This window comes from Schistocerca gregaria, chromosome X (genome assembly GCF_023897955.1).
Source record: "Schistocerca gregaria isolate iqSchGreg1 chromosome X, iqSchGreg1.2, whole genome shotgun sequence".
In the NCBI taxonomy this organism is placed as follows: domain Eukaryota; kingdom Metazoa; phylum Arthropoda; class Insecta; order Orthoptera; family Acrididae; genus Schistocerca; species Schistocerca gregaria.
The window spans coordinates 222,722,391-222,794,479 of record NC_064931.1 but is presented as its reverse complement, the minus strand read 5'-3'; positions in this window follow the sequence as shown (position 1 = coordinate 222,794,479).

Here is a 72,089-nt window from a genome sequence, read left to right as displayed (position 1 = left end):
TTGAGTTGGGATTGCGGAATAATTGATGTGTTAAACTTCAGAGAATTATTTGTGTCAAATATTAATGAGCTTGGTAATTGTTTAGAAATGTCAGATACATGAATAGGTTTGCGTTTAAATCGCTAAGGACTGTCTCAGGTACTCCCCGGTATTTCTAGTATACTGGTATTAATTTACACCTGGAGTCAATTGCCATGCAGAGTAATGTTTTCTATTAGTCACTTGTGATAACTATTTTGTATAACCAAGCGACTGAACAGAAATGAGATTAGAGGACCTGCAGGACAGTTACGTTATGTAAACTGCATGTAAATAAGGCAAAACGCAATTCAAGCCATTCGGTACGATAGTACGTACGAGGGTTGTCTAGAAAGTAAGTTCTGATCGGTCGCGAAATGGAAACCACAGTGGAAACCAGAAACGTTTTATTTGCAACAGTTAGGTACACCTTCCACCTACTTCTCTACATAATAGCCGCTCCCACTTCGAGTATTATCATAGTGTTGTATCAACGTTCCATTATCCTCGTCATAGAAAGCAGCCGCCTGTGCTTTCGGCCAGTTATCTAAACTGGTCTGCAGCTCGTTGTCCATGGAAAAATTTTATCTTCATAGCCAGCGGTTGTTGTGAGCAGAGATGAGACTCAGGGGGAGCCAATTACGGACTGTATTGTGGGTGATCAAACACTTATCATCGGAAACGCTGCAGGAGCGTCTTCTTTGCCCCTGCTGTGTGCGGCCGAGAACTGGCATGAAGAAGGAACTGCTCGACAGTTGTGTTGTGTGGGCTGCATTGGGCGAAATCTCTAACCAGGCCCTCATACTTGGCGGCAGACGCTATTCCCTAAGCATTTTTACGTGCTCACTGTTCACTCAAAAGTGAAAAGAGCGACGCGACACGATCGACGGGCATACTAGAGATATTTTCCAATACATCGTTGCAAGGCATTACCGAATTTCCCCAGTGGTTTCCATTTCGTGACCGATAGGAACTTACTTCTGAACAACCCTCGTGTATAGGCATGTAGATATGTGTATATGTATGCATGTCCCATATCTCTCCGAAAAACCACAGAACTGATTTCAACCGAACTTTTTACACACTGTTTTCAAATCATTGTTGTGGGAATGGAAACCCCTATCAAAGGAATGGGTGTCCAAAAGGACTGTAGCCACGACACACGAATGCACATAATTCTGTCACCCACTATTTGAAAATGAGGGTACGTAGAGATCTGAAACAAACTTTACACATAATTCCAAATCTTTACGAATCTTTTTTCGCGTGACGACCCATACAAAATGAAGAAAGGAGAAAAAGTATACCGCCCACTACTTTTTCGCTATTCACGGCGGAACACTGCCAAATAAAGCATGACATTTCCATTTATTACTTCCTTACTACTAACAGTATTCCCGACATATTTTGCAGATAGTATTCACATATACCACTGAATACACCAGAAAAATTAGATCATTGTACGACACATAGTTCAGAGCTATGACATCATAAACAAGGAGGCCAAAAAACGGCCGCATCATGCTAGACGCTTACATTTTTAGTTCATTCCTACTAACTGTGTTTGCAACATTTTTGAGAGACAGTATTCGCATCTGTCGCTGAATATACCTACAAAAAGATATCATTGTACAATACATAGTTTAGGAGATATGTCCTCAAATACAGAGTTGTATGAAACACTGGCGTACGATCCAGGACGTTTCAATTTATTGCTTCTTTACTACTATCTCTACTCTCTACGCATCTCTTAGACAATATGCACCTTTGTCGCTGTATTTACCTGCAAACATTTGTCTTTGTACGACACATAATTTTGGAGTAATGATATCAAATACTGAGGAAGACGAAAAACTGTGCCATGATACACTACTGGCCATTAAAATTGCTACACCAAGAAGAAACGCAGATGATAAACGGGTATTGATTGGACAAATATATTATACTAGAACTGACATGTGATAACATTTTCACAGAATATGGGTGCATAAATCCTGAGAAATCAGTATCCAGAACAACCACAATACGCCTGGGCATTGAGTCAAACAGAACATGGATGGCGTGTATAGGTATAGCTGCCCATGCAACTTCAACACGATACCACAGTTCATCAAGAGTAGTGACTGGCGTATTGTGACGAGCCAGTTGCTCGGCCACCATTGACCACAGGTTTTCAGTTGGTGAGATATCTGGAGATTGTGCTGGCCAGGGCAGCAGTCGAACATTTTCTGTATCCAGAAAGACCCGTACAGGACCTGCAACGTGCGGTCGTGCATTATCCTGCTGAAATGTAGGGTTTCGCAGGGATCGAATGAAGGGTAGAGCCACGGGTCGTAACACATCTGAAACGTAACATCCACTGTTCAAAGTGCCGTAATGCGAACAAGAGGTGACCGAGAAGTGTAACCAGTAGCACCCCATACTATCACGCCGGGGGATACGCCAGTATGGCGATGACGAATACACGCTTCCGATGTGCGTTCACCGCGATGTCGCCAAAGACGGCTGCGACTATCATGATGCTGTAAACAGAGCCTGGACTCATCTGAAAAATGACGTTTTGCCATTCGTGCACCCATGTTCGTCGTTGAGTACACCATCGCAGACGCTCCTGTCCGTAATGAAGCGTCAAGGGTAATCGCAGCAATGGTCTCCGAGTTGATAGTCCATGCTGTGGCAAACGTCGTCGAAGTGTTCGTCCAGATGGTTGTTGTCTTGCAAACGTCCCCATCGGTTGACTCAGGGGTCGATACGTGGCTGCAAGAACCGTTACAGCCATGCGGATAAGATGCCTGTCATCTCGACTGCTAGTGATACGAGGCCGTTGGGATCCAGCACGGCGTTCCGTATTACCCTCCTGAACCCACCGATTCCATATTCTGCTAACAGTCATTGGATCTCGACGAACGGGAGCAGCATTGTCGCGATACGATAAACCTCAGTCGTTATAGGCTACAATCCGACCTTTATCAAAGTCGGAAACGTGATGGTACGCATTTCTCCTCCTTACACGAGACATCACAACAACGTTTCATCAGGCAACACCGATCAACTGCTGTTTGTGTATGAGAAATCGGTTGGAAACTGCTCTCATGTCAGCACATTGTAGGTGTCGTCACCGGCGCCAACCTTGTGTGAATGCTCTGAAAAGCTAATCATTGGCACATCACAGCATCTTCTTCCTGTCGGTTAAATTTCGCGTCTGTAGCACGCCCTCTTTGTGGTGTAACAATTTTAGTGGCCAGTAAGGTATATGACGTTTAATCTGTCACCCCTCACTACTAAGTCCATTCGCTGAACATTTTGCAGACATTATCCACATATGATTCTAAATGTATTGTTATGCGACAAATTAACAAGGAAATAGGAGATCGATTTGCCTTAAGCTCAAACAGCTGGCATTACGCAACCACTGTAAGGTGTCAGTCAAATCCAACACCTTCCATGAACACCCTTACATGATAAGCAAATCCAGTAGTATGTCACATAGCTCCGAATAAATCGTGACATTAAATTAACCAAAGTAATACGAGTAACGAGTGAGCAAATGGAATACCACAGACTAACACAAGAATGCCTAAATGCATGTCATACCTTCCCACCGTGAAACAGACGCAGTTCCGAGGGGAGAAACGAGAACAGAAGCCGAGAGCAGAACCGTGTTAAGCTAGAAGGCCCTACGGTAAGGGACGGACTGGACACCCACGTCGCCAGCTAACCATTAGGACGACACCACTCGCAAGTATTAGCATGAGACTTTTTCGCTTGAGACTTTTTCGCGTCTTTGTTACGTCAAGAACCAACCCCCAGCCCATGTTAAAAGCTACAGCCCTCCAGAAAAACAGTATAGATCTTACGATAACACAAAAAGGGCCACACCACCTGCACGTCTTAGCGTGAGACTTTTTCGCGTCTCTGCTACGTTGCAAACTATAAAAACATTGGCCCACCACGAAAAGTATAACGTTTCTCATTGGATGGACAGAATTTGTGTAGGCAGAGCTTAAGGTTTACATTGAGACCCTAATAGGTTGGATGAAAAGACAGCCAGATAGCTTTTTTTAACCAACTTCGGTAAATGGTAGTAAGGAGAAGTTAGAAGAGGAGTTAGTTCCAAGATGGCGAGGTGAGCGGAGCTGTGCTGCCCGCCACCCTGACGCTGCCTAAACACCGACAAGGTAATGAATGCACGCGATGCCGCATTTTTGAGCGCATAAGGCTTTACTCAGAACTGCAGAAGTCTCATATGTTTCACCCCCTTTTTTTGCGTAATACTAATGTCGATCGTAAATTAAAGCTCATGGTGTTCACATTTGCCACTTGAAGTAAGAATCTGAAACGCGATGATTTCTCTGTTATATAATTATTAAGAAGCCACATCAGCCACTGTAATTTACGACAAGTTAGATAAGTAATTAAAGATAATTGAGGGTCACTGTAGACCATCATGATAGTTTTCTCTTTTGTGAAACTTAACTTAAACCTAGATTGTAGATGTGATATGGCACACGTCATCCTTCGATTCATTGTAGAACTTGGAAATCCATTCAGGGAATATTCGTTCACATTTTTATTGAACACAGTTGGTTTTTACCATCCTCTTTTAAGACACTTCCTTTTATCAATAGTGCAATTTATAAACGATGTTTTGTGAGTAGAATAAAATTTCCAATGGTAAACTTAACTGCTTTTTCGACGTTATTTTACCAGCTAACTAAAAGTAGGAAAGCCTTGAACCCCTTCCACTAAATTTAGTTAATATTAAGATTCTTTTACAGGGAGTGCAGTGGAGCTGACGCTGAAATCATTAAGTATTTGGTTATATCATCGCTAGTCTCACTGAACTCTTCTGAATTCTACATGTCATGTGTGGTCTGACGTCTCCTTACCAGCAACAGGTCCCAGGTTCAAACTAGTCAATTCCCTAAAAAACACACTCAGAGCGTCGTTGCGCGATAGATGTATATAGACACGATATAGAACAATCAGACACCACCATGAATGTTTAGAAAATGGCGACCATGCCTGGATGGTAAAATACCATGATTGAAGGTCGACCACATGCCTAACTATGTCAGAAAAATATCCTGCTGAAAAATTTTCGTAGTAAATTTTTTTTTCTTAAAGTTGTACATAAACGAAAACAGTAGCTGCAGCGATAGATAGTAAGAAAGTATTCAAATAATAGGGAGGCATTGTAGCAGAGTCAATGGCATAATTATGTTATGAATTTTAATATTGTTAGATTTAAGTTTTCTCTCCAATGCAAGCGCACAGGTGGCGGATACATCGTTGACAAGTTGGTTCTGACCCAACAAGTAAGTGAATGGTTTGTCAAGTCATGTGAACAAAAAGTTTATGAAACGCCTGAGATCGTATGAGCCCATGTTGACGCGAAGTAGAGCGCGTGAATTGCTTTTAAAACAGAAAATAAGGGATTCGGAAAGATTAGCAATGGCAGATCGTGACCTTGACCGAACTGAGGTAGAGACCCAGCATCAAAATGGACAGAGAATAGAGGACAGTACAACAGACGATGCAGTATCGCGAGAAATAGGACATATAACGCACCAATACGAGGATAATGTACGCCAAGGCACAGAAAACCTAGGTCAGCATACGACACAGGAGCAGGAAAATAGTGAAACAGTCGATGAGGATTCTAACTTGCGTCTTGAATACGTAGAACCCATAGTACAAGTAATCAGAGCTCCCTCACCACAGAGTACAAGGAATGCGAGCAGAAACGTGTCACAGCACAGTTCAATGCAATCGGTTGCGAACCAACACTTGGGCGAAAACACAGAGCGTAGGACGTCGGAAAAAAGCCAATAGGACCCACCAATCTGGCAGAATTATTACAATTACGGAAACCATGACAAGGCAAAGTAAAGAAATTGCGAACTAAATTAAAATTCAAAATGCAGAAACGACGAAACAAATTGCAGAAACCACGAGACAAATGCGTGCGATTAAAGAACAAAAGAAAAAAATTCAGTTACACCTAAGTCATACTGAAGACGAGGCAAAAGAATCTCGAGAAGTGATAGGAAACTTAATAACAGGTGACTATCAACTGACAACAGACATTGACAAGGTACAAACGGACGTACAAACATTGCGTAATGACATTCAGGACGAGATTAAAACATTACGTAACAACACCCAGGGAGAAGTCAAGAGATTAGAGAAACAGATAAACGAAATTATTAGACAAGCAGCAGCTACAGGGCGTGAAATTGTTGAAAACAGTGTGTTACACAAACGTACCACAAAAGCAGCGCTGAAAAGATATGATAACCGCATAGTCAAAATAGAAGCGCAAACGAAGCGACAATTTCAGAAATTGCGAACAGAGTTGTTGCAAACCATTGAAGAACAGGATCGAACAAGCACAGAGTCTGCAACCACATCAGTATCTGTAACAGCACCGGAAAAACAAGCAAGTAACGAAGATATTACGCATTTGCGATTCCAATCACAGGCGGAAAGTAACATACGTGAAATCAGACAGTCTGCACAAAAACAAACACGTTTCGAAATTCTTGATGAACAAACGTCATCACAAACACATGCGGAACCACAAATGTATGTTTCAAGACTGTTTGGATCGTGCAATGAAGCAGCAAGGTGGGCAGACAAGATACCCAACCAATAAGTGACAATGGAAAGCCAGGTCGCGAAGAATACAGTGCAATGCATTCAGCTACACGTTCACAACCGATGGAAGAAAATTATTGCGTACCACTCCACCGATACTACGCATGGGTAGGCGAAAGTTACAGTGGACAATATCCAATGGATGTACCACAACAGGAAAGAACGACGGGAGAAATGATCAGAATCAAAAGTGGCGAAGAATCGCGAATTTCATATGGAACTATGACGAAGTACGACAACGATCATTTCCTCACAGTCAGAAAATTTCAACACTTTCGAGAAGGAAACTCATTGCATCCACGAACTTTTATTCATCAATTCCGAGTAGGATTACCAGAACACTGGACGCTAACACACAAATTAGACTTTATATGTGCACACATGTCAGGAACAGTCGCAGAAACCAAGCAGAATGTTGCAGCGACATACCGATCGTACGAAGATTTCAGAGAGACGTTTCTCGCACGATATTGGCCCAGCGAAGCACAGAACAGAGTGAAGTACGAATTATTACAGAACCCATATTTTGAAAATTCAGGAGAGAAGAGTCCCGTGAAATTTTTCGAAGCAATGGCAAACAAAAATCAATGCTTAGATGTACCATACAGTGACGGAGAGTTGATTAAATTATTTGCGATGAAGCTACCATTGAAATACCAGAAATAATTAGTAGGTCGCGGAGGCAATGACGTCGAAGCATTTAAAGGTATTCTAAGGGAACTAGAGTTCAAGTTTTCGGAAGATGACGCAAGAAAAAGACGAAGCGCACGTAAAAACGAAAGCAAAAAACAGTGGAATCCACAAAACACAGTACGAAGAAACAATAATTACGAACCACGTGATAACTTCGCACCAAGAAACGACAATAGATTTCAACAAAGAACCGGTTATGGATTTAGAAGAGAATATAGCAAAAACTATAATTCGCCCAGAAACGGCAATAACTATTACAGAGGGAATAACGACAACCGGAACGGGTACTGGAGAACCAATAAACCGACAAATTATCAAAAAAAAAACCACTATCAATAAGCTGAACCAGAAAAGCGGATACAGATAGAAGAGGTGGAGGTAAAACCACCAAACCTTGATAAACGTTCGAATTGACAGCTAAGCGCCCATGCCAAAGAGAATGACGCACCGACCCGGGACAATTGCAGCACCTTGAACAGAGAAGTAAAAATCTTATCACGACAAGAGAAGAAGGAAGAAACAAATCCGCAGGGACCAGATGAAAACGAAGACAAGAAAATAACAATATCGTGTTGGGACGAAATTAATTGGGAGAATACTGACGAGGAAGATGAATTACCAGAAGCATGCGCAACGAATGTAGGAGGAAAGTACGAAGTAATGAGTATTGCAGAGCTATTTGAGATGGAAACCAGGGAAAGCGAATTCAATGAGGATAATGTGCAGTCGACAGAAGTTGAAAATAAGTTACAAGTGGGCACACAAACCAACGTATATAATGAAGGAAGTTATGAAGCGATAATTAGAGCATTTAGATGCGATTATGTGGAAGTAGCGATGAAGAAGGAGAAGATAGACGAGGATGAGGAAAAAGTAGAGATGTTGAAGAAAGCGTAAATGAAGAAAGAAATAGAGAAGAGGAAATAAAAGAGAGAGAAGCAGCAGTCGAAGCTTATCCTACAGAAAGTTCGAATTCACAAGGGAAATTCCTAAAAAGACTCATGTATGCTTCAGTGGAGGATTCGTTGATGCAAGAAGAAGAAGAACAGACCCAACCATTTCAAATTCAACCTCTTGTGAAGGCCATGGTAAAGCATATCCCAGTCAATATTGTAATTGATAGTGGAAGTGAACTGACTACGCTCTAAGAAAATTTATTCAAGCAGTGTAATGCCAATGAGGAATTGCCATTTCTGAAAACTCGTAAGATTAAAGTAAGAGGTCCTATTAAAACAATGCTGCAGAAGTTACGAGACAAACAAGGTTAACTCTTTCGTGCCAAGGTCAAAAGATCGAAGCCAACTTCGTGATTATACCTAAACTAACTGTAGATTTGATTATAGGTGCAGATTTTTTAAATGAGAGACGAGCGATAATAGATATGGGGAAAGGTAGCGTAACATTCGGGAATGTCACACTTCTCTTTGAGCAAAAGCTAAAATTAGAAGAAATACCAGTTATAAACAAACAATTAATAATGACGCGAGATAAAGAGGATGAAGAATTAGAATGGTATGCACAAAAGAAGGAATCGCCTCAACTCATGTTAGAAGTCCATAAAGAAATCGACAAAAAATTGCAAGAAGTTCAAGGTATTTCGGAACACAGTAAAAGAGAATTAGAGGGTATTTTACGAGATAAAGCAGAGGTATTTTTACCTAAGACTGGCAGTATTAAACACTTTCAGTACAAGTTTGAAGTAAAACAGCACAAACCATTTAGAGTGCCACCCTATACAATCCCATTAACCCATGAACCTACAGGAATAAAGTATTCCAGGAGATATCTAAAATGTTAGATGACGATATTATTGAACCAGCTACCTCCACATATAACAGCCCGCTCCGTATTGTACAAAAACGAGATGGGAGCAACAGGTTAGTGCTTGATTCCAGACAGATCAACACAATCATAATCACTGAGACAGATCGCCCAGAAAAATTTGAGGAATTGATACAAAACTTCCACAGTGCTAAGATATTTTCATCAATTGGTTTACGCAGTAGTTTCTGGCAAATAGAATTGCCCCAGAATGTAGAAAATTTACAGCACTTATCGTATTCGGTAGATGTTACCAGTTTAAACGATTGCCATTTGGTTTAAACATATCGTCAGCAGCGTTTATTAGGGGATTTAATACTATACTCAGTCCTAAAATTTTACAAAAAATTACTTGTTATGTTGATGATGTGATTATAGCAGAACCCTCTTGGGAACATCACAACTACACATTAAATCAGTTTTTACAGATCATGAAAGAGCATGGGGTCACAGTTAATATAACAAAATCCAAATCTGGAAGGCGAGAGGTCAAATTTCTAGGACACATAATTTCCGAGAAAGGGGTAATGCCCGACCCAGAAAAACTAACGGCAATCAAAGAATTCTGTACTCCATATAATAAGAAAACTCTCAGAGGATTTCTAGGTCTCACCCGATTCTATAAAAAATTTATTTGAATCGACTCTCTCGCAACATCACGCCTATGTGCATTGACTGGAAAAACACGCCATGGGTATGGCATCAACAAGCCAATGAAGAATTTTTAAAAGTGAAAAACGCACTAACGACAGCACCGGTTTTAGCACATCCTGATCCAACACAAAATTTTTGTATGGCCACTGACAGCGCGAAAACAGGTTTAGGAGTTGTTTTATTCCAAGAATACGAACAGGTAGGGCTAAGATCAGATAGAACAATTTCGTTTGCTAGTCGGGTACTCACAAAAAGCGAGAAAAACTATTCAGTCACGGAGCTGGAAGCATTGGCCATTGTATGGGGCTTCCAACGTTTTCGATACTTCCTATTCGGAAGAAAAACAAAAGTATGCACTGACCACAAAGCATTAGAATTTCTGTTATCCGCCAAACTAACTCATGGGAGGTTAGCCAGATGGATGTTAATACTACAAGAATTTGACTTCACTATTACACACATAGCAGGACCAGCGAATGTATTAGCAGATGCTTTATCACGATGTCCACAGGGTGCATCCAAGAACATAGGTTTTATAAGCAGCAGAAGACCAGTTTACAATGTACTATATGAAACAAGTACCTTCCGAAAACTAGATTACGACAGCATTGAAAAACATAGGCAAAGAACAGGACAAGGATCCCGAAATACTAGGAATCAAACACAAGTGGAGAAGTAAGGATTTTCCAGACATTCGACAGCACTATCTCGTAAAAAACAATGTTTTATTTTTTATACGAAATGTTGCAACGAATGAATGGCTAATTTATATCCCAGATGAAATAATTAATAAGTACATATGGTATACACATTTAAATAATGGCCACTTTGGACCGAAGAAATGCTTTTTAAAAATAAAACAAACAAGCCATTTTCCTAATATAGAAAGACGAATTAGAACAGTATTAGTCAAATGCAAAAAACGTATGAGGGCTAAACACGTCACTTTCCAAACCAAACCACCTATGTTTCCAATAATCCCTAAATGATTAAAACAACTAGCTGCAACAGATTTGATGGGGCCCCTCCCACCAACAAAAATGGATATATTTTCAAATTTGTCGTTTTGGAACTTACTTCTAAATATGTTACCTTGACACCATTAAAACGGGCAACAGGTCTTGCTATAAGTAAAGCATTTAGACAAGATTTTCTCAGACAAGTAGGTCGAGTGGAACGAATAATTTCTGATAATGGCCCACAATACAAACCAGTGCAATGTCAGAACACGTTAAAACAACACAAAATAAAACCCATCTACATATCTAAGTACAAACCTAGCATGAATCCAGCAGAACGATCTATGAAGGACACAGGCACTATGCAGGCAAAAGACACAACACTTGAGATATATACCTTAAAAATTTTCAAGAAGTAATAAATGAAATGCCACATAGCACTACACTACTACCTCCAGTTGCTGTACTTAAAAATATTGAACCCCCAAGCATAACGAGAGAAAATGTTAGATTTCCTATTGTACCACGTAGACAGCACAAACAAGTCATAGCAACAGCACTCTCCAACATCAGAAAGGCAGCCATTAAAAGAAAAGAAAGAGGAGATAGAGCAGCATTTAAAAGAACATTCTTAGTAGGCCAGAAAGTATTTGTAAAAACACACCATCTCTCCAGCAAACAGAAACACAAAATACATAAGTTTTACGCTGCATACAAAGGACCTGTCATAATTAGCCGAATTGCTCATGATAATGCTGTGGAACTAATGAACCCAAAAACAGGCAAAACCTTAGGACTTCACCAAGTGAGCCATATCAAAAAGTATGAAGATTAATTTTATTACTGGTAAATAATCAGCACAATATTTCAAGATTATGTTGCACATAAGATCGTCAGGAGAAAGAAGAATGAAGAGAGAGGAAGGTGGGAAAAAGAAAGTAGTTTCAATAATAACACCAATAGTACCATAGATTAAGGTGAAGGGATAAAGCGTAGATAGTCTAACAGCATGAAATACTAAAATGCTATACACGACGACACTACACAAAAATAAAAACCGAATTTGAGGATTCTTGAGTAGACGTTAAGACTCCAAATATCTTAGAATTGTAACATGGACAGGGCTCGAAATTTGTAAAGCTCTTTAAAAAAAGGGGCAAAACAATGTAGGTACTAGACATATGTTAGACGATTATAAGTAAAACTTTTTGTAAGAACCATTATAAAAACTCCAACAAAGACCAGATGCAACGACCCACAAGTTGCAATGCGAGAAGTATCAAGAATGAAAAGGACGTAATTAGCAAGACACGAGGACAGCGAGACCAACAGAGTGATCTTGTAGCGAAAGTGGGCAATAAATTTGCCCGCTAGGGGAAACCCTGCTAAGACGCGACGGAATGCCGAACGTCAGAAGGGACCGGTGCAGGGACACCGGACTTGCACCGCTCGTAAACCCCGGGGCGCAACCAGTCAACGGAGCGAGCAAAGAAAAAAAAATGGCCCGACGAGAAGACCGCTTGGGCAAGCCACCACTGGCATAAAAATATGTGTAAAAGTCACACTACTGCTATTAAACAGCACGCTGATGCACGAAGCTGAAGAAGAACTTCCACAAAGTAAAAATGACACCCCCAAACAATTTATCAAAATGTTACTAGGAGGAGAACTTCAAAGCGACTAGTTATCAATAAATATTTCCGTATCCTGCCCAGTGAAGAACCAAGAAGAAAGTAAGAAGCAAGAGAAAAAGCAGGAAGAACAGAAGTTGAAGATTCGCAAGATTGAGGTGGTGGTGGTGGTAAGTGTTTAACGTCTTGTCGACAACGAGGTCATTAGAGACGGAGCGCATGCTTGGGGTAGGGAAGGATTGGGAAGGAAATCGGCCGTGCCCTTTCAAAGGAACCATCCCGGCATTTGCCTGAAACGATTTAGGGAAATCATGGAAAACCTAAAGCAGGATGGCCGGAGACGGGAGTGAACCGTCGTCCTCCCGAATGTGAGTCCAGTGTGCTAACCACTGCGCCACCTCGCTCGGTGCAAGATTGAGACCAAGAAATAAGAAGGGGGAACAATAGACGACATACCTTCCCAAATCCCTATCCTATTGTAAACTAGTCGTCTGCGAAGTATTACAATGAAAAACGACAGCTTTCAGCAACACACAATGATGACTTTCACACGTACAAAGCCAGTAAACCACGAGATTCTGCACTCACAAAACCATTACCATTATGGGACCTCCACAAGAGCAACACACACTTGCAAAGCCAACAAGGAACGACGAACGAAGCTGTACATCAAATACTTGCCCACATCCATCTCCCTCAAGTCCATCAACTTCGTGCAAAAACATTCGCCAACCTAATGCTTAAACATTCATAGGATTGTGTGAATGTGTGAAATCAAATTATGTAATGTGGGAATTGTGCAAAACAAACGTGTGGAAAAACTAAATAAGTTAAGCACACCAGACAGCTAATAAACTACAAAATAACAGTCATTGACTATGGACTTAAGTAAATTTAGGCTAATGATAAAAATAAGTAATGGACAGTATATAAATAAACAATATGCCACTTATTTTCTCCTCATAAAAATAAAAGAATAACTATATTTTACTTATTTTCTCCTTATAAAAACAAAGAATAAAAAATTATCTTGTTGGATGTTTTCCCTTTTTTTAAACATTTGTACCATTTGTTAGGATAATATCTGAATACTTGTGTATGTATATTTCTTTGTCAAAGCAATTCTTGGAAATAATTCTTATTTGTTAGTGTAACAATGTTGAACTGAGTGTCTAGAAACAAAAACATTTTACTTGTACATGATATTTAGAAAATGTGTTAGGAATAGGTTTTACTTAATTACTACATTTATAAAAACAACATTTCTGAGAAAATCGATGTGAAAGACTCCTCACTTTCGATAACAAACTTCATAAAGAACAAACTTCACACTTAAATAAAGAAAGAAAATTACTAAAAATTAATAATAGCATAAAAATATTCATCTCTTGTCATTTTAATTATAATGTGAAAGAATATAAAAATATAAATTAGTAATAGAAACCAGCATAGAACAGAATAACGTGGCTGAACAGTACGCAACAAAATGTAGATAAATTAGAAAATTTTTGACTGACTTCGACAACGATTCAACCATTGCCTAAATTCAGTGCAAAAATGAAGTTGGAAGGGAGGTGATTTGTAAGGTGTCAGGCAAATCCAACACCTTACATGAAAACCCTGACATGATAAGCAAATCCAGTAGTATGTCACATAGCTCCGAATAAATCGTGACATTAAATTAACCAAAGTAATACGAGTAACGAGTGAGCAAATGGAATACCACAGACTAACACAAGAATGCCTAAATTCATGTCATACCTTCCCACCGTGAGACAGACGCAGTTCCGAGGGGAGAAACGAGAACATAATCCGATAGCAGAACCGTGTTAAGCTAGAAGGCCTTACGATAAGGGACGGACTGGACACCCACATCGCTAGCTAACCATTAGTACGACACCACTCGCAAGCTTTAGCGTGAGACTTTTTCGCGTCTTTGTTACGTCAAGGACCACCCCATAGCCCATGTTAAAAGCTACAGCCCTCCAGAAAAACAGTATAGATCTTACGATAACACAAAAAGGGCCACATCACCCGCAAGTTTTAGCGTGAGACTTTTTCGCGTCTCTGTTACGTCAAGGGCTACCCCCCAGTCCATGTTAAAAGCTAGAGACCTCCAGAAAAACAGTATAGATCTTACGATAACGCTAAAAGAACCACACCACCCGCAAGTTTTATCGTGAGACTTTTTCGCGTCTCTGTTACGTTGCAAACTTTAAAAACATTGCGCCACCACGAAAAGCATAACGTTTCTCATTGGATAGACAGAATTTTTGTAAGCGGAGCTTAAAGTTAACATTGAGACCCTGAATGGTCAGATGAAAACACAGTCAGATAGTTTTTTTTTAACCAACTTCGGTAAATGGTAGTAAGGAGAAGTTAGGAGAGAAATTAGTTCCGAGATGGCGAGGTGAGGGGAGCCGTGCTGCCCGCCGCCCTGATGCTGCCTAAACACCGACAAGGGAATGAACGCACGCGATGCCGCATGTTTGAGCGCGTAAGGCTTCACTCAGAACTGCAAAAGTCTCATCTGTTTCACCCCCTTTTTTTGCGTAATACTAGTGTCGATCGTAAATTAAAGCTCATGGTGTTCACATTTGCCACTTGAAGTAAAAATCTGAAACGCGATGATTTCTCTGTTATTTAATTATTAAGAAGCAACATCAGCCACTGTAATTTACGACAAGTTAGATAAGTAATTAAATATAATTGAGGGTCACTGTAGACCATCATGATAGTTTTCCCATTTGTGAAAATTAACTTAAACCTAGATTATAGACGTGATATGGCATACGTCATCCTTCGATTCATTGCAGAACTTGGAAATCCATTCAGGGAATATTCGTTCACATTTTTGTTGAACGCAGTTGGTTTTTATCATCCTGTATTAAAACACTTCCTTTTATCAATAGTGCAATTTATAAACGATGTTTTGTGAGTAGAATAAAATTTCCAATGATAAACTTAACTGCCCCAGTTAGTATTAAGATTCTTTTACAGGGAGTGCAGTGGAGCTGACGCTGAAATCATTAAGTATTTGATTATATCATCGCTATTCTCACTGAACTCTTCTGAATTCTACATGTCATGTGTGGTCTGACGTCTCCTTACCAGCAACAGGTCCCAGGTTCAAACTAGTGAATTCCCTAAAAAACACGCTCAGAGCGTCGTTGCGCGATAGTGGTAGGGAGACACCATATAGAACAATCAGACACCACCATGAATGTTTAGACCACGTGTAAGTATCAACAGCCACCTGCTCTAAAGTGTAACCATTACAACATTCAGGAACATTACTCATTCAGGAAGACAGCAACTTCGACTTCCTTGGGTGTGAACGTGAGTGAGCTCAGTAGAAAATGGTTTATTGTGCACAAACCAGACTGCCTTCGCTACTCTCGCGCCATTATGTAAACGACACAAGGTATGTGGACTATCACCTAGCAGGAGCCCGACTAAGCAGTAAAGAAACTGTAACAGATTCCTTAAGCAAATGTAGCAGAACTATACACTGCTGACAACACGAGAAGAACAGAACCAATTCGCTCATTACGAATGATGGAGAGGAGAGCCTCTCCTCAGTGACATAAATACTCCAACCTCTCTGGCTTCTAGCACTCGATCAGTAGCATCAATGGCGTTCGTGACATTCGCACTCATTTCTCTACTTGTGGTATGGTAACATCTTGTGCATGAGACTGTTCTAGTGTAGGTCTAAGATATCTTACCTCACGAGATCATCAGTGAGCTGTGGCCGCAGTTAATGAAGTACAAAATCCAATATTGATCAGCACAGCAACTAGTCTGGAGGTCTACCAACACGACTCCAATCCAGGGCAGAGGCTTTCCTACAACTGTACTGGCGGGCCTGGTTCAGCATTCAACACGATATCACAGCATCAGACATCGTGGTCTATCTGAGGGGATAACATAGGCAGTGATCTGGGAGGGACTGAGTAATTGCCAAAACGACGTGTGAATCACACACACACACATCGCAGTCACCACTGTCTCCAAGTAGGGCTACGGACAGGGTGTGTCTACCTTGACATCAGGTGGAAAACCACCACACGAGGACGTCATCGACTTCCACTCCGAGCTGATGTAGAGTCCCTGGCAGCCATGAGTCTGCTGTGGCATTCACCGTATGTCTTTCCATATTACATAACCATCAACTGGCGCAGAAGATACAGCAACGTAATGTATTCCGAGTAATAAATGGAATAACCTTGAAAACTGTTTATTGTGCCTAACACCACCACACAGGTCCTCGATCTGTATCCTGACAAAACCGTAGGGAAACTGAAGGGCTAAATTCACTACATTTAGAAGTAAATTATGAGAGATAGAGGGAGGAAGAAATGTAGAAGGAAAGGGAAGAGGAGGCGACTGACAAAGTGTGGAGGGAAGAAGATGGACAAAGAAAGGAAAGAGCAAGAGACAGACAGAGAGAGCAGAAGGAGGAGATAGAGATCGAGAAGGGGAAGGAGGAGACTGACAAAGAGAGGAGGGAGGAGAATATGGGGAGGGAGAGAGGGTGGAAGAGATGATGAACAGAGAGTGATGGGAGTAGGAGACAGACAAAGAGAAGGGGGGGGGGAGTAGATAGGCTTATAGGGGGTGAGGAGGAGATTGACTTAGTGGGGTGAGGAAGAAACGGACACAGTGGGAAGGAGCGGATGGATAGAGAGAGGGTGGAGGAGGTGCCGGTAGGAGGGAGGGGCGAAGGGGGGGGGGGGGGCGGAAGAGATGGACAGAACGTGGAGGAAAACGGAAATGAACTAGAAGAAGATTGGAATAAATACATACCTAACCAACGCCGGGTACTCAGTCAGTTGTATTCTGAACTGATGTCAGCAGACCGATATATCTTTACAGGGCTTCCAAACAAAGTATTGATAGTAATGATGTTGAGCTGCTATCGGGTGTGTATGGGCGATTACTAGCTGTAGTAGTGTTGAGAAATTAGTGGGAACCAACCCCTAATTACAACAGGTCAAGTGCACTGACGAAACTGTAGCAGTCTAGTGCTCCTATTTTTTCTCTTGACAAGAACAGACCAAGTAACGAGTAATGTTGTTTAACAAAACTATTACAGTTTGCACATTTAATAATTTAAGATATGTCTTCTTTTTGACATCATTTAAGCTCCTATTTAGTTCCGTGGAAGAATTTTTGGCAATCATATTATCACTTTCCGTTATAAAATAGTACGGAATAGTTTACAACATGTCTCGCTGTGGGAAAATTTTTTATCTCTTCGTATTTAAATAGAGTAAATCATTTAAAGCTACAAAACAAGAAACATCTAATTTGAAAAAAACAGTTATGAGCAAAAGATAGAGGGTCCTAAGTAATGTCTGAAATATTACAAACACTTAGACCTACTGAATAGTGTTAGTGATATGCGATGCAGCGGTGTGGCTTCCTGCAGAGAAATTTACTGCGCATCGGTTATTCGAGAAAGAACTTTCTTCTTCAAGATTTAGGAAATCGCCTCAGTATTCAAGTGCTATGTGGTGTTTTTTAAACGAATGACATCGGGATAAGAGTATTACCAGGCCGTAATGGCTTCAGCGAGAGAAAACAGACGGGAATCAGAAAAAGAAGAGGAACAGAATGGAGGGAAAAGTTGTAGTAACGCGTCTCTCGGTCTCTCGACTTAGGGAATTGAGTTTTCGACTTATTGACAGCGTGTTAACTTGTCGCGCCTCCGCGGGAAGGCAGCCTTGCGAGTGACGCCAAGGTTCCTTTTTACTTGATTTTTTCAGTGTCACTAGTCGTTTCACTGAAAAGCCTGAGTCGTCGTGAAACAGACAATGTCGCGACACGTCTGTTAAGCAGTCTTCCTGCCATATAAGCTGTAATTCGTACCAATTTCTTTTAAATCATTCTCCCTTTACTGTTTGGCATCTCTACTGACAGTATCGCTTTTTTATCATTTCCACCTGTTAACTAACGGTATTTTTCTAAACAACACAATTTATTATGCGTTATTGTAATTCAAAGTCAAACCAGTGTTGCATTTTATACACTAATCTAGAAAATTATAATCAATTAAAGGGTTAATATGAAATCGGCTTGTGACGTGTTTGCCTTATGTTTTACTCTGAAAATTATGACAAAACAAAGGCTTCTCAAATCTAAGACCGATTTAATTGTTCGTTGGCTATGTTGTCGTTTAGGGGATGGTCGCGTTTCTGTCGCATCTCCCAATTAGTTTTACTATCTCCTTATTAATGAATGATTTCATGGACAGTGGAGTATGTTGATAATGTTCTTATCACCACGTTTATAAATCAAAAAGGTTTATGAACTCTTTAAGTTCTAGAACTAACACTGATGATTGCGTCTCCTGCAGTTACGAAAATGAGGCACGCCACATTACTGTTCAACACTAAAGCTCTTGTGGCTGACTGTCGGAAAAAAATTACAAGTCCAGGGCCCTGAGCACTATGGGACTTAACTTCTGAGGTCATCAGTTCCCTAGAACTTAGAACTACTTAAACCTAACTAACCTAAGGACATCACACACATCCATGCACGAGGCAGGATTCGAACCTGCGACTGTAGCGCCTAGAACGCTCGGCCACTCCGGCTGGCCAACTCCAGGGCTTTTGTACAAGTGTTAAAGTTCTCCAGCTTACTGATGCGAAAATATTACAAGAACAGCACGTCTACTTGTACGCTAGTGTCCAAAACTAGCTTTAGTGACGTTTTTGAGAAATGCTTCTTAATATTTTTACAATCCTCGAAATCATCCTTCGAAAAACTTCAATAAATTGTATTATGATATTGTAATGCGCCGACTACAGACAACCACAGTGTGAGACAACTGCTTTCTGTCTATAAAACCAGCCCCCTCCAGTTGCATTTAAAGATACCGTTATTAAAATTAGAACATGGTAACGTCCGCTATCCGATTGTAGATATCCGTACATCCCTATATACTGTGGAATTGATCTCTAGATGTCATGAGGCAGACCTGAATGTATACAAGGGGTCGATGAGTATTTTGTTGCCTTTAGAGAAGCAATAACACCAAAATCGGTTGGCCAGGAGACCTCACAAATAGCGAATGTGAACTAATCATTTGATGTCACTTGAGTAATAATTCCATCGGGGACATTTAAACTCTTCTAAAACTGCAGAAGTCGATAGTTGGTGATGTGATTGTGAAGTGGAAACGTGAAAGAACAACCTGAACTAAACGAATACAAGGGAGACCTCATCTACTGATGGACAGGGACCGTCAACCACTGCAAACGACGGTCGTAAGACATTGCATGAAATCCGTGGAAGAAATCGCTTGTGAACTCCAGAGTGCTACCAATAACCCAGCTACCATAAAGACAACGAGTAGGGTGTTCAAAGAAGGGGGTACGGTGGTCGAGCAGCTCCTCAAAGCCACACATTTCTGTTGTCAATGCTAAGCGACTATTGAGATGGTGTAAAAATCAAAGCCCCTGCACAGTTGATGACTGGAAACGAGTGATCTGGACTGGTGAATCATGCTATAATCTGTAAAAAAAACGCCGGAAGGGATTGGGGTTTGGTGAACGCCTGGAGAACGTTATCTGCCATCATGTGTAGTCTCAATAGTGAAGTACGGAAGAGGGAGTATTAAAGTACGGGGTGTTTTTTGTGATTAGACTGTGATCCCCTTATTGTGCTCAAGAAAATGCTAAATCTGGAAGGATATGAACACATTTTAGAGCATTATGTTTTGTGTACAGTAGAATAACAATTCGGCCGGCCGCTGTGGCCGAGCGATTCTAGGCGCTTCAGTTTGGAACCGCGCGACCGCTACGGTCGCAGGTTCGAATCCTGCCTCGGGCATGGATGCGTGTGATGTCAGTTAGATTTAAGTAGTTTTAAGTACTAGGGGACTGATGACCTCAGATGTTAAGTGCCATAGTCGTCAGAGGCATTTGAATCCTTTGAACGATGTTTGCATGAACACAACAATGGGCCGGCCGGAGTGGCCGTTCGGTTCTAGGTGCTACAGTCTGGTGCCGAGCGACCGCTACGGTTACAGGTTCGAGTGTGTGTGATGTCCTTAGGTCAGTTAGGTTTAATTAGTTCTAAGTTCTAGGCGACTGATGACCTCAGAAGTTAAGTCTCATAGTGCTCAGAGCCATTTGAACCAAGCCATGACAATGCTGCCATAAAGCAGATTCTGAGTGGCAATTGTTTGTGGACAATACCATCCCCGAAATGGACTGGCGTGCCCAGAGTTCCCACTTACCCCAATGTAACACCTTTGGGATAAGTCAGAACGTTGAATTCGCTCCAGATCCCCACGTCCAACTTCACTACCATCTCCACTTTCGGCTCCTGAGGATGAATCTGCTGCCATTTCTTCACAGATATTCAGACACATCATTTAAAGTGGGGTCCATCCCGCAATCATATAGGTGGAGGGTGGATACATCCCATATTATGTGCAGTAATAGGGACTGAATACATTGATCAAATAGTATGTTTGTTGTTGTCGTGATCACATTAACGTCTACGGCTTATTCCACAGTAGCCTCACACCAAGCGGCATAGTGCAGTGGATAACACACTGGAATCGCATTCAGGAGGAGGACGGTTCAAACCCACATCTGGCCATCTATCAGTTTCTAGTTTTACAAGCGATTTAGTTACATTTCCTGAGTACACTGTCTAACGAACTATATTGTAAAGGGCAGTAGACTTTTTCACAGCGATAATTACCTGCTGATAATAAAACAGTACCTCCGCTCTTCCCAAATTTTACAGTTACCTCCAAATTAAATTGCACCTATTGGCTTGAATGCAATTCAGGCCGAATTCAAAGCATAAAAAACAATGATTCGGTCACTAATGTACAACGATTGTATCTAAATAAAATACAGATTTCTATGAAACCAATCTTATTAACTTTTTTTCCACCTTAGAATACATTTCGTAGAGAAAGAGGATCAATTAATAACAATAACACAGACACAGTAAGTTAATTCATACTTTACCGTCAGAAACAATACTTTTTATTCTCGAAAAAAACATTTCTTATGTGCAGAATGATTTTATTTTCGTAACAATAACTGATCAACTATAAAATATTTACAGCAGCGGAGATACGTTATACTAAGATGATTTTTTTTTTCGTTTTCAATATTTACAGAATATAGGGACAAGCAGCAGAAGGTGAAGAACCACGCAAATGCACAAACACACAATAATTTTACAAGCACACTTAGGGTACAGTCGCGTACATGCTACACTTAGTAATACACATACACACACATATACACAATTATGACAAACTGTTCATCTATCTATTCCACAACACTAGTCCATCTCTGGGTGGCTCCTACATTTATACAGTATTCATACATCTTAGATCTGATCGCTACAAACTCCACAATCTGCGAACCATTCTCCTCGTCTTTCATAGACCGTTAACCTTCTTGTTCTGAGTTGTTATGCCATAAGGCTTATTGGTTGCATATTCAGACGTGTCGAATTTCTTGGGACTGAAGCCAATTACATCATATGGTTCGCAGTCTATCACCCAGTAGATGAAATTTGGTTTTGAAAACTTGTAGTGAAATTGGTACATGTGGAGCTCGGAGAGGTCCAGAGCACACAGAACAGGCTTCATGAACTCTACTGAAACCTTCGTCATCTCTACAGCGATAGTGTTCCATAGAAGATTGTGGCCCGCTTAAAACTTTGCCTGGTGACATAATCTCTAGCACCATAATGCAGATCTCAACGGTAAACTAAATGAATTTAGGGACGGGTGATTCTAAGAAGTTGCATCCCTAATCTGAGACACCGCTGAAGGTTTCTACAGTATATAATGCATCTCTGCTTCTTCCTGAGCGTTGTCGGAAGCTTGGGAATGGAAGTATTTCGCAGAGCTAGGCACTTCGGACGCAGCCGAATGTCATTGTGCTCGTCATGCAGTTTGGTGGGATACTGCAGGTTTACTTGCAGGGCACATTCCTTACCAGCGTCAGCACCACATCCGGGCATTTTCCTTGAATCCGACTATTTTATCTTTGGGCAGCCATTGGAACCATCCAAACGGCAGAGTTGGTTGCGTGGCATGTCCATAAAGATGATGTACTTCCAAGTAAAGGTTGTAACTCAAATTTTCAGATGACTCGTACTCCCCACCCAGTCGTCGGTTTTACAGGGTGTTTTACTAAATGTGTTTGCCTCTGTAACTTACGAAGTTCTATGCGACGGGAATTTTTATTGCAGTAGGTCACCATAAGAAACGTTACACTGTCTCCGGAGCTATGAACATAGTTTTTTATGATATTATCCAAAGATTTGCCGAAAAAAGATACAACTTTTTAAATGGAACAATAGTTGATTCTATCATGCACTGTAATCAGTAACACCAGCTGCGTATACATCAATTTAACTTATATTCCTATCACATTTGGTTTGGGAGCTACAACCCTTCAAAGTTTCAGAGGCAGATCCCACACGCTGTACGTAATACATGGCTGTGTGGTGGGTGATGGATATTCTGTCCGTGGGAAATTGATTTTAAATGAGATATTCAAATGAGTGTCCATGTTCCTGAATGTACAATGCAATGCGCCTTATAAGGATCTGCGGACGAGATGTAACATCGCCGATGTCACGGAGCAACATGTGTCCTGGATGCGCCGTTTCAGATCATCTGGGGATGTGGGCTCAGTGATATAAATACGATCCTTTAGATATCCCCACGAAAATAAATCTAATGTTGTTAAATCGGGAGATCTTGCGGGCCATGAGTGAGGACCATGGCGCCCCAACCACCTTCCTGCAGCCGGCCGCGGTGGCCGAGCGGTCCTAAGCACTTCAGTCTGGAACCACACGACTGATACGGTCGCAGGTTCGAATCCTGCCTCGGGCATCGATGTGTGTAATGTCTTTAGGTTAGTTAGGTTTAAGTAGTTCTAAGTTCTAGGTCAAACAACCCTTCCACAACAAAGGTCAAAAATTAATTATGATTGTAGTGTTGCTCACGCTGCTAAATATTGCAGCAACAACAAAGTTATATTATGTGTCAGGTGTCATTAGAGCACAGTTAATAAAGTCATTTCTTGAAATAATGGATAAACTAGGTACTCATCTTACGTGTTTCACACGCTGGTCTCGTTGTGGACTCATGGCTCAATAGTCGAAAATCTAGGTGGTGACGATTCCAAGCTCGGATGCAAAGAGGCCTAGGTGTTATTCTGCGATATTCAAAAGTATTATATATGTGTTTCAAAAAACCATTACTGAAGATTAAACTTTTGAAAATTAGCGCAATGGTGATGTAAAAAAGTAATCAGCACTCCGAATTTAAATTACACTTCTTTTTTATTACTTTTGCAATATCACGTAACTCAAAAAACATCACTTCACAATATAAAACATAATTGAAAATATCTTCCTCACTGTTAAAGTTCACATTTTATAAACTGACTGCAATTTGCGTCTTTTCAACATGACGACCAAGACTTGACTCCCCAATAACCGCTTACGCGGTCAGAAATCAGAGTTACAGGTGCGTCAAAGATCATAGCGACAAAAGAAAGAATACACATAAGAATAATATCATTGCAATATATACATATCGATGTATCAAAGTACCTCTACATGAATGAAATCAAATCTGAATGTTGTCACGGAAATATGTTAACTATTCTACAGAAACTCAGTAGAATATTGCTGGTATCGAGAGGTTGAGGTGAGGTGCGCAATGGTTACGTAATTCAAGTACCATTACATAGAGAACTGGTGACCTCCGATGTTGAGTCCCATAGTGCTCAGAGCCATTTGAACCATTTTTTTTAACCTTCCTACAAACCTGTTGTTTAGTTCTTCCACAACAGCACGCGCAGAATGGGGTGGGTGCCCATCGTGCTGCATCCACATATGGGCTCTCGTGTGTAGACACACACGTTCAAGGAGACCACCCAAAGTGTCGACTATAAACGCGAGATATAACTCACCTGTCAGTGTACCTGGGAAGTAGTGTGGACCGATGATTTCATCCCCAAGCATTCGACATCATACAGTAATACACCACCTACGTTGACGGTCGACAGGTCGTACCCGCCGAGGATTGTCTGCGGCCCAGTAGTGCACGTTATGGCGATTCACTGCATCACAACTTGTGAACATGGGCTCACCGGATAACATAACACCTTGTAAAGACTCCAGCGTGAAATTACGCATGGCCCATTCACAGAATGTAACTCTCGCACGGAAATCGTTCCCATGCAGCTCCTGGGACAGTGACAGGCGGTACGGGTGAAACCTGTGGCCGTGTATTATACGCCACACAGATGTTAGACTGACACCAGGAACTCCAGCAACGGCTCGTAAGCTGGCATGAGGATCGTGGTGTACTGCTGCTAAAACAAACATCTCTGTCTCCTCACTTCTTGCAGTTCTTCGTCTCTTACTGAGGCGCATTACCAAGCTGCCTGTTTCCAGAAGTCGTTGTTCGGAACGTAAGAACGTAATGGCTGCCGGAGCTCTTCGCCTAGGATATTTCACGGCATACACCATGGCTGCGTCAGTGGCATCGTGTCGGCACTCGCAAAGCATCAGCACCATGTAAACATACTCGTCTTTCGTGTATGTCATCTTCATCCGATGTCAGTAACTGTGGTATATTGAGCCCCGTTTGTTTGTGTGGCTCGAACTGACGGGTATACGGCCGTGTGCGGCAACAGTCTCCAGTCTAACAGCGCATAGAGGAAGCTTCTCGCTCCGTGACACCGGCGACGTTAGACTCGGTCGCACCACATTTAGAAGGCGCATTGTTTTATGCGCAGCGTGTGTGATATCTGCCCCTGAAACTTTGAGGGGTTTTAGCTCCTAAACTAGAAGTGATAGAAATGTAATTTAAATTGACGTACGCACAGCTGGTGTTACTGATTCCAGCTGCATGACAGAAACAACTACTTTTCCATTTAAAAAATTATATATTTTTGCTGTAACTCTTTGGATAATAACACAATAAACTGCGTTCATAGCTCCGCAGACAGTGTAACGTTTCTTATGGTGACCTACTGCAATAAATATTTCCGGCGCCTATTACTTCGAAGCTTACAGGGGCAAACACATTTAGTGAAACACCCTGTATGCATTAGTGTACCTGTGGATGCACTGGCAAAGTCCTTAGCAAATTTTTCATTCGTAGAAAAGCAACATATCAACATCAGTCAATAGTTCGATGTTGATACGCGTCTCTTCCGCCAATGCTTTCAACGAAAACTACGGTGTAGTGTAATGAAAGACAGGATCCAGAGTCTATGTGCCTACGCACATCTTCGATCTGATCGTACAACTCACCAATCTGCGAGCCTTTCTCCTCGTCTTTGTTCTGAGTTCTTGTGCCATAAGAATTATTGACTGCATATCCAGACGTGTCGAGTATCCCTCTAAATCAGAGATACTGAACTCCTCCCAAACATTCACCGCATGCCTATAGCCCACATCTACAGTAGGCAGTGCCTGCGAGTTTGGTGGTGAATGTAGTTACATCGAGCAATCTGGTTTCGAAAAGTCTCTCCGTCAAATGAAGATATTCGTATGGGAAGACCCCTTCTTCGTTACAAAGTGAAACTTGGAATCGTCCGGAAATGCAGCTCGGGTGATGTGGATACCCTCCCGACTCTTTGTCTCAGCAATCTTCAGAAGTTCCAGCAAAAATCATAACGGAGCGACATACCTGCTGTGATTTATTTCAGAATGAAATGTACTTTTCCACATGATCAGGTATGATGCAGACGTTATTATTCTGCAACATGAAATCCCACAAGTGCTCAACAAGGAAGTGAGCACCATATCCACTCAATTTATGGAAGAAGACGGGTAGGTGTCATGGCAGTTTATACTTCAAGTTGCGCGCATTGTAAACTGGACTGCAGAATGTCCCTGTTAGATGACGATGGTCTCTACATGGATTTTCCGCTTTTCTTTTGAAAGGCAGGTCAGAAATCTGACATTTTATTGCCTGAGGCATCATTCTCCTGTGAGTTGGTTGATGGTATGTATTTTTTTTTTAATAAAGCCCATGAACATCCCATGCTAGTTGACTGAGGTGAGAGAATCCATCTCACAGGACTATCCCCAACATAGTCACATTTTTTGCAACTTGAATAATACGAGAATACCACTTGATAAGCTTCCAAGTGTGATTCTTGTCGCTTTGTGAAAGTGGCGTGAGAGGCACTGGGATCATCCACAGAATACGTCACAGGAATTAGTAAGCCCTTGGAGTCAGTGTACAAAAAAAAAGGCACCTAGTTTCTGATCGAGTAATCAGTCAGAAGTCTCTTGAAGTACTAATTCACTGTAAATAAGTAAAGGCATCTACGGCAAAAATGTCTCGCTCCGTGATGTTTCAACGTTTTGGTGAAAAGTAGGTGGGACATATTTTTGATCCAGACGCAGTGTTCCTTCTCGCCTTCGGCGAATAGTAATAAATCTACTCGTTTACGATATTGACTGGCTACTTCGCAGAAATAGAGGGATCCAACTACTTTATGCTCTAAATCTCCTGGCTGGCTCCTTTTCTCATATGCATCCAAACCATAAACGTGAACTGAGTAATTAGGGTTCTGCAACCAAAATGCTGGCAGGTATGGGATGAGATGCCTTCGAAGTTATAGTGTTCGCATACGTTAGATGTCTTGTATACATCTGTAAGATATGAATGATCTGAATAATTTCTATAGCAAGAAAGAGGCGACCATATAAGGCAATATTTATTCTTCTCATCTAGATTCTGGACATCATTACATGCCTTTAGCGGCAGTATCGGGAGCAAGAGGAATGAAATGGACCCGTCCCTATTAACTGGACCAAAAACATGCGCGCACACATCAAGTTGGTGTACTCTGTTGGTCTCCTTACCAGACCCTCTTCCCTTCATACCGGAAAATGCTTCAGTCTGACGCTCTCGGTAGAAGTCCCATATCAATATGAAATTGATATGTTGTGCAATATCACACCAATCTTCCTCCAAAGTTTGATCATGCTTTCCTATTCAGTAGCATTACTGACTTCTTTGGGGGAGGGAGTCAGCTAGGAGTAGAGTGGGTGTTGAAGGTGTCAGGAAACTCCCTTTCCGACACATCTTGGCGTGCACAAAGGAAGGTTGCTGGATCTCGAAATCCAGCATCGGCGTAATCAATGCGGGGCTGCAGGATCCTATCTCCGAAAGCATCAGCAACCATAGAGGAATCTAATGTGGCTGCGTGTTGATAAATTGCGGGACTGCTGGATCTTATCTCTGAAAGTACGAGCAATCATAGAGTAGTCTAATGTGAAAGCTTGTTGATAAATTAGATGGGTTGTGGGTGTGCAACTGATACACCACGGGCAGGGTGGTACTGGCGTCGACGTTGTCGCCCTGCTTCCGCTATTCTGGGGACGGTAGCTAGACAGTCCCGGACCATTTGATGCAGACGTAGACTCATCCGCCGTGCTACCACTAGGCAGGCTACCACTAGCCTGACGATGCTGGACGAGGTGGCGCAGATGTTCAGTAATACTGAATCGTCGAGTAATTCTGAAACACATGCATCACAACAGTCCGTAAGAATCGTATCATATTATGCACACGCACAAACACACACAAGTATATTTAGACAGATACTTGCTAAAAACAAAAGCTCGGCCTCGCCAGCAGTTGATGAAGTTTCAAGGCGAATTCCGACCTTTTCAATGCGTTTGCAGTGTCGAAATTGAAAATTTCCGTCCGCATTCTCAAGAATGTGTCTACGTATGTTGGCAATTGCAGCCCAGCGGGCTAAATCTAACGAGCATAGTGGGCACTGCAAATCACTCCTCAAAGAGACGAGACGGGCGGGGAAGTGTTAATGCAAGAGAGTCATTGACGTTCGTGCTGTGTGAGCCGACGCGCCGTCTTGTTGAAATAAGACAACGCCTGCATTCATGTCTTCAAGTTCGGGCAGAAAAACTCCTCAGTTTTGTAGGCATGACGCTCAGAACTGGCTGTAACTGACCTATAATTCTCTTCGGAACAAAATGGGTCAATAATGTTAATTTTGTATAACGCACACCAAAACGTCACATTTTCTGCATGCAGTGGCTGCTCACCAAGTTCTTGGGGGCTTATGCCACTCCATTATCACATGTTTTGTTTATTTACTCATTCAGATAAATGGAAATGTAACCTCTCACTGAAGGGTACATGAGCGTCATGAGGCAGTTTTTCTATCAAGGCTTCGCATGAAACGTTTCGCGAAATAGAATCGTATGGATTAAGTGTGTGCACCACTGCCACTTTTTAAGAAACAAAATAGCCTAGATTAATTGTGTGAACCATTGCCACTTTTTAAGAAGCAAAATAGCCTGGATTAAATGTATGCACCACTGCCAGTTTGTATGAATGAAATTTAAAGTCTTCATGAAGAGTTCGCCTGACTAATCAAGAACTGCAAGAGCAGCTGCATGTTTCATACAGATCGCTAGGGGAATTCAAAATCGCCGGTCTTACTTTCTCGTAGTGATTGTTGAAGGTTTTGGTTTCTTTTTCTGCGCACTACCAGTATCCATAAACGTGTCCATCCACACAACTCTCGATTTTAAATCAGAAACACTACTTGCAGAATCGATATTAAACTGTTACCTGAATACATGATGAGTTGCGACGACTGAACGGCTAGGAAAAGTAAGTCACCACAGCAAACGCGTCCTCCTCTCTCATCCCCTGCAAGATCGCTGCTAAAATAACCTTATAAAACATTAGGTCCCGCTCTTTCGCATGCACTCAATCCCACAATAGAAAGCGCAGTGGTCGCAGTGTGGCGCACGTTTCAAATAATGGAGTTCCCGCGCAGCACCCAGTACAATACTGATACATAACTAAAAACCCTTTAATATAGACATAAATCTTATACTTTTGTACCCTAACACTATAATGTAGTACACCTTGTAGAACAAACAACTACCGAAATAGATATAAGCAGTGTTCGTTTATCGTATAAGATTACGAAAATTTGTACAGTAATTTCAGCATCACTTAGAAGCGAAAAAAATTGCTCAAAAGAGCTCTTCATGATTTATACAGGGTGGCCCACTTAAACGTTTCATCGCAAATATGTCTGGAACAACAACAGATATTGAAAAACAACTTTCGCGGGTATGAATGTGAGGCAGGGGCGCATGAAAGTAAATTCCAAAAAGTAAGCAAACATTATTTCCAAGACAAACTCTTTTTAATGGACACATCGTATCATTTGTTACTCAATCAATAACGTGAAAAATCACAGAAAGAATGGCGTTGGTTGCATCGCACCACGTGAATTGCAGCCTGAGAAGTTGCAAAAGGGAGTTGAAATAAACAAAACATGCGTCTATTGCACATCCCGAAATACAAACGTGAACTCCACGTTGCCCGTAATCGCTATGTGACTGACGTACTACGATGCGACAAACGCTCTACTTATTGCTATTTACTGGTAACAATGAAATTTCTAGTCACACACAATGAAAAATAAGAAAAAGGTTTACTCGTTGGTGCTTTATTGAGCTTTACTGTAGTACCAGAATGGATATAACGATAATCATAGGTCAGAGGAAACATAGTTGATGACCATGGATCTAATGCAGGTGTAAGTGCAAGTTTTACATAGTTGTACATCAATTACATGATGTTACATGATACATACAGAACATGTCACTGGACAGTTTTGATGAACTGAACTTTTGAACATGTTGAAACAGTTACACAAATGTACAGAACCTTCAAAACAAAAATAGCTATCCTTAGATATTAACAAAATTTATGACGCTATGCAATCACATTTCTCACAGCTGAAAAGCTACAACGTATGTTCGAAGATATCGCCATTTACATGGCAACGTCGCTGTGCGCGATCCTTTCCTGAGATTTAGGAATTATTGATTTAGTACTGTGACCGGTACTGTTTCATAGTGTGTACGTAGATAAATAACACACGCAGGATGAAAATTGTTGAGTACATCTCAATGTTCGTCGCAGGAAACCCAATTATATCTTTAGGCCCTAATGATAAAAAATGTTCAAATGTGTGTGAATGCCTAAGGGATCAAAATGCTGAGGTCATCGACCCCTAGACTTACACACTACTTAAAATAACGTATGCTAACAATGACATGTACACCAACGCCCGAGGGAGGACTCGAACCTCCGGCGGGAGGGGTCGCGCAATCCGTGCATGGAGCCTCAAATCACGCGGTCACTCCGGGCGGCCACTCATGATAACAGTGAAAGTAAGATTACGTACGGCAAATGCATCGCGATTACGAGCAACGTGCTATTCACACTCGCATCTCGGGATGCGCAATAGAGGCGCAATAGCGAGCGTCAACTTCGCTTTGCAATTTCTCGTGGTGTAATTGGCGTATTGCATTGCAACTAATGCCATTCTCCGCGTAATTTTTCACCTTATTGATTGCGTGAGAATTAATATGGTTTGCCCATTTAAAGAAACTCATTTTGTGTTGAAGATATTACTGGCTTACGTCTTAGAATGTCTCATAGTAGCTGGCCGCGGTGGCCAGGCGGTTCTAGGCACTTCAGTCCGCACCCACGCGGCTGCTACGATCGCTCGGGCATGGATGTGTGTGATGTCCTTAGGTTAGTTAGGTTTAAGTATTTCTAAGTTTGGGGGACTGATGACCTGAGCTGTTACGTCCCCTAGAGCTTAGAGCCATTTGAACCACCCGTTGAAATGGTTCAAATGGCTCTGAGTACTATGGGACTTAACTTCTCAGGTCATCAGTCCCCTAAAACTTAGAACTACTTAAACCTAACTAACCTAAGGACATCACACACATCCATGCTCGAGGCAGGATTCGAACCTGCGACCGTAGTGGTCGTGCGGTTCCCGACTGTAGCGCCTAGAACCGCTCGGCCACCCCAGCCAGCGAACCACCTGTCTCATAGTATTTAGTTTCATAAGACAATTCCTTTCATTCATATCAACGAAAGTCGTTCTTCCATATCTGTTTGCGCTGAAACGTTTAAGTGGGCCACGCTGTGTATAATAAAGTTAATAGTGTGTCAATTGCAGCTAAATACTACATGAATATTCATTAGTGGTTATCCTCAGTGAAGTACCATTTGTTACTTGTGTCGTTTCGTCATTTATTCTTTTGGTGTTGTGCATCTGTTTGTTTTCTTTTTGCCGGCCGATGTGGCCGCGCGGCTCCAGGCGCTTCAGTCTGGAACCGCGTGACCGCTATGGGCTACGGTCGCAGCTACGAATTCTGCCTTGGGCATGGATGTGTGTGGTGTCCTTAGGTTAGTTAGGTTCAAGTGGTTCTAAGTTCTAGGGGACTGATGACCTCAGATGTTAAGTCCCATAGTGCTTAGAGCAATTTATGTAAAGATGTGTAAAGAACATTTTGCCACATAACAAGCACTATAGAGCAGTGGAAAATGATGAGCGCTCGCTTCGCTATAACACTGTGTTGTTGTTGACTGTTTCGTTTTAACGCTGCAGTGATACTGTCTGGAGAGGAAATGGGAAAGGTGTTGCGAAGGGTGGATTTGGAGTGTGTGAATGGCATGTGACATAATAGATGAGGAACGTATGGTTTTTAATGTGGTAGACAAGGAGGGCGTGGCTGCCGGCATCATGGACTTTTAAATATCTTCTGATCACCAGATACTGCAGCAGCACACCATCGGCGCCAAATGGCAGTGGTACTTGGACTATGCGCCAAAGAGATGGTAGCCATGTACTCTGGCACAGTACTATCACTTTTAGAGCCAGAACAAGGTTTGTTGACATCACATGAATTTACCACCTGCAGCTGTCTTACATCGCCAGCCGCTGTGGCCGAGTGGCTCTAGGCACTGCTGCTACAGTTGCAGCTTCGAATCCTGCCTTGAGCATGCATGTGTGTGGTGTCCTTAGGTTAGTCAGGTTTAAGTAGTTCTAAGTTCTAGGGGACTGATGACCTCAGATGTTAAGTCCCATAATGCTTACAGCCATTTATGTCTTTCATTTTTGTTCCAATGTGGCAGCTATGTCCAATAACAGACTCAGCAGTTTCTATCGTTACACAGTAAAAATTCCCTACAAAGAGCTCACTTTCCTCACATTATAGCTATAAAGAATGGAAAATATGGAAAGTAATTAGGACTAATTGTATCGCCTAATACGTGGTCATAGGAGCACAGTGTCCGATCGGACATGGCAACGGGAAGAAGCTGGATTTGTCTTTTCCGAGAAGAAGATCCCCGGTTTTGTCTTAATCGATGCAAAGAAAGAATGAAAAATTTTGATCCAGACGAATAAACGGATGTCTGGACTCCACGTCTCTCGAATGAGAAGCCAGGGCCTGGACCACTGCATATCTGTTCTCGGTTAACAGTTGGTATTGAAAAGGAAAATTTCTTTATATCAAGTGCCACAAGTGACACATAAAGCAAGACATTTGTGCTTTCTAGCAATCTGCTGTTCAGTGCTAGTGTGCTCACATCAACTCCCACATCTCTCGTTATCTTGATGCCCAACTCCATTAGAGAAATGAAAGAAAAATTTCTAGAATTTTACCAGCAAGAAAGATCTCATTCGCGCCTTGATATACCTTTACAATTTTTACACTTCATTCGCTGTTTCATTGACTGTTCCTTGATGTTTCAGAATGTGTCCTATTTGTTTATTCTTGCTTTTGGTCAAACGTACCATAAAAACTTTTCTCCTAGATTTGATTCGGTGCCCTATGAATTCAACTTACCTTCAATATTCTTCTGTAATATTACACTTCGAAAGATAATATTCTCTTCTTATGTACCGATTAATTTCCACGTTTCACTTCCACATAAAGCTACACTCTGGACAAATTCTTTCGGAAAAGACTTCTCGTAACTAAAATTTGTATTTCATGTAAACATATTTTCTCTCTCTCGGTAAGGCTTTTCGTATCATTGAGAGCCTAAATTTTAGAGCGTATTTACTTTTACCACCGTCAGTTATTTCACTGTCTAAATACAAAAACTACACTCCTGCATTCAGTGTGTAATTCCCTCATAATTCCGCCAGGATCCCCCGGTAGTCTCCTTCGACTTTTATTACTTCAGTCTGCCTTAAGTACAAGTTCTAGGTAACTTTCGGCTCACTGTTTTTTTATAGTTCATTACTTCATAGTTTCCAGTCAAAGTTTTCTAAGGCATTATCTACAATTTGTAGATTTTTCTTCCTTGACTTATCTTCTAAGATATGTTGTGGGCTAAGTATTATCCATTGTGTTTCTACAATTTTCTGGAATGCAAGCCGTTCTTCTCCAAGCTTCTGTAAGTCTCACCATTCTTTTTTAGACAATCCTTGCTACCATACTGCAACATTGAGAACCATTAGTTAATAAACTAATGGTTTATCGTATGTCCCCACTGCAATTAAGATTGTTGCACTGTTCTTGATCTCTAAATTCATTTCATCCCTCTATTCTATTTCACTTACCAGATGGAATGATTTGGTTACGGTTGGTTCGTTCTTTCAAGGAAATTAAGAATTCTCAGGGAATATCATCTACTTCATGTGCCTTGCTCCGACGAATGTTTCTCTGCACACTGCCAGATTCTTTTCACAGTATCGCATCTGCCATCTCACTTTCAACTGTTTTCTCATCCTGTTCTATGACACTGTCTTCAAGATTCCCAACTTTATAAAGTTTTTTAAATATTCCTTTCACCTTTCAGCCTTCTCTCTCGTGTTTAGTACTGTCTAGTCAGCTGAGGTGTTGATGTCCATACGGCTGTTTCTCTTTTCTCCAATAGTGTCTGTCTTTCCGTGTACATGATTCAGGGGCTTTACAATTCTACCTTAACTGTTCCCGCTTTGCGAACTTGTACTTTCTGTCAACCAAGACGTTCAGGTGCCCTTATTCCCTGGCAAATGACATCGTACGGCTCTGAAGCTAGACTCAATATGCACCTATATACGAGCTGAACCAGAACTCTACCCACAAACTTTCAGATGCTGTCCCGCGATACCTTCCGAATATTTTGATATACGTTACCCACGGTCACCAAGGGCTTGTTAATGATGTAATTATAGTTTATTCGGTTTATTACTGCAGTCACACTTTTTTATTTGAAAATACCTCCACAACAGTGAAAAGCATGTAACATGCAATAACCAACACACACTTATGCAAGAACTCTCAGACGAAACAGGTACACTTATATCACAGTGTGTTCAGTCTTTGCTGTCAGAGTACAGTACAGCGCGTAAAAAATGCAGAACTGTTCCCTTAAAGGTGTTCAGGATTTCGACCGCCATTATCACGGCAGAACGTACAACGACAAACCATCGACTCTCTTACAGGCTCAAGAGTTCCAGAAGTTCGACGTACTACTTTCGAAGTTACGATAATGCTAACTATCAGACCCGTGCGATTACTGACCAGAGTCTCCTAAACTAGTCTCTTCACTTGTCCCAAAAGAAAAAGTCTATTGCTGTCATGTCTTGTGACCGAGTTGGCCATGGAACAGGACCACCGCAGACATTCATTGTTGTCCAAATAGAACATCAGTATGGTTCCAAATGCATAGTGCAAGGTGAGTAAATGGAACACACTTATTTCCAAAAACGGTATACAAAAATACTATAGAAATTTGTATTTTTGTGCATTATTTTCAGTACAATACAGATACAAAGCTAATTGAAACAATAAACAAAACGAAATGCTATAACACCATAGTTAGTCTCCGAAGATCTCAAGTCCCTTATAATAAATTAGTCAGAAGGTACCAATCGCTGAACAACCCCTACAACTTTATAGGTGTTCTGGTTCATCCTGTACGCCGATTAATACAGTATAAACCTATACAGAAACACCATAAACGAGGTAGCCACAGAAGTTCTGTAAAACTGTCCATAAAATAATCAAAAATAAAGAAAAGCGCGAAAGTACTGAGGACAGGCATAATTATGAAGCAAGCGCATGTTATCCCTTTCGATACCGTATGCCACCTTGTCACTGGCAGAAAGTTAAATTAAGGTGAAAGATGAAAACAGTAAGTTAGGAGGAAGCGAGACAGAGTGAGAAACTGAATAAAATTGACATTTGCAGATATGAAGAGATTATCTGGCCATTTGCCCATTTGCTACTTCTGGATGCCAGATTTGGTGACAGACGTCATATAGTGGCAATTGTTGTAGGTGCGTGGATGTAATGAAGACACTGAGAATTGATAGAAGTGATTTCATTGGTTCAGTCAACGTAATCGTGCCTATAATGTGCTAATTCTCTATCTACATGAGCACTCAGCAATTCACACGTAAGTATTGGGCAAAAAGCGTGGGCATAAATTCTTTCAATGAGGGGCAAGACCCTAATGTTCTCAACAGAACTGCAGTGGCAACATTAGATGAAATCTACGAGACCAGCACTCTCTTTCCGTCTTCCCTTTCCCCACACACCTCTCCTCCCTCCACACCTCTCCTCTCCTATCCAAGACACTTTCTTAGAAATAGACCAGTCAAAGTGCTTCTAGCCAACACATACGTATTTCGCTCTCCTAATCACAATTCAGCATTTTCCTACAATAAGAAATAAAGCAGCCACTCAGTATGAAGCCGAGATATGACAACATGTTCTCATAATTCAGTCTCGGTACCACACAAACACCATTTTCTTCTCATCGACAAATCTCTGTACCCCACTTGGTACCGAAATCGTGCAAGTCTGATCTCAGATCTGCGGACGACTGTTCAGTCATTTCACCAAAAGTAATATGTCACTCCAAACGAAATAAAATTGGATTGTATTATTTGTCAAAATGTGTAAAGATTTGTACTGGAAGAGCACAAAACCCACGTGGCTCACTTATTGTTTACTGTGTTCGTCCTAAAGAAAATATCCAGCAACCTTGTGGCGATTTCTTCTTTAGCAGCGCAGTCCACACGCCTGCCCTGTTAGAGATTGAACAATGTATCTCTACTGGGAAAGATGTAGTAGAACCAGTTGCACTATCCTTGTCTACAGGGAGCAACAAATATTTTCTGTTTCAGGATTACTGAGCTACCAACTGAAAGGTAGTCTGTGAATGAAAACTTAAAACTGTGCTACGCTTTAGTTACAGGTTCGACATTCGCACGCAATCAGACTGAGTCGTAATAGGCAGCTTACGTCGTTCAATCTGGCCGGTTGTCGAAAAGACTACAAAGTGGTCTGTCTGCCACGGAATGTTCGCTCAAATATTCCACACCTCGATCAATTTGAACGTTCAGTTCTGCGTCCTAACAGGTACAATACGCCACGTGGATCTTAGATCAAAAGTCACAGTTTACATATAAATATCGCAGATTTGAGTGTTCATCTTTCTCATACATTCGTGTTCACTTTGCGATACTCCCCGATCAAGTTTGACTCATTATTCCGTAAAATTATTATTTCTAATCAGAACTCCTTAAACAAGCGTTTGTACATTATGCTGGCTGAGCTCCGAGCTTAATGGCCTTTAGGAGTAATTTATTAAATGAACAAATTTAGAACATCTACAAATATCAAAACTATTCCCGTTTTAAATAACTTAATTACCATAAAATGTCTCTTGCTTCCACAGTCGGCCGCTGTGGCCGAGCGGTTCTAGGCACTTCAGTCTTGAACCGCCCTGCTGCTTCGGTCGCAGGTTAAATCCTGCCTTGGACATGGATTTGTGGGATGTCCTTAGGTTAGTTAGGTTTAAGTAGTCCTAAGTCTAGGGGACTGATGACCTGAGATGTTAAGTCCAATAGTGCTTAGAGCAATTTGAATTTTATTTTTTTACCATATACTGGCGAGATGCCCTTTACAGATTTCCTTTGACAGTCTGATTCACTCTCTTTACAAAACCATAAACTGCCGAATTGCAATTAGAAGGATGAAATAGAAAAAACGTTTTTCGTATAAAGATCGATAAGTATAATTAACGTTCCTGAAAACTGTATAAACAACTCCTGTAATAACTCATAATTTTGCAAAATATCCCACCATCATTAACAGATATTGAAAAGTGAATTTTTCTTACAACATAAATTCAAGAAATTTTCAAGTCACTTGCACACCTGTGTAGTAAAGCTGGTTTCTGAAATGCCATTTTTTTTAAACTAAGCTGTACTCAGTGAACTATTGGAGTATTTTGAACATACCTGAGTAAAGTATCAAATGGTTCAAATGGCTCTGAGAGCTATGGGACTCACCTTCTGATGTCATCAGTCCTCTAAAACTTAGAATTACTTAAACCTAACGAACCTAAGGACATCATGCACATCCATGCAGGATTCGAACCTGCGACCATAGCGGTCGGGTGGTTCCAGAGTGTAGCGCCTAGAACCACTCGCCCACTCCGGCCGGCAAGTAAAGTATCTAAACATTCATTAATGTCCTTATTTTGTAAGTTACTTAAAAATGTTTTATGTCTTAAAATGTTGTTTTACATTTTACCTTCATTGTTCTTTTTTATCGTTCCATATACGTGTATTTTGTTAAATGAAAATAATTGGTAACGCATTATTATGATAGAAAATAATTACAATAATGATAATGCTGCTAATCTCGGTGCTGGACTCTCCTAAACTCCAATAACGTTAATCTGTAAGGAAATATTGAAAATAGCGTTCTTTTTACACCATCCACATGAACAAAATTTCGTCACGTAATGTACCTGACGGAAAATATAAAAAAAAGAAAAAAAACATTCAGCGAAATTTCAAACAGTCACTGCTGGTCCTCTAATATCGTAAATTGTATAAAGCATATTTCAGTACGTTGTTAAGCCTTGGCAGCTTACTTTCCAAAAATTGTATTTCAAAAACCAGCTTCATTACACAGGGATCTATGTGGCTTGAAAGCTTCTTAAATTTATTTTGTAACAGAAGTTTTCATTTTCCAAAATAAATTAAATGTGGTTGAGTATTCTACAAAATCTCAAGTTGTTACAAAAGTTGATTATACAGGTTTCAAGAACATTAATTATAGATGTCCACTTTGTATGGAAAACTTTTTTATACATCATCCCTTCTGTTACGCACCAACCGTGTATCTGACAGCTGGCTGCAGAATTTCATAATTGCGAGATCTCGTTCACTTTGTGTTCCTTGCGGGAGCGTCAACAAATGCGACACGAAACGACAGCGTTTCATCACGTTGGCAGGTCAGGAGGAAAGCAGGACATCAGCGCTTTGCTTGAACTGGGTAGCTACCATCAGCAGGAGCTTAGTAAAGCAATACGACTGAGGAGCTTAGTAAAGCAATACGACTGAGAAGTATCAATTCACCTTCTTCTGTTAAGTAAGAACCCGCGTCGCTAACATAAGCTATATTGTTACGGACCAGTCTGCTGGTATAACAAATGTGTTAAGCAAATAATGTGTGATTTGAATTGCTGACACATTCGTATTAGGAAAGCCTATGTGGTCACTACAAGTGTCGTTGGGTCAACACCAGCCGATATTTCACACTATAAATACTCCAGCAATTGAGTTCAGGGGGTTGGTCAGAAGAATCGATGAGGTACAGGACGCGCGTACTCGATTCCCTGACACAGTATTAACGCTGGGTGTAAGTCTGTACGTTTCATGTTCGTACTCAACACCGCCAACAGCCGTCGTAGAGACGTCTTCCTATCCGTAAGCACCAGTCACGAATTCGGCGCTGTTGACAGCTCCAACGCAGATAGGAAGGCCTAGGGGTCTTCCGTGTCTACTTGGGCCAGGACACCAGCGTCCCTGACGCGTCAGCGGAGCCACGGGGCTTACCTGCACGGCTCCCTTCTCGACAACCGTCATCGTGGTTCAGAGAACAGAGATGGGCCACAGTTACGGGAGGGGATCGAGGAGGACCTCCTAGGCCGGCGTCTGTAAGCCACATACGCACGCGCCACCTTCTTCGAGTGCGGAGGATGGAGACGCATCATCCACTTCATCAGTAGCTGCCGGGCGCTCGCAGCGCACCTGGACAAGCAGCGGCAGAGGACCGCCGTAGCATCGCTAAGTAGAGATGTATTTGCAAAAATAAATGGTTAAAAGTCACTTTTTTTAATGCGCCTACCGGCATACACAGGTTACAACCACGTCCTCTTCCCTGAGGAACCGGCAAGTGACGAACTGGGATAGTGCCTCCTGACACACCATCCATCTGCTACGCCTTGCAGTACTCACCACCTGTACTTCGAAGATGTTCCCTCTACACATGAAATATTAAAATAACTTCTGCGGTATGTCTTACCGCTTAAAAGTAAAACTGAGCACAAACAAAAAGAATACATATTGCACTACTTTTGCTCTGTTTATACACCTGTGAAGTTACATCGTTTATTGGCACTTTGGGCCGTTCTCTCGTCAGTTAATAAACCTAATAACATTCATTTACTATGTTACTCCGTATTTCCACATTCAATGACAGTAGTAACGAAACATACTGAATCGACGATAATAACTAGAAGAATGAATATTGGCTGAAGATATAAGTTTGTTTCCAAAATACACTGGTTTAACTAAGTATGATTTAAGATGCTCCACAGCCGAAACTACATAGAACCACTGATGCAAGAGCGCATATCTGTCATGCTGAATCATGACTCATCTATGAATCTGTCTGGTTTCTATTGTCCGACTTACATACGCACGATACAAGACGCTACATCTCACGCTCCCTATAACACAAAATATTTTAATAGTTTCCCAAAAGCAAACTTAGTAAACAAAAATATATAGTTGTTTCTTCGAATTTGGAGGCTCTAAAACTAATCAATCCAAATGTTTTACAAAAACGTTTTTTTCTCTGACGTTCTTTACAAAATCATAAAACATAAAACTTCTTTTCCAAAAGAACGAATTAACTACTGTTTTTAGATTGCTTCAAATTAATTAACATTTCATGTCAGTTTCATCACTTTAAATCGTTTCTAGACATTTCGCTTTATAGTGCGTCTACTTGAATTTGTAGTAGAGTCCTGCATGACCGAGTAAACGAGCACGAGCATGGGGCTAGCACACCCTAACTGGATAGGGTGCCCGCATTAGTTCTAGTGGCCGAGCATAGAAGCCGTGGCCGAATACGTAGCACGTAACTTCAAACACATTACACGTGTCATTACCCATGTGAGACTGCAGCCAGTACGGGCTTCTCATTTGTGGTGTGTCTCTCTCTGTAATCATGCAGCTCGAGGAAGCTAATGCAGTAAGACGTAAGATTGAAACCAATTTTTACACATTGAAGAAACGGGAAGGTCTAAAAAGCCAAGTGTGGAGTACATCTCTGTTGGTTATAGATGAAAACAGTGCGTCTACTGGGTACGTATCGTTCATAAACTGCTCCACATTATTGTGTTTCCACTCACGAACCACTCATTTAAAGAAACACAGTTGCAAGAAACCTCGCAAAGATACAGCTCCTTCAGGGATACCGGCAGTAATAAAAAATAGTATTACAGCGAAGTGTGCTGCAATGTGTGCTAAAGATATGACACCTTTAAATGCTGCCTCCGGTGAAGGTTTCAGAGAACTAGGCCAATAATTAATACATCTAGGTGCGCATTATGGAGAAGTTAACGCGGCAGATGTCATGCCACATCCCTCTACTGTAATCAGACATGTCAAAGAACAAGCTGATGCAATACGACACAGCTTAATGGCTTCTGTTATTGCGGAAGATATTAATAAAACATGTGCTGTGGCAGCTGATTTGTGGACTGATTCGTATAATCTGATGCACTACTTGATGCTTACAACACATTACATTAACACAGATTAGACTCTTGTGAACAATGTTTTATTTACAACAAAATTCCCGGACGTTAATAAGACGGGAGGAAATATTATGAAAGAAATTGAAGAGAGAATGGCTGATTGGAACATTTCGTCGGACATGTTGCACAGTTTTGTTTTTGTCTCCGACCAGGATGCCAATATAATAAAGGCTTGGGGAAATCACGAAAGGATTCCTTGTGCTGCTCATTGTATACGCCCAGCTCTTAGCCATACTTTCGATGAAGATAATCTCTTGTTAAATCATGCCCCGAACATCGCATCAACAATAAATACTGCAAAATGCATTGTAAGGTTCATTAAGAAAAGTGGCCTCTGCTCGTCTTAGAAATCATCGTTGAAACAAGAGGTCAGCACAAGATGGAACAGCTTGTACACTACGCTGGAATCCTAACACAGTCACAAGGGAACCTCCCCATCGCACGCCGCTCGGATTTAGTTATAAGTTGGCACAGTGGATAGGCCTTGAAAAACTGAACATAAATCAACCGAGAAAACAGGAAGAAGTTATGTGGATCTATGAAAAAATAAGCAAAATATACAAGTGCGAGATATGCAACAACAAGGCTAACGTGTGCTTAGAATCGCCGTGCTCCCGTGGTTATAGTGAGCGGCTGCGGAGCGAGAGGTCCTTGATTCAAGTCTTCCCTTGAGTGAAAAGTTGAATTTTTTATTTTCAGTTTATGTGACAAACTCTTATGTTTTCATCACGTTTTTGGGAGTGATTATTACATCCACTAGAAAACCTAAATCGGGCAAGGTAGAAGAATATTTTTACCCATTCGCCAAGTGTACAAGTTAGGTGGGTCGACAACATATTCCTGTCATGTGACGCACATGCCGTCGCCAGTGTCGTATAGAATATATAAGACGTGTTTTCCTGTGGAGGAATCGATTGACCTATGACCTTCCGATTAAATGTTTTCGATTCCCATTGGAGAGGCACATCCTTTCGTCTACTAATCGCACGGTTTTGCGGTGCGGTCGCAAAGCACAAACACTAAACTTATTACAGTGAACAGGGACGTCAATGAACTACCAGACAGATCAAAACTTGGCGAAAATAAATATAGTAAACTTCTCACTCGAGGGAAGACTCGCACCAAGGACCTCTCATTCCGCAGCTGCTCACGCTAACCACGGTAACACGACGGTCCTGATCTCATACTATACTTGACGTTGCCTATCCTGCGCATGGACTACTCAGTTTGTATACTTTGCTTATTTTTTCATAGTTCCACACAACTTCTTCCTGTTTTCTCGATTGATCTGTGTTCAGTTTTTCAAGGCCTATTCACTGTGCCAACTTATAAACTAAATCTGAAGGGGGTGCGATGGGGAGGTTCCCTTGTCAGTATAACGAAGTTGCTGCTTTGCTGACGAAAAAGGACTCCGCTTACAGATTGCAAGGATATGATAAAGAGCTTGCAGGAAAATTCCTCATTTTCTGAGACCATTTAAAGAGGCTACAGATGAATTAGAAGGCGAAAAAGAACCCACAATCCCGTTAGATCCTCTTTGGTTTCACAAGCTGCAACAAATTTGCAGTGTGACACTGACTGTCAGCTGAGTAATTACTGCAGTTAAAAGCACTGTTTCACTATGATACGCGATAGAATTATAATTAACTAGCGTAATTGATGTGTACTAGCAGATATGTTTTTTTTAACAGGAGGCACAAAGGATTAAAAATCTAGAAGATTGTGATCACTTCCAGACATAAAATTGCTACGTTTCTTTGGCCATCTTTCCCTGATCTTAATATACTTGAAATAAATGAAAAGCAGGAAATTCTTAGCAATGTGCGACAAATGTGTGCTACTTACACAGGTAAAACATGCAATCATTAACATAAGCGGTTTTGCATAGTTAGTGGATAGTGTGTTATAGAGAAACGGGAGGGGCAGAGGGGCAGAGGGGCAGAGGGGGACAGAGGGGGACAGAGGGAGAGTGGGAGAAGGGGAGAGGGGGAAAGAGGGAGGGAGGGTGAGACGGAGGGAGGGAGAGAGGGAGAGAGGGAGAGAGGGGCAGAGGGGCAGAGGGGCAGAGGGGCAGAGGGGCAGAGGGGCAGAGGGGCAGAGGGGCAGAGGGGCAGAGGGGCAGAGGGGCAGAGGGGCAGAGGGGCAGAGGGGCAGAGGGGCAGAGGGGCAGAGGGGCAGAGGGGCAGAGGGGCAGAGGGGCAAAGGGGCAGAGGGGCAAAGGGGCAGAGGGGCAGAGGGGCAGAGGGGCAGAGGGGCAGAGGGGCAGAGGGGCAGAGGGGCAGAGGGGCAGAGGGGCAGAGGGGCAGAGGGGCAGAGGGGCAGAGGGGCAGAGGGGCAGAGGGGCAGAGGGGCAGAGGGGCAGAGGGGCAGAGGGGCAGAGGGGCAGAGGGGCAGAGGGGCAGAGGGGCAGAGGGGCAGAGGGGCAGAGGGGCAGAGGGGCAGAGGGGCAGAGGGGCAGAGGGGCAGAGGGGCAGAGATGCAGAGGGGCAGAGGGGCAGAGGGGCAGAGGGGCAGAGGGGCAGAGGGGCAGAGGGGCAGAGGGGCAGAGGGGCAGAGGGGCAGAGGGGCAGAGGGGCAGAGGGGCAGAGGGGCAGAGGGGCAGAGGGGCAGAGGGGGACAGAGGGGGACAAGGGGGAGAGGGGGGAACAGGGGGACAGGGGGAACAGGAGGAGAGGGGGAGAGTGGCAGAGGGGCAGAGTGGCAGAGGGGCAGAGTGGCAGGGGGGCAGGGGGGCAGGGGGAGAGGGGAAGAGGGGGAGAGGACGAGAGGGGGAGAGGAGGAGAAGGGGAGAGGGGGAAAGAGGGAGGGAGGGTGAGACGGAGGGAGGGGCAGAGGGGCAGAGGGGCAGAGGGGCAGAGGGGCAGAGGGGGACAGAGGGGGACAAGGGGGGAACAGGAGGAGAGTGGCAGAGTGGCAGGGGGGCAGAGTGGCAGGGGGGCAGGGGGCAGGGGGGCAGGGGGCAGGGGGGCAGGGGGGCAGGGGGGCAGGGGGCAGGGGGGCAGGGGGGCAGGGGGGCAGGGGGGCAGGGGGGCAGGGGGGCAGGGGGGCAGGGGGGCAGGGGGGCAGGGGGGCAGGGGGGCAGGGGGGCAGGGGGGCAGGGGGGCAGGGGGGCAGGGGGGCAGGGGGGCAGGGGGGCAGGGGGGCAGGGGGCAGGGGGGCAGGGGGCAGGGGGGCAGGGGGCAGGGGGGCAGGGGGGCAGGGGGCAGGGGGGCAGGGGGGCAGGGGGGCAGGGGGGCAGGGGGACAGGGGGGCAAGGGGGCAGGGGGACAGGGGGCAGGGGGCAGGGGGGGCAGGGGGCAGGGGGGGCAGGGGGCAGGGGGGCAGGGGGGGCAGGGGGGCAGGGGGGCAGGGGGGCAGGGGGGGCAGGGGGGCAGGGGGGCAGGGGCGCAGGGGGGGCAGAGGGGGCAGGGGGGCAGGGGGGCAGGGGGACAGGGGGGCAGGGTGGGCAGTGGGCAGGGGGGCAGGGGGGGCAGGGGGGCAGGGGGGGCAGGGGGGCAGGGGGGGCAGGGGGTGCAGGGGGGCAGGGGGGCAGGGGGGCAGGGGGGCAGGGGGGCAGGGGGGCAGGGGGGCAGGGGGGCAGGGGGCAGGGGGGCAGGGGGGCAGGGGGCAGGGGGGCAGAGGGGCAGGGGGGCAGAGGGGCAGAGGGGCAGGGGGGCAGAGGGGCAGGGGGGCAGAGGGGCAGAGGGGCAGAGGGGCAGAGGGGCAGAGGGGCAGAGGGGCAGAGGGGCAGAGGGGCAGAGGGGCAGAGGGGCAGAGGGGCAGAGGGGCAGAGGGGCAGAGGGGCAGGGGGGCAGAGAGGGACAGGGGGACAGAGAGGGACAGGGGGACAGAGAGGGACAGGGGGACAGAGAGGGACAGGGGGACAGAGAGGGACAGGGGGACAGAGAGGGACAGGGGGACAGAGAGGGACAGGGGGACAGAGAGGGACAGGGGGACAGAGAGGGACAGGGGGACAGAGGGGGACAGGGGGAAAGAGGGGGACAGGGGGACAGAGGGGGACAGGGGGACAGAGGGGGACAGGGGGACTGGGGGACAGGGGGAGAGGGGCACTGAGCACTATGGGACATAACATCTGAGGTCATCAGTTCCCTAGAACTACTTAAACCTAACTAACCTAAGGACATCACACACATCCATGCCCGAGGCAGCATTCGAACCTGTGACCGTAGCAGTCGCGCGGTTCCAGACTGAAGCGCCTAGAACCGCTCAGCCCCCGCGTCCGGCCGCGAGCGATCGCCTTACAATTTGGCTATTCGTGCACGGCTAACGTCCACACCCAATGTCTCACCTGTACGAGAATATACATAATGGATGTACGAATACAGGTTGTAGGGGCATGGTTGATGACATATGAAGTTTGGGTCCGGATGGGTGAGGTGCACGGCTAACCGCCGGCACGGTTCTCAGCGTGTTCTGTCAGAGAGCCGGTTGGCCTCTGTAATAAAAAAAAATGAGTGGAAGGATCAACCACCGAACTTGAACAGGATGTCTCGCGACGTCCGCAACGACCAACCACAACGATCAATAACGAACAAAATGAAAAAAAGAGGGATTAGCTGCCCTCTGTAATAAAAAAAACTGAGTGAACGAAAAACCTGACTGGGTGTCATCTAACGTCCGCGCCGAACAAATTCAACGAACGATATAGACACAATGCGATTTTTAAAATATCGTATGGTGAACGCCCGCGATATGCGGGTAATCCAGGTTCGAGGCCCTTGTGGCACAAATTTTTACTGTCGTCAATCCATTCTACAGCTGATGGTTATTCATATTCGCAACTGTGAGTGTATGTAATGCATTTCATAACGGCTGTAGTCACCACAGTGCCTGTGCCTTTGGCCATGCATGCATATCCAAAGGTACTTTGCAATACATTTCCCCTGATTCCCTCAAGTGGCACAATGTTAAACTACGAGGATTGGAACTTAAATAGTGGCACCTATTTATTCACAACTGATACAAAGGTTACCGTCCTCCAGAGTAGTCACCAACGTTGTGTAGAATCCGTTGCCAGCGATGTGGAATGCGTAGTATACCGTCAGCAGAGCCTGTTCTGTTGATAGTGCGAATGGACAGGTCTACTGCCCGTCAAATCTCTGGAACAGTTTTGAAGTGAATGCGACGAAGTAGTTCCTTCATCTTCGGAATCAAATCAAATCCACAAAGACTTAAGTCCGGGAAGTTTGGTGGATGGTACAGTACTTCCCAGTCCCATCGATCGAACAGAGCAGCCACAGCTTGCGCTGTATGCTCCCGCGCGTTGTCGCGCAAAATGATGGATGGGTTGCGCAGAATGTGTTGCCGCTTCTTTCGCAAAGCTGTCCGTAAGTGATGCTCTAAAAACGAACAGTAATACTGTGCATTGACGACCTACCGTGGAGGAACGTAATGCTTTAGGATACACCATCACAGTCCTCCACGATAATCACCATAATTTCCACCATACTGGGGCTCTGATGCACTTCCGACTTTCGCGGCGACCCATACTGACGCCATTCGTTGGACTGGCGTTTCACCTTTGGCTCGTACGATATGACCCATGTCTCATCCATTGTTACGATACGGTGTAAGAAAGCCTCTCCTCCGCGCTCATAGCGCTCCAAGTGTGACTCAGCAGTGTCGTAACGTGTCCATTTATGCATTTCCGTCAAGTCATGCGGAACCCATCGTGATGCAGTTTTTCGCATGCCCAGGTGTCCCTTCAGAATGCGAAGCACAGTCCTATGCGCTAGTCCGGTTTCGTGGGGAAGCTCACGAATCGTATAGCGTCGAACACTGTCCACTAACGCGGCAACAGCAAGCACTTCTTCTTCCGTGTCGCTAGAACAACCTGGCCGATTCATGTCTCTCACAGTTTGCCGACCTTCGCTGAAGGCTTTTACCTAATGTGCCACTGTTTTGTACGGCAATGCCGATTCCCCGCACGCCTCTTGAAGACCTTCTGGCACTGTCAAGACCTTATGACACTGTCGTGCTGTACGACCTCTGGCACATTCAACCTTGATCCAACACCGCTGGTCCTGTTTCGAAAACATAGTGACAGCGTTACGTTAGACAGCTCGCCCGCCGACCGGAGTGGCCGCTCCGGTCGCAGGTTCGAATCCTGCCTCGGGCATGGATGTGTGTGATTTCCTTAGGCTACTTAGGTTTAATTAGTTCTGAGTTCTAGGCGACTGATGACCTCAGACGTTAAGTCACATAGTGCTCGGAGCCATTTGAACCATTTTGAACAGCTCGCCCACAAGTGACTGTGTTTCCCTCGATTGTGTGCATCCCGGTGACGTGGGACGGGCGAGTCCATTTGTTCGGAGGTAAGGTAGGTATGTCAACAACGTGTGCTATCAACGACAATAGTAGATTCCATTGTATAGTGTCTCCATACCAGTGTTGCCACTATTCAAGTTCCAACCTACATATTTAAAATAACAGTACTCTTCAGAGAGAAAACCAGTCAGTTGCTCTAGCAAAATAGGTTGCTGGTGAAAACATTTTCTAGATATACTTAACTGATTCAGTAAATTTTATTGAAATAATTCGACACATTTACTTTACACTTCTTTGCAAAGTCTCTCAAAATTCTTAAAATTAGCACAAATCATTATTTTACGAACCTTACAACATAACATAGTTAGCACTGTTTTTACCAGTTTCTCTTCGCAGTATATATGCAGTCCCTTTTTTTGTAGGTAGGCCCAACGCCTCTCAAAATTTGACAATAAAAACTTTGACCTAATACAGGACAATCAAATTTTACAGAATAAAAACTTTGACCTAATACAGGACAATCAAATTTTACAGAAATTCCTTATATTACTCTCGCCGACTCTTAACCTCTTTTACACTTTGTGATTAGAGAGGTCAATATTAATAGACCCATTCCATATTCCCGCTTACGCTCTGTAACCATAGTACTTAGTTTCTTTCAATAGTCAAGGCCGGGAATTTTTTGTCACTAATCCAAAATCTATTATTCATTTTTCTTGACATCAATATGTTTCTTCAACAAGTCACCTTATTTCATTACTAGTATCTACATACCAGTTACTTTAATGATTAACCACATTAGGTAAGCTTGACTTTACTGTTCCACAAAGTGCTGTCTACTTTTCAACACAACAACACACCTTTGTACTAATAGTCACATCATTCCATCTTTAATTTGCTCGTTCTAACCGTTTCACTTACATGTTACCTCTGGTCGTATTCACACCACCGCTTCAATATCTTATATTTATTTTTCAGCACATATCACCTTTTTATGCTACAAGTCACTTTATTTCACCATTAATTACTTACAAACCACAGACATTGTTTAAACTCTTCAGTGATAATTAATATCTTTTTTTTCTTTCTCTCTCTATAAATACCTTTTACGTCTTCACTAGCTAACTTCAACATGACGACACGCCCTGGTACTTCTAACTTTTTCTCAATAGCAAGTAAGGCTAAACTTGATAGATAACATTCAGAAAGACAGAAGAGGAAGACTGATAATACGAAAGGAAAAATAAGTAATCCTGCCAATAACTCGAGTATCATACCTGGTGGCCTTCAGTTACCTAACATTGCGGGGAGTGCTATGCCCTTTGAGATCTTTACCCTCAACTCCCATCTAATACCTTCAAATCCTATATCTTTACCTTTGCTTTATTACGGCTCGTTTCTAATTCCTCAGGATACATCCCTATTTCTTCACGACAGCGATTATAATCGTCCATTTCTTCCTTTATCATCCAAACCCTTACAGGAATATTGCCACTTTCGTCATTTGTCGGTTTCGTTTACCTGGGAAATGGTATAGTAATATTTCTCTCTTTTCTTTCCAAAATCACAGAAACTTCATTAAAGTCCTTTGTATTTATTTAAGAAGTCTAGCCCAGTCAAACCGGAAATTGTCAGAGAGTTGTGATAAACTGTGTACGCTTTACGTTTATAGGCAATATCACTTCGTATTTAACAGGCTTCTTTACTTTTCCAGTGACTACAGCTATTTGGATCCCCTTTACAGGAATTATTACCAATTCCATGGCTCTGAGCACTATGGAACTTAACTACTGAGGTCATCAGTCCCGTAGAACTTAGAACTACTTAAACTTAATTAACCTAAGGAAATCACACACATCCATGGTCGGGGCAGGGTTCGAACCTGCGACCGTAGCGGACGAGCGGTTCCTGACTGTAGCGCCTAGAAGCGCTCGTCCACCCCGGCCGGCACCAATTCCATCTTATTACGTAAAGCACCTAACCGTTTCTGACTATGAGCTCAAAGATCACTGCCACAGTAAGCGAATCACAAAACCTTCCCTGTGGCTAGAGATTTCTCACACAATTTTAATATTCCACTCACAATTCGCCTTTTCAGCATTTGTTAATCTGTCGACTAATGGCAGAGCAAAACAGTTCTCCACGTTTGCCTCCTCTCTTTCCACAGTAATTAATTTTTTTATTAACTGTTTGTATTCAGTATCACCTTACCCTCCCTTAAATTCTCTCTAACTTACTGACCACCATTATGCACATCGCCTGTCAGCACATTTCTCATTACTGCACATAAATCTACATTCATTGCTTTCAATGTTTCCTTCAGTCTTTTCCCATCTAACTTCTGCATTCCTCATTGTCTGTGTTTTTCCCTTTTTCATGTATTTCGCTGTAACACTTTTCTGTGTATCAAATGATTCGTTATTTTTCCTTAAACCATTAATCATGTTGTGTGAGGTGCAGTTTTCACTTCATACTTTCCTACTGAAAACCTCTTCTACGTCACCATTAAACATGCATATCCTGACTGCATTAATCTCGTTTGACTCAGTTGTATAACACATGTCATTGCTTTGAACTTCCGATAAATTGTTATTGTATACAAAACAGCATGGCTAGCGGGTTGAAATTACTATTCCACATTCTGCACATTCACTTCACGGACGGGATCTAGTTTCCTGCATGCTGTGATTATTGTTCATTTCCTACTCTTAATGCCGCTTGTTGTCTTCAAATAAAATGACAAGCGTCGCGATTTGGATAACGAGATGTATACACAAGTCCTTGTTCTCTGTTATTGGTTGTTTGCCGTAGCACGACGCCAGGCTTTAGCAGCTCTCCCACTATTATTATTCCGCAACACACACTTTTCTGTTTACATTTACGTTCTGACAAATAACCACATTACTTTGGGACCTAAAGTTCCGACTAGCTTTCTGTTCCTTTTGCAGCAATTTTTCGATCCTTTCTAAATAACTAATAAATTTGTTAAAATCGTCTCTACAATCGCCAATAATTTTATTACGTCAATTCATAGGTAATTTCCCATGTAAACGCATTATACTCTGCTCAAACTCTAATTTATTTGTCAAATATATTATATTAGTAACCCACTTTCATACAAACCTTTTTAAGTTTTCCTTTCTGGGATTAAAATTTCCACCTGCCCAGAAACTATTTTCCGGCCGGTGTGGACGAGCGGTTCTGGGTGCTTCAGTCTAGAACAGCGCGACCGCTACCGTCGCAGGTTCGAATCCTGCCTCGGGCATGGATGTGTGTGATGTCCTTAGGTTAGTTAGGTTTAATTAGTTCTAAATTCTAGGGCACTAATGACCTCAGATGTTAGGTCCCATAGTGCTCAGAGCCATTTGAACCAGAAACTATTTTGCAACTCCATTGGGTTCTCTTTATCCCTTTATATTTAAAAAATGCTTGTAAAATTTGATACTGATTAGTAGTCACATCCTATGTTCTAGCTTATCTCAAGAATTTCAACGTAATAAAACCAATTTTTACCGCTCAGTCCACAAAGCAGGCAAAAATTTTCAAAATCATTCCAAAATTCTTTGGATGTTCATTTTCAGGCGGATAAAATCGTAAAAGCTGTCTATTTGTAATATAAGCCACTTCAGATGATTCAACAAATAAAACTCAACACTGTTAGTGCCCATTCTTATGTTAGGTTCTACTTTAGACAACTAGTCGTCATGCTCATGGAATTAAGTTTCTACATTCTCAACCTAGTTAGTCAGCTGACCTGGATTAGATTCCACCGGTTCCACGCGATCAGACACTACCTTCACGAATCTCAAACATTTTTCACTTTCAGCATGAATTATACTGTCAAAAGCTTTGTGATCATTGTTACAAACAAATTCTACCACCCCAACTTCCTCCTCAGTTTTACACACATCCTCTTTAACTTGTTCTACTGTTTGCTTGCTGCAAATAGCCAGCTTTTTTCACAATCTCTGAAAAGTGACGTGTGAAGCTTTCTGAGCATTTCCTGTAACATTTCTCAAATTGAGATATTCTTCCGTCATCCTTAGTCTCAAACAAATGAAAAATCTTTATCCCACATTTTCTTTAACTCAGATGCCTGGTTTTCCAGTTTCACAATAATCTCAGATTTACACATTTTAAGCTCCGCAGCCAAACTGCTAATACTACCAGATTCGAGAGCAAGTTTCTTATCAGGATTAACAGCCCATTGTTTAAGCTCACTAGACTACTGTTCAATCTTCTTACGAAGATCGTTAATCTGTTGTTTGAGTTCATTAGTCTAACTTTTGTTTGCTACCATTAAATTTTGATGACTCTCATTCAATTGGTTTTCACAGTACCCGTCGGTGCAGGAAATAGTTCCTGCAAACTTCCTAAACTACCTTCTTCACACGCGACTTTCAGCACCCATCATACCAAATCTGGCATCTGGTCCCACACTCTCCTGTTCATTTACATTAAATGGACTAACATCGAACAAATGAGTATCGCTGTAATCATACTACTGATTACTGCCGTAATTTAAGCTCCCAATTGCTATCCGGACAGTTGGAGATAACTGAGGTACATCATCAACAGAAGCATCATTATTTAATGAATCATCTACTTGTTTTTGGTCAGGAGTGGTTCTCAGACTGGCACAAACATTAAACTGAATCTCATCATTCCCTCTCATAATTACAGAACCATCATTGTATCCCATCCTTGCAAGTCTCTTCATACAAGCATAAAATACACTCCTGGAAATTGAAATAAGAACACCGTGAATTCATTGTCCCAGGAAGGGGAAACTTTATTGACACATTCATGGGGTCAGATACATCACATGATCACACTGACAGAACCACAGGCACATAGACACAGGCAACAGAGCATCCACAATGTCGGCACTAGTACAGTGTATATCCACCTTTCGCAGCAATGCAGGCTGCTATTCTCGCATGGAGACGATCGTAGAGATGCTGGATGTAGTCCTGTGGAACGGCTTGCCATGCCATTTCCACCTGGCGCCTCAGTTGGACCAGCGTTCGTGCTGGACGTGCAGACCGCGTGAGACGACGCTTCATCCAGTCCCAAACATGCTCAATGGGGGACAGATCCGGAGATCTTCCTGGCCAGGGTAGTTGACTTACACCTTCTAGAGCACGTTGGGTGGCACGGGATACATGCGGACGTGCATTGTCCTGTTGGAACAGCAAGTTCCCTTGCCGGTCTACGAATGGTAGAACGATGGGTTCGATGACGGTTTGGATGTACCGTGCACTATTCAGTGTCCCCTCGACGATCACCAGAGGTGTACGGCCAGTGTAGGAGATCGCTCCCCACACCATGATGCCGGGTGTTCGAGTTGTGTGCCTCGGTCGTATGCAGTCCTGATTGTGGCGCTCACCTGCACGGCGCCAAACACGCATACGACTATCATTGGCACCAACGCAGAAGCGACTCTCATCGCTGAAGACGACACGTCTCCATTCGTCCCTCCATTCACGCCTGTCGCGACACCACTGGAGGCGGGCTGCACGATGTTGGGGCGTGAGCGGAAGACGGCCTAACGGTGTGCGGGACCGTAGCCCAGCTTCATGGAGACGGTTGCGAATGGTCCTCGCCGATACCCCAGGAGCAACATTGTCCCTAATTTGCTGGGAAGTGGCGGTGCGGTCCCCTACGGCACTGCGTAGGATCCTACGGTCTTGGCGTGCATCCGTGCGTCGCTGCGGTCCGGTCCCAGGTCGACGGGCACGTGCACCTTCCGCCGACCACTGGCGACAACATCGATGTACTATGGAGACCTCACGCCCCACGTGTTGAGCAATTCGGCGGTACGTCCACCCGGCCTCCCGCATGCCCACTATACGCCCTCGCTCAAAGTCCGTCAAATGCACATACGGTTCACGTCCACGCTGTCGCGGCATGCTACCAGTGTTAAAGACTGCGATGGAGCTCCGTATGCCACGGCAAACTGGCTGACACTGACGGAGGCGGTGCACAAATGCTGCGCAGCTAGCGCCATTCGACGGCGGTTCCTGGTGTGTCCGCTGTGCCGTGCGTGTGATCATTGCTTGTACAGCCCTCTCGCAGTGTCCGGAGCAAGTATGGCGGATCTGACACACCGGTGTCAATGTGTTCTTTTTTCCATTTCCAGGAGTGTATATGACATAGGTTTAACTTATCTCCAGTTTTCTGCTGTGGTCGTGGCGTGTCGTCTCCGCCGGCCCAATATTCACTTTCAGTGATTTCTGTTTCAGGACTCACGTTTCATGCATACTTCGCCGTCAGCGCTGCTCTGCTGCGCCGGCTGCTAACTCCATCTTTCGCTATCTTCTCCAATTCCATACTGCGTCTTTTGTCGTCTTGATGATGATGACAATCCTTCTCCCGCCATAAATATCCAGCTTTCGTCGCATTTCATCTTCTTTTTCAATTTCTCATACATTGTGTCATTCCGTCACTTCCTCTCAGTGCTACGTTCTTCTCTTTCTGTTGTGCATGATTTCCTAAACAATGGTAAGGAGAGGTGTGTTACAGACTGGTGTGGCAATTGTCGTCGTAGGAAAGCTGGACAGTAATAGAAATGATCAGCGAACAAGTTAACACAGTAAACATAAGATTTACTTAACTTGTATTTCTCCTAGCGTACCAAGATTCATTAGAAATAATGCAGCAAGAATTAGAGTCCAGCTAATATAATAGCAACAAGGATGAAGGTCTTAACTAAAGCACGAATGACGGTGTGGGAGCTGCTACTATGTGGTGTTTGCATAGAGTCACGTAGCGGAGAATCTACAAGTGCAAGTGGCTATCTGGCTGCCGCCGGTCGTCCTATATCGCGGCGGCATGGGGCAGGGTAACGGGCCGCTGGAGGTGTGGCTCAATGTTCGTACACCATTGGGTCCGACGGACCCCACACAACTGCTGTCAGCGTCTGACGGAAATCTTTAGTTCCGCTGCCAACTTTGAGACACCAATAGCGTAGTACCGATACGAGATACCACACTTTCAAAAGTGTCTCTGATCGTGGTTTTGAACTATTACAACTTTTCAATTCCTGGACAGAATGTACCAAGAACAGCGGCGTGATTAATACGTCAGATCTACAGAAAACATCCACCTACCTTGAGCCTAGTCTTCACACATGCCAAGTTAGAGAACGAAATATGTATCTCGACTGGAAAAGCTGTAGTAGAACCAGTTACACTATCCGTATCTACAGGGTGCAACAAATATTTTCTGTTTGAGGATTACTTAGCTATCAACTGAAAGATAGGCTGTGAATGCAAATTTAGAAATAATGCTACTTCCTTCATACAAAATGTTGTGGTTGCCAGGAGAGCCAACCGTGTTTTTCTAAAGGGGGCCGAAATGCAGGCGTCTCAGCTCACGCAGGCTGGCGTGAGGTCTGGAACATGACAAGGGAATTAGAATTGAGAAAAACGGACGTAGCTGGTGGAATATTTAACTTTAATCCATTCATGGAGAACGTCGCTCTTTATGGTACATGATTCACAATATCAATAATACGGATACTAGCGCCTTGCTAGGTCGTAGCAAATAACGTAGATGAAGGCTATGCTAACTATCGTCTCGGCAAATGAGAGCGTAGAAGCCAGTGAACCATCGCTAGCAAAGTCGGCTGTACAACTGGGGCGAGTGCTAGTAAGTCTCTAGACCTGCCGTGTGGCGGCGCTCGGTCTGCAATCACTGATAGTGGCGACAAGCGGGTCCGACGTATACTACCGGACCGCGGCCGATTTAAAGGCTACCACCTAGCAAGTGTGGTGTCTGGCGGTGACACCACACAAAACACCTCCAAGTCCCTGCTGGGCTTCAGTTACAGTTTCGACATTCACACACAACCAGTCTCAGTCATAATAGTCAGCTTACGGCATTTCATTTAGCCCTTTACAGGAAAGATTATAAAACGTATTGTCTAATCAGAAGGTTCTCTCATGTATTCCGCAACCCGATTTTTCTTTTCCGTTCAGTTCCATCACCCGACTTGTACAACAGCCACGTGAATTTTAGTTAGTTCAAAAGTTACAGTTTACGTATAAAAATCGAAGTTTCGCATGTTCGTCTTTCTCACATGTTCGCGTTCACTTCGCTACACTCTACGGTCAAGTTTTACTCATTACTTCGCAAAATTATTACATCTAATCAGAGCTTCTTATACAAGCATCTGTATATGATCATGGCTGAGCTCCGAACTTTATTGTCTTTACTAGCAACTTATTAAATGGATAAATTTAGAACTTACACAGATGTCAAAATAAATCCTTCTTTAAACAACTTAAAGTCATGAGACGACTCCAACTTTCGGCCACAGCGGAAGCTACTTAGAACTGCTGCTGTATCAGAGTGCAGATCTGTCATGCTGGAACCATAACTCATGTATGAATGTTTGTGCTTGCTACGTCCGACTCATACAGCTGCGATACAAGACAGTACACCTCAATTGGAAGCTCAAATTAAATGCCGCAATATTATTTCCACGTCTCACACACGAACATACCGTCTTTCAAGATCTCCAGTACACAATAAGGAAACAACTGCAGTCAGCAGATGAAACATTTACTGCAGTATTTTAAGTCCCAGGAGTAGTAATGTCTGTGGATAACGTTCCAGACAGAATTCCATCTCTGTACCGTACAAGAAACTTTTCCGTCTAATCAGCAAATGGAACTTTGTCCTTCAACCAAAATTAAAAGTGCACTTTAAACAAAGCAAAAAAGTACTGTATTATTTGCCAAACCACTTAAATGTTTTTCTATAACCGTATAAAACACGCATGGCTGAGGTATTGGTACTACTGGTGTAACTTGACGTATAAGGTATACGTCGGACCAACATCTGACAGCGGTTTCATCTTTGTACCCATTGCTGCAAGGCATAAGGGAGCACCAAAATTAGTGCCACGATATTATATCCACGTCTCTCACATTAACACACCGTCACTCATTATCTCCAAGACTTGACTAATCTTTGTTGTGGTGTACACTGCATATTTCCCTAATACTCAAGTATAATTACAATGAGCATCATATACGATACATAAGGACATTATGCAGGGAAGTGGAAAACAGTGTGCTACTTGATACTTTGTTTTAGTGTATAAGCTTAGTTCTTCTTCAGTACATGTCCTGATGTTGTTGTAAATGGACATGCGTCAACTTTCAGTAAACCATGATTGCTTTCTGTAGGTGTTGGTTGTAACATTATTTTCAGCAACGTTTTAAAGTTGTTCGATAATTGGCTGTTTCATGTAGTTTTTAATACATTTCTTACTATCTGAAACTTGTAGAAATGCAAGTTTGACAGCTAGTTGTTTACCCAGTTAGATCAACACGATGACATTCAATTTGCCTCAGGGCAACCGCTCAGAGAACAGTATATCCAATATCGTACAAACATCACTGTTTTGTCCACAAAATCACCGCAGACGTTTCCCACTATAATAGTGGTATTTGCGTAAAGAACTTTATGTTTTTCATATTGGCAAACAAACAGCTTTTATACGTAGTAATTCCATCGGTTTTAAACTCTGCAAATGGATTTTCTGTTTTAGGAACACACAGCACAGTCTGTGGTATTCAGATACAACGCAAACATCGTTTTTAAGCAGACTCAGATATGAAATTTGGTTCATAAACAGGTTTTTCATATCTCCTCTTACGCAGTAATTGTTTTTGACCCATTACTTTCTGCAAGCAGTCCAACATATGGTCTCTTTCCACGGTATTAATAGTAAATCTTGATTCTTGTATGTCCCAGTCGTATTCAGATTTTTCCATACAATGTGTTTAAGGGGCTCCAGGAACACTTGTCTTTCCAAACGTAAAATAGAACTTACAAATTACATATTTTCTTAGAATGTATTTGAGCTAGGCAGTTGAAATTTCTACAGGTTATTTATTGGGGTATTGGCTATAACAAAAGACAGGTGTTTTTAAAATATTGAATTCACTTGTTAGAGATTAGTTTTGGCTATTGTAATGAAAATTCACTATTTTTGTTCCATTTTTGTTCATAAGTCCAACAATATTCACGTTGAGGCAATGTTAAGTTACGCAGAGAGGATTTTGCAACATTTCCTGATAATTTGAAGCAAATTGATTTCGTAGAGCCCGAGAAAACAGGCAATTTGTATGAAAAGATAAAACTTTTGGGAATCGCGCGACAGAATTTGGATTACCTTTTTAATTCATTCCAGGTCCATAGGAGGGATTATCTTCATCTTCTGCAAACTGCTGCTCCAGCTTCTTCTTTATTCTCGTGCTGTTTACTCTTGCTTGTATTTCTAGGCTATTTACAGCCCTGTCAGCAATCCGAAGACCGTGCTGAAACTTATCTTCATTCCCACATCTCCAAATACTTTGCACCTTACAATGTTGCCATCACTGAAAGTAGCAACAGCATCATATATACTAAAGTGAATTGTATCTGTTCTATAAATACAGTCTTGAGGATTCTTGACCACATAACTCTATTTAGACTTTCATTGGGGTTTTCAATTCTTCCACGAACAAACTTTTTCAACAGTTTGGGTGCTGCTAAGTCTCTGAAAATAAGTTTTATCACCTCCATTACCGTAACAGGCAGACCATGTTTATGAGTGTGCACTTCACCAGTTAGCTACCACATGTTGTAATTACACCAGCCGTTTTCTTCTTTGGGGCACAGGTAATCATGGGGACTTTCATTGGTGGTAAAAGTATCAAAAAAAAAGAACCCACAAAGCCTTCTTCATTACAATGATACTGTGTCTTTTGCTCAATAGCCAGTCCATAATAGTTCTGTATTTAGTCAATTACTATCACTGATTTTTTTGTTTTTTGTACGAAGCTTTCAATCGCCGAAGTCTTTATCCCATTCGTCTCTGTACATATCCAATACACTCAATTTCTGCACTACAGCATAATCACCATAGGGCTTCACTTCTTGACTATGTTTGAAACTTTCAGAATCACTGTCACCAAGGTAATGCACATGTCGCACTTTATCACACGCAACATAACGTTGAAATATACTAGCAACACCAGCCACTTCCATTCCTCCACTACTGCCACTATTGTTAGCTGTCAAATTATTTTCGTGTGTACATTTATTTTTTTGTGGACACCTATAACATTTAGATATTACTGCTACACCTAAAACTTTCCCTGTATACATGCTGATGACATATACTACACCATGAAGAGATGTGTGTCCCTGTTTATGCCAGGTACCATCGCATGCTGGAGTCAAGTCTCTATTACCACTGTTTTCTGTTACTATCTCTTCCACGGCTTTTTTCATAGATTCTATACAGAAGTCTTCTACTTTAGACCTTATAAAACTATTATAGTTCTAAATTTGTTTGGTGGATATGGAGGATTCATCAAGTTAAAGAAAACTGCACTAGAAGTAGCACCCTTACCAATTTTACGCAAAGCATAAACAAATCTAACGTTGTGTTCATAGACTTTGGTACCATTTTTTCATTTGGAGTTACTGCAATACTGTTCCATGGGTGGCCATGTATGAACACTTACTACACTTCAGTCCCATTTCATTGACAAGTCCTACTTGATTTTTATAGAAAATTCCAGACCGACTTCACTACATTGGATACCTTCCTGCCTTAGCAGTGAGTTCGTCGCACCTGAAGATGTCGGCCAGTTGCGCTGACGAAATATTGTGGAGGTTTCACTATGACATCCGTCGTCTCGCTCGAGAACCATATATATAACATGTCCGTCGGGAAAGCCTCAAGCAACACACCTCTTAGACAGTTTGCAAAAATTCCGTTGAAAACTGATGTATCAAATATAAACATCAAAAAAGTTTTGCATCACCTCGGTTCTGAGAGTTTTGGAACCTATACATAAAACTGAAACATATATCAACCTAAACATCATTTACGCCTTTTTTATTGCTCATGAAAACCACATATTGCATATTGTACCACCATACAGCGTGACCTTCAGATGTGGTGGTCTAGATTGCTGTACACACCTGTACTTCTAATACCCAGTAGCACGTCCTCTTGCATTGGCGCATGCCTGTATTCGTCGTGGCATACTATCCACAAGTTCATCAAGGCACTGTTGGTCCAGATTGTCCCACTCCTCAACGGCGATTCGGCGTAGAATCCTCAGAGTGATTGGTGGGTCACTTTGTCCATAAACAGCCCTTTTCAATTTATCCAAGGCATGTTCGATAGGGTTCGTGTCTGCTGAACATGCTGGCCACTCTAGTCGAGCGATGTCGTTATCCTGAAGGAACGCATTCACAATATGTGCACGATGGGGCGCGAATTGTCGTCCGTGAAGACGAATACCAAACTACACCTAGGTGCATACGCTGGACAGTGTGTTTAAGGCGTTCAGCCTGACGGGGTTACCTCCAAACACGTCGCCGACGATTTTCTGGTTTAAGGCATATGCGACACTCATCGGTGAAGAGAACGTGGTTCCAGTCCTGAGCGGTCGATTCGGCATGTTGTTGGACCATCTGTACCATGCTGCTTGGTGTCGTGGTTGAAAAGATTGACCTCGCCATGGACGTCGGTAGTGAAGTTGCGCACAGTTTGAGTCGGAACATGACGTCCTGTGGCTGCACGAAAAGCATTATTCACCATGGTGGCGTTGCTGTCAGGGTTCCTCCGAGTCATAATCCGTAGGAATCGGTCATCCACTGCAGTAGTAGCCCTTGGGTGGCCCGAGCGAGGTATGTCATCGACAGTTCCTGTCTCTCTATATCTCCTCCATGTCCGAAAAACATCGCTTTGGTTCACTCCGAGACACCTGGACACTTGCCTTCTTAAGAGCCCTTCATGGCAGAAAGTAATAATGCTGACGTGATCGAACCGCCGTATTGACCGTATAGACATGGCTGAACTACAGAAAACAAAGGGCTGTGTACCTCCTTTCTGATGGAATTACTGAAACTGATCGGCTGTCGGACGCCCTCCGTATAATAGGCGCTGCTCATGCATGGTTGTTTACATCTTTGGATGAGTTTAGTGACTTCTCTGAACATTCAAAGGGACTGTGTCTGTGATACAATATCCACAGTCAATCTCTATGTTCGGGAGTTTTGAGATCCGGGGCGATCCAAGACATTTTTTGATGTGTGTATCTTTATTCACATCCCATTCGCCCATAAAACATTCATACTTTTCACCAACTGAACCAAGCTGCCTCTTAGAAGTATTTTCTTTTTCACTTTCATTGCCATGAACAGGTATACAAACAAAGTTAGGTTCACACACTTGGTCATCGTCTTTATTTTTTACGGTAATAACACCTACCTTTGGTTTTTCAACATGTCTCCTTTTCTTAAAAGCCTTCACAGGATTTCTAGTCCCTTTACGTTTACCCATAATTATCCTTCAATGAAGCAGAGACTTCAATGAACAGAATTCACAACTAATATTTTCAGGATTACAAAAGAGTAAATATACATGAAACACACGACAATCAAGCGAGCGAGCCGGCCGCGGTGGTCTCGCGGTTCTAGGCGCGCAGTCCGGAACCGTGCGACTGCTACGGTCGCAGGTTCGAATCCTGCCTCGGGCATGGATTTGTGTGATGTCCTTAGGTTAGTTAGGTTTAAGTAGTTCTAAGTTCTAGGGGACTAATGACCACAGCAGTTGAGTCCCATAGTGCTCAGAGCCATTTGAACCAAGCGAGCGATATACAGAGTGGAGAAAAATTGTGTCACGAAATTTTAACCCTGGATAGCTCATGTTAGTAGGAACCAAAATTACTAATGTTGTGTAGGTCGACAAGGCACAATTTTTAAACTACGGGAACTTGACGCCACGCGCTCCGATTAGCCCCGGAATTTCCCTGTTTCCGGATTCTCCGGACAACTCATGACCGCGAATGCTTTGCCTGCCGTAGATCACGATGTATCCAAGGCGGCGCGCACTCTCGGTGATAGCGCGACTGCCTTCCACTCTGGGGGTCTGGGGGCGAATCCGCCGGGGTCCCGACACATCCATTTTAGTTTCATGATAAGGCGTACCGACAACAAACCCATCAACAGCTGTTAGTTTGCGCACAGAAAGTCTTTTACATACAGTATGTCGGCCCTGATAAGGGCCTTTTTTGTAGCTCGGATATTGTTTACTTAACGCAGGTGCTCGAAATGGCGACCCACTCAAGTGACACAAGCTTCGTAACGTCGAACGGTGTTTTTCCGAACTCCTTCCAAGATTCCTGGCATTTCTCAGGTGTGACTGGAGGCATGGCGAATGCGATCCATTAATTCCTGTTTGTTTCTAGGTGGATCGCGTCCGGGCGAGTGAACTAGAACCGTGAAGAATCCCCACAGGAAAAAGTCCGGTGGCATGAGGTCTGGTGATCGCGGGGGCCATGTCCTACGAGCATCTCTGCCGATTACCCGGCCGTCAAAGAGTTCGTTTAAATATCCACTCATAGCACAACTGTTATGCGCAGGCGCTCCATCATGCTGTAACCACTTGCGTAGCCGTGAGTCCAGGCGAACATCTTCCAGCAGGCCGGATAGAGTTTCTTGCGAAAAGTGAAGGTAGTTTGACCCGGTAAGTCGAGGAGGTAAACGGACTGGCCTTTCAGATAGTCACCCACAATTCTTGCCCGAATGTTAAGCGAAAATCGTTCCGGACGTACGTGACGTGAGGATTTCCCATTGCCCACTAATGAACTTTTCGAGTGTTGTAAAGGCCATCCCGATGGGAGGTGCAGTCATCGCTAAACAACACAATGACGGGGAAATCGGGATCTCGGGCAACACGTCGCAGACACCACCGGCCAAACCCTTGCTTTTGTTCGTAGTCCGCCTCAGGATTTGGGTCTCGGACAGGATGAAAACTAAATGAATGCTGGCCGTCATCCCTCACAATCGCCCAGACTAACCGATGAGTGACCACCATGTCGTGTCTAACTGCTCGAATACTTGTCGTAGGTGCTTGCTCTAAGCGCTCGAGAACAATCTCTTCAAATGCAGCATCACGTCGTGTTCGAGGTCTTCGAGCACCACCATGATATCCCGCTAACGAGGCTGTCTCGCCAAGTAACAGGTGAATTGCTATAAATGTTTGTAGGTGTAGGTGGCGTTTTTCTGGGTACCGTTCCTCATACAACGCTGAGCTTCTTGCGCATTACCGACGGCTAGTCCATAAAAAGTACCATATCTCGTTGTTCTTCAAACGAATACTGTTCCGCCATGCTTACTGTATGACTAAATCGCAGGTGACGTGTGTGTGCTCCTAAGCAAAGCTTACATGTGAATGCCTCTGATGTGATGTGGAGACAAACAGCAAGAGCTATTCGACAAGCGTGCGTGTCACATCGGGGCAGTGACGGGGCAAGGGGTGTTTGTATGTGTGAATCGAACACCATAGTGCTGTCTGTCAACCTACGAACGGCAACAGGGCAATCCCATTGCCAATGGGAGAGCGTGGCGCTAAGTTTCCGTAGTTTAAAAACGATGCGTTGTCGACCTACACAACATTAGTAATTTTGGTTCCTTCTGCCATCAGCTGTCCAGGGTTAGAATTTCGTGGCACAATTTTTCTCCATCCTGTACATCAAACTATCACAGGTTAGCCATAAAACTTATTTTTTAACAATTATTTTCTCTCCCATCACTAAAATGTCCATGATGAGCATACAGATTCTTGAGTAAAGCATTTGACAGCAGTTCAACAGGACCACAGTGGTTCACGCCCATGGAGAACACATTCCAAAAATATTTTAAAAATCGTTGTAGTTTTCTGAACTGTATAAATTACATATCAATTGAAAGGGGTCACTCTGTAGATTTTTCAAATGCAAAAAAATTAAAAATTGAACATTTCACGATTTTTAACCTTTCCGGAGCAGCTTAAAGTAATTTATAAACCTTGTTCTCATATCTACAATGCCTTGTTCTTTTTCCGGTAGCAGTTTATATTCTCACTTCATGGTAGTTGTGTTTACCAAATACTCCAGTCTGCATTGTTTGACTTCATTCTCTTTCATTTTCAGTTTTCCTTCACGTACACACAACTCATTTACTGTACTTAAGTATGTAATTTCTTGAATAACTGTTCAGTACACTTCTTACTTTGCTGAAGACTTGCAGAATAACATTATTTGTGGGAAGCAGTGCTGATATGGCAATGTCTATATTTGATAGTGTTATGGAGATCAGTGCCCTGTATTAAGAAAAATATTTGTCTCCAGGTTTCATATAATACTTAGGTCGTCTTTGTTACAATCTGGGTTAACAATTTATGTATGGTTTACAGGTACATAGTCAAAACTATAGGCGAAAACAACTTAGTTTAATCTTTTATTAGGCTTGAAAGTCTAGAAGTTTTACAATAGTCAACTGTCTTATTGCCTCATGCGACACACTGCAGAACACTGTTAAACACAATATGGCAAATGTTCTGTAAGATCTCCCATAGCTTACACCACATAGAACAAAGACGTACATTGTTATCAGTGTCTCTTTCACTGACTGGAAAACCCAGTAACGTAACTAGGGATCATATTGATGATTATATATGAAGTCTTTACCGGTTGTCAGCCGAGTAGCATCGTCGTCTCGTAGCTACGAGACGACGATGCTACTCTGTAGACAACCGGTGAAGACTATATATGAAATTCGCCGAGAAAGCCTGCACTCGCATATATTAATGATTGCCTGTCGGTTAGCGTTCGTGGCACAATGGCAGGGACGAACAACGGTACATTCTTGGGAGGTCTATGTGACTCGCATTGTATGTACAGGTGGATAAACAGTCCTTCCTACTAAATGCTTAGATGACGTGTTTCATTGGCTCTTCAGATTTCTCAGAAGAAATTCTTCAAAGCATATGGTAGCTTTCTCATCGGGCAAGGGCACCAAAATGATGTGTTCTTGCACTAGACCATGGCGTAGAAAAACATGACAGGGGATTGGTCAGTTAGGATTTCGAGAAACGTGGGCATGGAGCAGTTTGTTTCGCTGGCGAGAAGCCACGTAACTTCGGAGTGCGGGGTAAGAAATTCAGAAAGACATGGGATCTCGTAGTATGCAGTTAGATAGTTGGGTTATTGTATAAAGTTGAGGCAGATACTGTTGGGAGAATAACTTTGATACAGCGTACAGTCATATTACAGTGGGAATATATAGAGAGTAATTTCGATGATGAAAGCATCAGATAGGTGTGGGGCGCTGCATAAATCAGAACTTTGTCGGAAGGAACGGAAGGCTGATGGATGATAACAGAGATTGCTGCCGTGTGGAGCTGCTTAAGTCTGAAACCTGAAATGGTAAGGAACATATAACTTTAAGCGAGGTTAGGTAGCTTTAGTACTCAGTGTAATTAATATATTCCTCGGTATATCATCTTTACTGTCCAGGATATCACGTAAATAAATGAATAAATTAGGAGCTGCGCTCTAGCAAAACTAAAGTTTGGTAATTTTGGTACTCAAAATGCTTCAAATGGCTCTAAGCATTATGGGACTTAATATCTGAGGTCATCAGTCCCCTAGACTTAGAACTACTTAAACCCAATCAACCTAAGGACATCACACACATCGATGCGCGAGGCTGGATTCGAACCTGGGACCGTAGCAGCAGCGCGGTTCCGGACTGAAGCGTCTAAAATCGCTCGGCCACGCAGCCGGAAATTTTGGTAATGTAAATAAATGACGTGGTAAATGGCAGGATTACTGGTAGTATTGATAGCATTAGTATGAAAAAAAAACGTAAATGAATATATGAGAGAGGTGCTGTTTTTTGCTTGTTTCTTTGTTGCTTTTGCACATAATTATAACAGCACATCATTCAGTGTTAATCCATTGTGTATTTTCTATCCTTACAAAATGTAAATTGCACTTCATAAGTTAAAAAATTAACTGCCGGCCTAATTTACGCGTTTTTATGTAACCAAAACAATTACTTTTAATGCAAGTACAGTTTACATGAACAGACTTAAAAATCTATATAAATATTATTATTTTGTACTTAATAGAACGTTCTCCCCGATGATCAAAGACAAGGGTTTCCCGTTATAATTGGCACGTACGGAATTTGTTTAGCAATTACAGAAGCATTTTTTATATATAAGTTCGGCGAAGTATTGAAACAACGTTTGATATGTTTTGTTGTCCTTTTTTTAAAAAAATTGTCATTTTTTAGGAAATTGCGTTTTCTAGAGATATATAATTAATCTCTGTTTTCATACTTTGGTTACAACATCCCTCAGTTTCATGTAACAAATTAACAATTTTCGAATAAAACTTGAATTTAAAAATGACAGTTTCAATTTTGCTACTGTTTAATTTCCAGACAGGAGTACATCTAAAATAACAATGTTTTGTGGCTTACATATCCACTCACAGTTTCTAGACGATTCACCGTTTCTGGTTTCTAAGGGAATCTAGTAAGACGGTGATCGCATATGCAGACAAAGCGCCCGAAATGGTGTTACGCCCGATAGGTACGCAACACACCTAACGTACAGGTAATGCGGTTAATATCTTAACCGACCAAAGCTACTGCAAAAACTACCGTAGTCCAAGCTTATTCATCATAATCTACAGTAGCCTACAGTTGTTAGACATGCCTAATTCAGTCATTCTTTTAGCTCATATGTAACCATTCAGTTTTCTCTTTCAGCAAAGCGAGGTCCTGGAGTTGTCCATCCTGCTATCATCTTCCAAAGGTTTAGCTGGCGGTACTCTGACTAGCAATTCCATCATTGTATCTTATATACTCTGCAGTATTTTCTGCTAAGGTATCAGTGCTCTCTGCCAGTTTCCATAATTAATTTAACTGACCATACCTCGTGCTTCCATGGCTAATATTCCGCTAAAATGTATTAAAAATTTCCTTATGGCTCAGAAGCCACCTTACGTGGATGTGCCTTCTCCTAAGTTTTTACTCTGGTACTGATTCATATGGGACACTAATGTGCAGTAATATTCGATAATTCTTTAGTCCAGTACAATGTCAGTCGTTCTAGAGAATATTAGAAAATGCCATAGTTTCCAGATCTCCTTTTTAAATTACCAGTTTCCTTGTCCCAACGTCATAATACTCGACGGTACAAATTGAAAAGGTAGAAATCACCTTCAGTGATAAAGAGGTCATCTCCATACGGTTTTATCAAAATATCGTTACTATGCGCAGGGTTATACTGAGAATTCTCTATAAAATTCAGTGCTTAGATACTTCATTTTGGATAGAACCGCACAGGTACTTGATGACCAACTAAAATCGAAAAATGCGGGATATTTCGTGAGAAAAGTTGCTAATGTGTCTTTAGTACGGCAAAAATCAGCTGTTACTAAGTTGCAAGTTTTTATCAATAATAGCCCAACGTATTGTCAAAGATTTGTAAAGTCGGTAGTCAGATTAAATCAGTGAGTACGTTTCATTTATGGACACACTGATGTAGGACAGGGCTTCGTGGCATCTTTACTGAATTTTGCTGCAGTCAGAACAAGAAAAGTAAGATAACAACTTATGCCTGTAATTTACGTTTTTCTTTTCAACAGGCATCAGGAAATTCTGTGTTGCGTAGAGTCGTAATACCGGTTTGATCACCATGCAGCATTGTTTGTGATGGTTTTCTTTTCGGCCATTTCTGTGCCTTTACGTAAATTTGTGGTTGAATTGGGTATTGATAGTGGTTGCTAGTTTGAATTCACTACGGGGTGAAGTTTAGGGAGTTAAATCTCTCTTTGTGCTAAACAGTATAGACCAGTCATAATCGTTGTCACACCATCACAAGTAAGCTCTGCTTACTCAGACCCTGGGAAACAGTGCCTCAGCTAGGGCAGACACTAGCAGAGAAAGCTTAGAACTCGAACATCTTGTAAGACAGTCCGATAGGTTTCACGCGGACAGGTAATGAGGGAGATTCCCTGAGGGAGAGAGATGAAGTACAAAAGACAGACACAACAGGCCAGGGTCGAGACAATTGTTTACCACGCGGCGCCTGGGTTTAGGCTACGGCCAAGTTCGTAGAATCAGTAGTGGAAGAAGCGAGGTCAGGTGCGTCACAAACTGATGTTCCTGTCTTTGTTCTGAATAGTTTGCTAGTCTTGTTGTGGGGTATCAAACCGTAAGAGAAACATTCTTCAAAAAATAATAGAAGTTACTTTTCAGAAAATAGACGAAATTTCCAAAATACTAGAAGAACCGGGAACAGTCATTAACCAGAGGTTAAACGCATTCATAGCTGAAAAAAAGGCATGATTGAAAACCTTCATTAGGAGTTGCAAAGAGTGAAATCAAAGTTCTGCGCGATAAATCAATGACGAGACGATATTTTTTTTAAAAAAGGCACTTCGAAGGTAGCTGAAAATCTAGAAAACCGAATTTCAGCTATCGAAGGTAATGAAGGATTATATACTGTTAACTTCGCCGTTGATCTGGCCATTGTATAGGAAATACTGAGGGCAGTCAACAATGGACATAATGAAATGTTACTCAACATCTGTCAGATAGCATCGAGACATGAGCATGTCTTAAACCAACGTGATGGTGAATTATGCAAGGTAACAAGCCAAACTGTAGATCTTATAGTTGCAGTTGAACAGTTATATACCCTTGACAGGAATAATTATGACGGGACTCGTGTGGTAGATGTAGCAGAAACAGAAGAGATGGAGTCTCTGCTTTGTTTTAAGATGAATCAGGTGAAATTAATAGGAGACACCACCAAGCTCTCAATAAATTTCATAAATTAGCCGTACTTGGTGGGGAATTGCGGGACCCGCAGGAAGTAGTTTAAATGACAAGGGTACTACAAACGGATAGACTGATGAATTTGAAGACGAAGAAAACAGAACATTTCCTGACAGTTCAAAGGTATAGTCAGTTCCTTGATCCAACGAACACCTTACACTCACATATGTTTAGTGATGGATTTAAGAGATCGTTTCCATTAATATGGAGTCCGTTATTGCAGATGAACTTCATGGGTGTGCATCTGAGAAGTGAAGTAGCGACGCGGATGCTCATACTTATAAAAGAGTGTAAATCATACACAGAATTTCGAACATCATTCTTGGCCGAATAGCAGTCGAGAAGTACGCGGGGTTAAGTCATACCTCACATCCTGACGACTGATGTATATCACGATGCCAGACACCAGAATCCGCTGCTTTATTTCAATGATATGGTGTAACGAAACCTGTATCACAATACGCATATGACCTTCCAGAATTAAACAGAACCTGTTAGACCAAGTTACCTAAGAGACTGAAAAGAGAAACCATGATTGTTGTCAGGAATGTAAGAGATATTCGAGGTTTTCAATCTGTGTAACAAGAATTAGGCTAGGATCGTAACGCAGTACTGTATTCACCATTACAACGAGAGAGAAATGAATTTGGCAACTCCCGTCAGTTCCACGGGACACAATGCGGTTATCAGCCGTATTATTCCAGACGCTACACAGAGCGAAGAAGTCTAAATGCATGGAGAGACTCAGGTCCGGCGTGAAACAGGTACAGTGAGCATAGAAACTTTGTCTGACCTGGTACGACGCCAATAGAGGAAGTTGGAGAGAGAAGAGGAGAGAGACATTCATGATGCAGAACCCTGTCGCTATGCCCCACGTGAGGAAGAGCCACATAATGGCAGAATTTGACTAGAAACATTAGGAGAGGAATTTAGTAGTTCTAAGCAGACGCATTTTTTTGTTTTGCATGTAGACATCGAAGCCATAAGGGAAACGCTTTTGAGAGATATAATTATCGACATAAACTATTCGATCTTGTGTGTGCAAATAAGAAAAAACTTTGCAAAACACTAATTCCCACGCTTCTGTAATGAGGGAGAAGCTATTTTAAGATTACGATATGCAGTATCTGTGTTTTTCCAAATTACAATGCAAGACGGAACATCACATTGCTATTCGGAATAACACAGACACTACTGCAACACCGTATTTATCCACCGCCCCCAAGGAAGCTACTTTCAAGTAAAATACATCCTGTGTACAGGAAAATATATAATGGATTTACGAGCACAGGTTGTAATCGCACGGTTGACGACATACGGAAGTTTGTGTCTAGCTGTGAGTATTTCTCTGATACGCTAATGGTAAGGTGACCGCTCGCGATAAGTGGGAAATCCGGATTCGAGTCCCAGTTCCGGCACAAATTTTCATTGTCGTCATTCTGTTATACAGCTGATGGTTGTCCATATTCGCAACTATGAACACATTTCATGTATTATAAGACTCCGGGAGGAATATTCAGTGAGCTTTGTTCCCTATGCAAAACATGTGGATGAGAGGAGCAATAAATCCGTAATAATAAAGCCGGGCAAAAAAATTCGTAGACGTTTATATAAATCACACTGATAAAAGATTAAGGTCTGAAGACTACTATTAAATAGTGAAAGCAGGGAAGATAAGTAATTTAGGTTTTTTATGCAGCGATAGCACAGAAGTTGAAAATATGCTGATGAGTAGAAGTGTGAAGAGGTTAGGGCAGTGACCGACTACAAGCTTAATTACAATGTTGACATTTAACATAGGGAACAGATGCAACGCATTCTTTACTCACAGCGGTCGATCTTCTCCGAGATACCTGGGATGGTTGAAAATGGTTCAAATTGCTCTAAGCACTACGGGACTTAACATCTGAGGTCATCAGTCCCCTAGACTTAGAACTACTTAAACCTAACTAACATAAGGACATCACACACATCCATGCCCGAGGCAGTATTTGAACCTGCGACCGTAGCAGCAGCGCGGTTCCAGACTGTAGCGCCTAGAACCGCTCGGCCACAGCGGCCGGCGACCTGGGATGGTTTCCTACTTCTTGTATACATGTAACGTGAGGGAACACCATAGGTTTTCCACTCGAACACAGCCATTCCCCTGCATTAGAGGAAAAGAGTAGAGGCATAAATATAGGAAATGCTTGCTAAAGCTGTAATAGACCAGGCTGCATCATCCATTAACATCCCCATTCCCTGTGTGTCGAAGAAAGGTCGCTAGATATGTTTACTGTTAAATTCGTGACATATTAACATTATAACTGAGACAGAGAAAGGTGGATTTAGGACCACTGAGGAGCTACTCCAGTGCTTACATTTAGTTGAAGTGCTCACTCGTACTTCAGTAGATGTCAGGGCCAGTTACTGGAAGATGGAAATTAATCCGGAATGCCACAGTTATACTGCATTTCTCAGTTTGAGTCACTGTTATCAGTTCTGAAAACTACCATTCAGTTCAAACGTTTCGTCTGCGGCCTTTATTAGAGATGTAGGCAATGTCATCTATAGAATCTTTTAAGGAAGATAGCCTTTTATACGGATGACGTGCTTACTCGTGAAAAGTCATTGAAAGCTCACAGTGAGACTTTGTATCAACTGCTGGATGTTTTCCGATAACATGGTATCATTATAAAACTTTCAATATCCGATTTTGTTTGTTCTGAGGTGAAAGTTTTGTGATACGTCATGGATCATGCAGGGGTCTGGCTGAGCCGGCATAACTTCATTTATTAAGTGAACAGCCAGCTTCTTGATCACAATAACAAGTCTGGATATTTCTCGGTTTCATAATTTTTTTAAAATGATGAGGTAAAGACAATGGGGTTTTACGCCTTCACAGGAGAGAAAATTGTAGACAAATGGAATGAGAGACACAACAGGAGTTTGAATTACTAAGGAGGCCTTCTTGGAGGTACCTTTTCTAGCCCACCCGGACTTAAGTAAGAATTACTGCCTTACCACTGACAGTTCGTGAGATGGTCTTGTTGCACACCCCCAAGAGGAGCTGCAGGGCGGATGGGTTGTGTAAAACACAATCGCACTTGCAAGTAGAACGTTCAACAAAGCTGAAAGTATCTACTTGGTGACCGAGGTAGATGCTCTAGCAATTGTGTGAGTGTTTGGTCGTTTATGTTATCTTCTCTTCGGAAGAACTGCGAAGGTGTATAATGATCGTTGTGCTTTAAATTCCTGATGTCACATAAACTGTCGAATGGATGTCTAAGGTGTTGTGTTTTATTGTTACAAGAATTCCGGTTCACAGTATGTCACATTCCAGAGAAGGATAAAGTTGTGACCTATGCTCTGTCACGTGCTCTCCCAGCACTCACCTCATTTGTGAATTAGGAGATCACTGTGTGGATGTTATGTCCCCTTCGAAAACTGTGTTTGGATGACTCCAAGGAATGTAGCTAAGGACCGAGGAGAAAGATCCTGTACTGATGGAAGTGAAGGAGAAATGGTGAGCCCATAACCAGGCCAGAACGACTTTCTATAAGGTAAAGAATGGCATCCTTTTCCATTGGATGGACGAAGGTAGTAGCGACTAGGAGCTTTGTGTACGAGAAGAGTTCGTTAACAATCTTACCTGGTACATGAATCTGAGACTTATGCACTACGGATCTAGAAAGGGTTTCAAAAAGCTAAAGGAATCAGTGTGTTTTAGCAAATTGCACAAGAGAGTTCGAAGGGACTTCGCGTCATGGAAGACTTGCCAATTGGCAAAACCTTCAACTGTATCGCAATGGGCTGAATTATTTCCTATTTTACCAAACAGGCTGAGAGAAATAGAGAAGACAGACCTTTTTTGGGCGAATAGCACCTAAACCAAGTGGATTTCGGTACGTTTTAATAACCTTAGAAGTCACTTATAAATATATGACATTCACTCCTTTATGCTGGTCCCGGCGGAGG